The sequence below is a fragment of the Cornus florida genome, unplaced genomic scaffold, assembly GCF_030987335.1.
Source record: "Cornus florida cultivar Cherokee Brave unplaced genomic scaffold, ASM3098733v1 CherokeeBrave_3.0.0_Hap2_Chr04, whole genome shotgun sequence".
Classification (NCBI taxonomy): Eukaryota; Viridiplantae; Streptophyta; class Magnoliopsida; order Cornales; family Cornaceae; genus Cornus; species Cornus florida.
Genome location: NW_026775574.1, coordinates 96,658,187 through 96,728,380, shown reverse-complemented (window position 1 = coordinate 96,728,380; position 70,194 = coordinate 96,658,187). Strand labels below are relative to the sequence as shown.

The window sequence follows — 70,194 nt, the reverse complement described above, 5'->3', positions numbered from 1 at the left end:
ACACCATACACCGAAAAGTCCGAACCATTACTTTTTACACGTACCGTGCACAAATGATTTGAATCTGCCCGATTACATCGGACACCCAATTCCTACTTGCCTTTTTGAATAATGATATATGATCGATGGACCCACACCCCACAGTATCGTGTCTGATGTGCAAAACAACATGAATAATGAGTAGTGAGAAAGTTTAAAATATTTCAGCCTTTTCATACTCCTAAAAAGTACACACAACAAGGACCTGTAGGTCCTCTACCCCACCACATTATAGAGAATTTAAAGGCACATGGGTGTTTTTTTGGGGGTTTGGGACCATTGGATGAGATTGACATCTCTAATTCTAATTCTCACCACAAAAAAATGAAATAATTAAATGACAGATTAAATGTGATTGGGTGATATCAGATTCGTTATTCACGTTTCTTAAATAATCATTGGATAAATGACAAATTGCACCTCTTAATTATTTTGTCTTTTGATTCAATCGTGGAATTGGGTTGGAAATTGTTTGAACTCAACTCATTCTATTGGATTTTTCAGTTCGCGACTGTGTTTGGGCTTATAATAAACTCCCAAAGTTTGGGTTTGTTTGTTTTTTTTTTTAATTATTTATTTATTACAATATATGGACAAAAATGCCTTTCTAAGCATTCTAGGGATAAAATTGAGTTTTTATATCTTTCTTGCATGATACCAACACGGATAAAATTTATCATTTTAAATTTTCAAAAATGATTAAATTTATAAGGTCGAAATCCATTAAAAAATAAATAGTGAAATTTATGATGAGAAAATTCATGGTTGAAAGGATGAAATTTTAAAGTAAGAAAAAAGGAAAAAGTTTGCCTTAGCCTCTCCTTCTTATGCTGATATGGACCAACAATAACATGAAATGTGTTCAAAAAAATTTAAAAAAATTAAACTTGAATCATGCGGATCTTTTCACGAGTCATCCAAAAGGAAAGAGGATTTTTTTTTTCTCCGCATTTGAGAATTTTTTTTTTTTTTTTACCCACAAATGAATTCCCTTCCATGGAAATTTATACACCAAAGCATTAGATCACCCAACTGTTAAAATAGAAAGAAAAACCTTCATATTGCAATCCATTACATAAGAAACTAAACAAATAGTCCAAATAAAAAATAAAAAAAAATTGGTAAATCAACCACCAATTGATTTTACAGAAATTATAAAGAAGTTAATTTTCCTTCAGATAAATAGTTATCGTCTTGTGTCATTCTAGAGATGGAATTCTTTTCACGGGTCATCCGAAAGGAAAGATAATTTTTTTTTTCCTCCTCGTTTGAGATTTTTTTTTTTTTTTTTTACCCACAAATGAATTTCCTTTCAGGGAAATTTATACACCAAAGCATTAGATGATTTAGATCACCCAACTGTTAAAAAAAAAAAAAAAAAAAAAAAACCTTCACATTATAACCCGTTACATAAGAAACTAAACAAATAGTCCAAATAATAATTAAAAAAAAATGGTAAATCAACCCCAATTGACTTTATAGAAATTTTAAAGAAGTTAATTCTCCTTCAAATGAATAGTTGTCGCGTTGTGTCATTCTAGAGACGGAATGGAATTGCAACAAATATGGCAGGCAATGAATGTGGCATCTTGAATAATCTCTAAATTCTAAAGTTTGCAATTAAAGTATTATGGTATGTTTAAGAATGGAGGAGATCAGCAAGTAGTGGAAGTCGGCTGACGGAACAAATGATGAATATTAGGGTTTCAGAATTGGGGAGATGGTAAGCATCAATGGCAACTTGGTGTGAAAAGAGAAAGCATAGAGAGAGCTCTATTAGGTCTCATGCGTGGGAGAAAATCTCTAACACCGGAAAAAAAAAAATCTTCTTTCCTTTTAGATGATCCGTGAAAAAATCACATAATTCAAGTTTAATTTTTGTAATAATCTGTTAAATTGTTGTTGGTTCACATAAGCATAAAAACCAGAGAGGCCTATTGATGCAGACAAGGCAAGTTTTTTCCAAGAAAAAAAATCTATAAAACATAATAAGTAAACCAGTCAACTCTTGTCTACTCAAAAGGAAACAAATGGAATTTATTTTATTTTATTTATTTTATTCAAAAAATCAAGTTAAATTTTGTTGTATATTCCTTTGGACCCCCTCCTTTGGATACGGCGATACGGCGAGCCAACCAGTAGCACTGGCCGGCATAAACCCTCCATTTTAAAGGAGTTCTTGACTTCTTCTACCACGTGTGTTCAATTATAATGAGTGTGTGGGCGTTTACTTAAACTTTAAAAAAATTAAAAATTAAAAAAATTAAAAAAACCAACACCACCACCAGTTAATTGTAGTCTACACCAGTAACACCACCACCACTCATCTCCACCCCCCAATGCTATCCGTGTCCCATCACTATCAAACAAATCACCATTAAGCTTCCATGACCACCACCTGCCACAAACCTAACACAACCACAATAGGCACATCTCTCTCTCTCTCTCTCTCACACACACACACCAACAAGGTGATAATGGCCAATATCAAATGCTGCGCGTAGTTATAACCACTAACTTAATATCTCCTCTCATCATCACATTGAGAGGAAATTGGTGAAGAACTAACTACAATTCAGAGATTGACTAAAACCAACATCAATTGAACCAATATCCCTACTGGAATATAAAATTGTTGAAGATGATTTTTTTAACTTTAAAAGTTTAAAGCCTTATCTAAAGGTCCGAAACATAAAAAAAATCTGTAAAATAAAAAATTTTAACATATTTTACATTGTTTGGAGGTAACTTGAAATTCAGTTTGTTTATTCGTGTGCACATTATTTGGACGGAAGAAAAATAAATGATATACTAATAGAATTTCAATACAAATGATTAGTAAATTTTTTACTTACCGGTGACTTGGCGACAACAAAACTATATTAGATATGTAGCGATAATCACCACTATTAAATACTCATTGAACATTCTCTAATGAAAAAGTAAATGAAGAGAAATTTTTTCCAAATTTATAATCCCAATCCCTACAGTAACATCTTTTTGATTCCATTAAATTTGAATTGAAATTTTATCCGTTTTGTGAAAGACATCTATAATAAGTAGTCTTGGACAGTTTATTTGCAAAAATATATGCATACCCAAAAATGGACCCCACACGCATACATGTCTGTGTGCATCAGCATGACCTTTTGCCAATATAATGCGTAGTAATCTATGCATGCATGAACTGTGGACTCCGGGGGAAGAAGGCCGGGCTGTCGAAGGAAATTTTTTTTTTTTTTTCGGAATTTTATTGAAGGAATTGAAAAATAATAATAAGAATAATTTGGACAAATTACATATAGATTAACCACTCAATTTTATTACTTTGACCTTTTCTCTCAATTATAACATGTGTACTCAACAACACTTATAGTTGCAAACCTATTAACCAAATTTTATAAAATAACAATTTTACTCTTTCCTAATACAAAAAACAATAGGATAAATCAAAATCATCTTTGGGTAGCTAATGAACGGATTTAGGAAAAATTAAAAAGCTAAATGTTGAACGGTATAACCGTGTGTATTTTGTCCAAATCTCACATAAAGTGAATATAATTTATTCTAACAATAAAAACTTACGGTTACACCATAGCTGCATGATCATCCAGTTTCGTATCCTATTTTATTCATTATGGTTACGAGTAATACCATTTATTGTACCTAGCATTATTCCACTCCATTTAATTTTTTTAGTAAATTATTTGACAGTGATTATTCTTCACAAACAGAGTGTAAAGGTACTTCTAATAACAATTATGGAGTGAGAGTGCGTTTTAATAGACAATTTTGTCAAATTTTTAATTAAAAATAAATAAAATTGAATCAGTGGGTGTCATTTCCCTTTATTTTATTGTCAAAACGCTATTTTAATCTTTGCTAGAATCTAGAGACCATAATGATTATCAGAGAGAATTCAAATGAAAGTAATACTTTTAGGTGGAGAAAATCTGATAATTTAGTACGCAACACAAGATCAATTGAGAATGTTGAATATATATTTTTTTTAATGAGTTGTTGAAATCATAAACCAAGACTTGGAGATTTTATTCAAGATAAAATATTTGTTAAAATTAAAATATTATAGATGATTGTATAAGAAATCTGATCACGTGGTTGCTGCAATTGAGAAATCCAATGATCTATTGAATTTTTTTTGTTTTGCATTTTCTCAACTAATCCAAAGTAACAAAAGTCACAAATCTTGTTCTCACATAGGTCTTAGGAAAAGTAATTATGACTTCTATTACTTTGACATGCCATCATGATGGAAATGTGGGGTTAAAATAATAATTTTTTAGTAATTTAAAAAAATATATATATATATCTAGATACATGGGGCAGACTTATAGGCACCAATTAGGTTGGAGAGAATGAGGAAGTTAGTAAAATCAGGTCTTGTTTCTTTCATGTGACAATATCCACCTCAGTATTTTCAAATGACACTAGGAAGCATCAACATCCCTTTTAATTGTCATCAATCATCAAATACCAATTTTGTTGTAATCACCAACCTTTCAACATCCATTAGGTACTTGGTTTTCTCAATTATTCAATAATGCACTTAGGGTTGAATTATTTTCATACCATTATAATCTATGGGTGTTGTTTAATATTATTATTTTACTCTTTAAAATAGAAGGTGGGGAATTCAGATTTTCATAAGAACAATGTGGGTATGTGAATTTTTTGCTTATGATTAGAAAATAATAATAATAATAATAAAATTATGCCGACCCACTCTGAAGAATTCATGCAGATGCCTCGATCGTCTAGTAGGTTAGTACCTCCATTGAATTTTTTGAATGCCAGACTTCGACTATCTGTATCTACTAATCTAACTTCTAATATTTCTTGCCTTTTAAAAAAATAAAAATCTCCGAAGAATTCATAGGCCATGGGTGACACATAATGGTGTCAGGATTTAAGAGTTAAGGAATTATTTAGTTACACATTTTTTATGAAGTGTACTGCCACGGGCTTAGAGTTTCAGCACCACTCTAGTTACCCCCGTGCGGCACCAAGACGTTACTTTTCCTCCCGTAAGTACTTGGTTAGCCTAATTCCCGTGCTCAACTTAGCCAATACACTCCCCTCGTGCGCTTACTAGTGTTGTAGTGCCCTCGCCCTCTCCTCACTTGGCTTGCACACTCACACACACTAAGACACTTAAGTTGGAAAGGAAAGAACACTTCTATTACTTCAAAGAATATTTTGTACAAGGCTTTTAAGACTCACTCCAGGATTTGATGGCTACAAAATAAAGTCATTCTCCTATTTATAAGCACCCATATCCCTAATGGATGGCTAGGATGCATTCTAACCGCTGGTGGAGATCGATTTTCTAGAATCTTCTCCCACCTTCTTCACACTTCTATATATATCTACAAGTATCTACAACATTCTAGAACTCTCCATACTACTACACACAACTTTGGAGAATTCTAGAACCTTCCACATACTTCTACAATATTGTACACATATCTAGAATCTTTCACACAACTCTAAACTATTTCGGAAGACTCTAAAAACTCTCATGCCATGTAGTCGCCATGCAGCGTCCTATTCAGTATCTGCGTAGCGTAACTTTTATAGGCGGGGCGTGACAGTACGCCTTCCAAAAAGTAACAAAGACTTGCAAAGATATTTTCAAATGACACTGGGAAGCATCAACATCCCTTTTAATTGCCATCATTATACAAATTTTGTAGTAATCACCAACCTTTCAACATTCATTAGGTACTTACTTTTCTCAATTCTTCAACAATGCACTTAAGTTTGATTCACTTTATACCATATAATCTATGGGTGTAGTTTAATGCTACTCTTTTAGGAGTTCATGTTTTCATTAAGACAACGTGGATGTGTGAATTTTTTGTCATGATTAAAAAAATAAAATAATAATAATGAAATTATGCCAGCCCACTATGAAGAATTCAGGGGCCGGAGGCGAGTGACGAAGAATACTGTCAAAAGTCAAGATTAAGGGACAGTTTCATGTACACATTTTTTGTGAAGCGTAAGTCTTTCAAAAGGTGACGAAGATGTGTAAAGGTTAAAAAAAAAATTACTTTTACCCTATGTTTTTGTTTTGAGTGAAAGAGAGGTGGATAAGAGATGGTGTATTTGTGTGAAGTTAGAATGGCCAGTGAGGAATAGGTCAACTATGAACATTAAAAAGAAACTTTGCATATGAATGAATGAGCCCCCAAGTAAAAAAGGAAACCTAAGAAAACAACATGACAACATTGGTTAGTCTTCTCACTCATAATTTATTTTTGGTCCCCATTGCTGGCCATTGATAGGAAGATAACTAACTTTCTTCCCCTCACACAAAGGAGTCTTTGTGCCACTGCAAAGAGGAAACAGCCAAAACCATTTTGGAATATCATGAGTGATATTCCATAAGATTATTAGCTCTTGATTCTCCAAATAAAATATAAAAAATTTAAAATTTAAAAAAATGGTGAAAAGTTCTCAAATTGCAGCTTTTAAAAAGGTACAAGGTTGGAAGCATCCTTTCCTCTCCTCAATGATTTGGACCATAAAACCATGCCAACCTCTTTTTCCTACATACTAGTACTATTCATAATACATTCCAGTATTCTACTTCCCATTCTCACATACAACTGATCTATAACTGGTAGTTGGGCTTTTTTTTTTTCTCTTTTTTCCACCCTAAGAAGGGTAGATAGACTCCACTGACCAAGCAGTTCCCTAACCATCATCACCAATGCTCCTCACCCCTCCATATTTAAAAAACTTGCCACCCTCATTTCCACTACATCCTCTCTCTCTCTCTCACCACCTCTCTCTCTCTCTCTCTCTCTCACTCACTCACTGACAAAAACACTAACTATCTCTCACCCCCCCCCCCTCTCTCTCTCTCTCTCTCTCTCTCACACACACACACACACACACACGCAAACATCTGATCTATGGCTCCAAAGAATGAAGGGTCAGCTAAAAAAGTGTTTAACAAAGGAGCATGGACAGCTGAGGAAGATCAAAAACTAGCACAGTACATTGAAATCCATGGGGCAAAGAAGTGGAAAACAGTAGCAATCAAATCAGGTAATTGCATATATATATATATATATATATATATATATATATATATATATATTTGTTTTTCAACAAAATTCTCTAACCCAATTCATCAACAACATGTTGGTTTCTTGATTTTGAACTTTAGGCTTGATGGGTTTTTCATATATTCGTTCTTGCAGACTTAAACCGGTGTGGGAAGAGCTGTAGATTGAGATGGTTGAATTATCTCAGACCTAACATCAAGAGAGGCAACATTTCTGATGAAGAAGAGGACTTAATACTCAGACTTCACAAGCTACTAGGAAACAGGTCAGAACTAAGCCAAACCATAGAAATGGTTTAACCATTTTTTTTTTTTTTTTTTTTTTCTCATTTTGCATAGAATTTTTTTAGCACTATTTAAGTTAACATTCTTGGGGTTTTGATAGGTGGTCTCTGATAGCTGGGAGGCTTCCAGGTCGAACTGACAACGAAATAAAGAATTACTGGAATTCCCATTTGAGCAAGAAAATAAATCGAAAAGAGAAAACACCAGTAACTTCGACGTCACAAGAGACTGCACCTGCGAAAAATGTGGCCACCATTGAGGCGGAGAAAGAAGCTAGCACCACCGGGAGTGGAGACGAGGGGGTTAGCTTTGATGTGAACGAATTCTTCGATTTCTCTAGCGAAGGCACCTATGGGTTGGAGTGGGTGAACAAGTTTCTTGAACTCGATGAGGATCCGTGGATTACTGAGAATAATGTGACGTTTGTGTAAATTGTAGTGAGTGAGTGAGTGCCTAGCTTAGAGAAACTAATGCTGTAAATTTTGAATTCATTGCTTTGATCAATAAACTAAGTGATCTTGACTTGCTCAATATATGCCTTGTGCAATGCACTGACCATGAAGCTTTTGGGTTGCAAAAGTGAAGGCATAAACAGTAACTTTTTTTTATAGTTGGTATGTGTAAGTTTTTTTTTTTTTTTCCGGTTGATACTCACAAACACTGGTCCGTTGGTGGTATGTGTAAGTTTCAGTCCCTCGGCATTACCCAGTGACCTAATTGGTAGAGTATTTGATAGCGCATCTAGCTCCCCGAGTCCCCTCTCTCCCTTGTTTGAAACTTTTTTTTAGTAGTTTTCCAAAAAGTTACGTAAGAATATCTCTTGTCAAAAGAACTGTATTATGTTTTCTGAGTTCTGGACACTGGTTTTATAAAAAGTTGGACCAAATTGACATTTCAAGACTTTTGCGTGGCCTCAGCATTAGAATTTGGTCTTTTGGTGTGGGGTTTTGAGGAGTTTGTAACATCAAAAATTGTGGTTGTGATGAACTCATGAAGTATATCTCCACGAGTTCAATCATTTTCAGACATCAATTATTGAATTATTTTATTTATTGTCAATTTGAGAGTCTGTGAACATCTTTTAATTTCATACATCTAACATAATAAAGGAATAAAATGAGAAGTGAGCATAAGTCAATGTAATATGGCCAAGTCTTCACATTTAAAGCAACCTCATTCAGTCCCTACCAAGACAACATGAACGTCAAACCACATAAACGCGAAAGCAGCCTTGCTTTGTCATTATCAAAAAACTTGAAAATTCCATCGCATTCATACAATAATTGCAAAGATGGACCAAAATAAGGTGAAAGAAACTTGGTTTGTCCGTACCAAAATATTTGAAAATAAAAAATAAACCCCATTGAATTTATATGACAATGGTGCCTGGCCAAGGCAATTGTGCAACGACAAGGCGACACAAGATGACCCCAGAAGCAAGTTATTGCAGTGAGCCCCCCTAAGAAAATCAATCTAATTTCGTGTCGGACATTGACCCGTGCTTTAGATATTAAACTTATAAGATACTTGATCTTGGCCAAGACGTCAAAAAAGGTATATACGAAAAATAACATCCAAGGATACCAGTACAACATTTCCCCCATAAATGAATTAAGGAACAGTTAGAAAGATGAGCATCAATGGAATGAGCCATCACAGGGGCAAAATTGAAATTTCTCAGAGAAAAAGATTCACTATTTTTCAAAGAAGTGCCAAACATCAGCCACAATTGTTGTTTTACAAGTCGTGAAATGACAAGAAAGTATGCATTCAAATTAATCCTCGAATCATATAGTACAAATGGGCCAAAAAGAAAAGTCTATGTGGTCTTGTCACAACACAAACATTTTCTTTCCTTTTTTTTCAATCAGATTTCTGCTCACGTCACCTATTATAGACAACCACAAAAAATGAAAATCTGGTTCATTGAACCTTCCCTCTTTTTTTCGATAAGGGGGCTTTGCCGGACTAATTCATCGAACCCGTGAATGGCACCCTCACACGGATCGAATAAAACTTGGACTATGTCCGCGGGCATTGAACCTTCTCTTGTCTCAGTGTGATAATACAAAAATTAGAGAACTTCTTGTTCTACCTGCAATTAAGGAACATAAAAATTAAAACTTGAGCTACCAGAAAGCTTGAAAAGAAAGGTTATGAGGAGTGGTGAATCATGAATAAACATGATAGTTCATCGTCAAATTTTTACTACATTTCAATTTAAATCCGAATGCAATTGTGAGAGAACATCAGATACGAATTCTAGAAGCATATTTTCTATAATTTTATCCAGTTTTCTATTACCAATGGTATAGATACAATATTCACCCAAAAAACAATAGCATACATACAAATATTACTGTCGTTTTCAAAAAATCTTGTTGAGAATTCTCTACTTTGATGTTTCAGCAAGTGGTAGCACAACTTGTCAAAAACAATCGACCGTGACAATGACTGGTCTGGTCCAATTACTTATGCTTGTCATGATAACAGTGCACATATTTGGAAGGCAAGTGGGATTCAAGCTAACCATGATGAACTATTATGTAGAAAAAGAACATAAACAATCAGCTACGCGAAACAACAATCATGCAGTACCTGCATTAGAGCGGTCCTCATTCTGGTTGTCACCGATTTTCCACCAAGTATTCAAACCTCTTCTCAGTTCAATGCAATGATACGGTTGGATTTCTCCATAACCACCATTCAATTATCGGAATAAGTACTTGATGTGCTATGCATGTTTACTCTACATCCAAAATCAACTGTACTTCATGGACTAAAATCCACACAAAAAAAATCCCAAGAATTTATGACGATTGTGGTACTTCAATCTGGTTAAGCTGACTAAACCAAATCGAATGCAAAATCATGTGGAACAAATCATATCTGATTGGGATTCGGTTCCAATGGAAGTGCCTCTGCAACATCTTCACGTTGGTTTGCATGGTAACATATCGTCTCAGAGGGATGGCCAATAAAATATCCCTCAGCTTGGGAATATCTTTCTCAGCCACAATCACAGAGAAAGCGTTCCAATTTAGCACTTCATTAAATGGAAGCACAAAATTATCAGCAATAATCACTGGAACACACTCATAATATATGGCCTCAACAATCCTGGGACTATTCACCTCATAACCCATTGGGCAAATGCAGTATTTACTTAATTTCATGAATTGAACATAGGACATTATTTTGGAGACTTTGGGAAGAGGCCCATAAATTCTCATGTCTTCGCTTTTGTTACGCCAAAACTTGAGAAGTTTCGGACGGACCCTACCATGCATCTTTCCAGCAAAGAAGGCAAGGATTGGGCGCTGTGACACTCTTCTTCCACCAAGATTCGTAAGAGGTTTACGGGGATTCCTTATGGTAGTTTCTGGCAGGGAGACATCCTTTCCAGCAATAAATACTCCTTCAGACACATCTGCATTGCAGAGAGCTTTTATGGGATTTGTTCTTAGCTCATTGTGCTCAGTCAGTGTGTAAGGGCCCTACAAAAGAATTCAGATCATACAGAGAAAAAGTTAGAGAAGAGAAGAGAAGATGGGATTTATTTGAATGAACATAAAATCAGTAAGAGACGAAGGGGAGTTGAAATCCAGAAAATAAGGAATGGTAAGTCTTTTATGTGAAGCATGTCTTCCTAGAATCTAGATCTGTGTAGCAACTGCACAGAGTCTCACAGACACCAGCTAACTACCCGAGCCAGATGGAAACTCAACAGTACAGTACAGTCCCAACTATTTGGGCTTACAATATATGAATCCTGTTTACCATTCTGCTTTGTCTAATAAGGCCAGCCAACGCAATCAGCATCTTTTAAAGATCACTTATAAGACGTAAAGCTGAGATTTGTAGCACCCCGTTAAACTCAAAACTCAATCTGATATTCAACAATGTGGGCTAATATTCTCCAACTAAAATTGCTTCTATTTGATGCCCCCATAGCTCCAATGAAGTTCTACACACACACACGCACACACAGAGGAATTTAATAATGATATTTGCCAACAGAAAATATAGAAGACCAAAAGAAATGTGCTTCACCATGGGACATAACATGGAAGTGCGTTACTCATAAAAGGCAATGATGCAAAATTTAAAATTAGGATGCACCTGATAATCTCAGGGAAATTATCATGTGAAGTATTGCGAGTGGCTAAATGTGTGATCATCTCATCAAGACAATATACAAACTAAGCTGCTATGTGTTTCATATTTGGGCCCCTACATTCAATGTGCACTGTCATGCCTTCTAAAGCCAGTTGAAAAAAACCATCCAGTTGATCCGAAATTCCTCCCAGAAATATGTTGAACTCCAAACAATCTTTACCTTTGTACCTTTCACTATTTAAATACTTCCCTTTGGTCAAGAGTGAATTTGATGTTTAAAGTGCGTTATGAACATGGCTTTCTGAAACACTTGATCAAAATTATTCGCTAGTAAAACAGAACTAGTCATAAATTAGAGAATATCTATCCTCGACTTGACAGTTTCCTATATTAGTAAAAGCAAACTGATACATCTAAGCATTTATACGGACACAAGATACAACATATAAACATTAGTATTCAAACTACCATACCCAATCATGGCAAGCAACCAGAAAATGATTCGATCCATGAGTTCGGTTCCAGAAAGGATACTTCGCAGCGATCATGTTCACATAGTCCCTGAGGAAGTATGATAGTGGTTTCATATTATGTGAGTTAGGCACATAAAGAGCCTTCTCCAGCTGACGTGCACTATATGACAGATAGAATAAGTGAGCCTTCTCTGGGTCCCTTGTAACAAATTGCCTGTTTTCAGCCATTAACTTCATGAACCATCCTTCAGACGAATAAATTCCTTTTAGATAGGGTTGATGAAAAATAGGCCTTGCTCCTTCTTTGTAAATGTAAACTTTGAGTATGAGTTCCATCAACTCGTAGCTCCTGAAATTAGATTTATTTACTTTTAAACATAAACTGAATGTATGGTTTACAACTTTACTAAATCTAGAAATACAAATACGGGAAGGTAGTGAAGTTTCAAGATCAAAAGATACCAAAAAGTTAACATCTCTGCTATTTAAGCTCAATTATTCATAATGAAAGAGAAATTGGAGATGCCGTTAAACACATAATCAAGACGGAATGGATTTAATTGGATAAATGGGTCTTATATATTGTGCAATCGACAGATTCCTAAAAAGATTGAAAGGGAAGTTCTATAAAACAGTTATTAAACCAGCCAATATTTGTGGGCTAGAATGTTAGCAGTTATGAAACAACCTAAGCATAAAGTAATGTGGTGGAAGTGCAAATGTTGAATGGATGTGCAACAAGAGAAGAAAGGACAGAACTAGAAATAAGCACGTTTTCAAGATGGTTGAAGTAACACCAATTGGAGATAAAATGGGAGAAAATGGAATAAAATGTTTGGACATATGCAAAGAAGACCACTAAGTGCACCATTTAGGAAGGGTCACATGGTCCTTATTGAGGGCAATGTTAGGGGAAATAGAAGACCAAAATCAACATGGGTGGAATTAGCAAGGATTGACGTTATTATGGCCCTAAAAAAGGAAGAATAGAAAAATAGGATTCGAACAATGAGATAGTTCTGAAACCACACACTAATTTATTCCTAGGGAAAAGAATATTTTCCACACACTAATTTATTCCTAGGGAAAAGAATATTTTCTACCGGGTAAAAGAAATAATGAGTTTCCAAACTCCACCATTTACTAGAGTCAAATTAGATAGAAATGGGCATGATATGCTCGATGAAGTTACTTAAGAGATCAAGTGCAACAGACGTTTAAAAGTAATAAAAAAAATTTTAAAAATCTCCTACATAATTCTTAAGTTCACTATTTTAACTTGAATTAATTACCAAAAAATACTAACAAAGATTTCAGAAGGGGCACAAATTATATCAGATTAAAATATTTCTTCTGAAAATAAGCAAATAATATATTCATTCACCCATTTGCATATGGAACCTTCACTCGTGCACAAAAACCTTTTAATTTATGTCTTAAAAAGTACTTCCTCCAAAAATTGTTCAAATTATTCTTTAGCAACAAGATTGTGCAATCACCATTTTAATCAATTATTATCACAATGCATTCCAATAAAAAGTAGGCCATTATCCAGTCCCACCTTTGCAGATTGCTTGGAGGTGAAGACATAAGCATGAACAACTATAGTATAGTAAATGCCATGACAATTGGAAAAACATGTTAAATAGAAACCATGAAATGTACCTTCTAAAAACAGAAACATTCCGGAATAAAGGAGCATATAGATCTGTTTCATCAGTGACAATTGAGGCATTCTGGATCTCTTTCTTAGCATACAGAAGTGCCTCATCAGGCGTCAATGACCATATGTATCTCTAAACAGTTTAAAAGGAGGAGAGATATAAAGAAAAAAATCAGAAAAGGAAAGAAAGATTATAGCTTTGAGTAATCTCAACAAATATTACCAGCGAACGGGAAGGCACAATTCCACGAGGAGAAGGAGAAGTAGAAGGAGGGAAAGAAGTTAACAAAACATCCTGCTTCATAGTCTTCCTTCGTCTTCTAGATTCACCTCGTTTTTGAGAAACTTCATTACCTTCCTCTTGATTCAGTTCAGTGGAAGCATTCAGCACAATGTCGGGGGTGATTGGAACGGGTTCCAACTGTTCAATTCTTGCCAGGGAAAGGGTTTCACTCAAAATCATAGTACTGTTCAAGGGATTGTACGATGAAAAAGTTACCGGATGTTCTGGAATCCATCCGGTCAGTGGATAAGGAGTTGTATATATTTGAATTGCAACACCTACTATTGTAATTATGGCACCAGCAAAAAACAACTTTCTCCAATTGACTCTGAACATCAGGAAATTAAGTATAACCCGTAATAACTTTTTCAATTGTTGTCTTGTCAGATCAGATGACCTGCTTGTACTAGAATCTTCTGAATTTGCCAATCAAAAGACTGATAGAATCACCTCATGTTCAGTGCTTGATAAGGCCAAAATCTGATTTTCATCTAACACAAAGCTCCCTGTTGTTCTGCAGCTTTCGACATTCTTGGCAAGAAACTGAAGCATGTTCCCAAAAAAGGAAATGAGTTACTAATTCTTAGCATGGATGCTTAATTGTGAAAACATCAATGCATATTGTTAATGTATATACATGGTTTGGGTGCAATAATTCCAATTTCAAGGCTCCAATTCCATGCAGCCGAACGTAGCCTAAGTTTCTCCCAGCATCAAATATATGTGGAATTCTTAAAGAAAAGTTTAATTCAAAGTTACAAAAATAGAACTATAATTTTCTCCAATTCCACATATTCCAATTCCATAATGTATTTTCTTAAGACTCTATGGAATTTGAATTAGTGGAATTGAAGAAAAGTTTAATTCAAAGTTAAAGAAAATAGAACTATAATTTTTATCCTGGGAATTACTAGTTTTAGCATAAATAAGAACAGAACAGTTAACAAACAAAAAGTATTGATAAATCATGAAGGATATACATATACGGGAAGCACCAATAGTTTGGAAGATGAGAAAACTAAGGAGAAGAAAATATATAAAATTTGAGTTGTATGTTTAATGTGTTTTTTATATATAAAAAAATTAAAAATCCAAGCTAGATGAAAGTATAAAGCAAGCAGACCTTTTTCTTTTTTTTTTTTTGGAATATGAATATTCAAAATTTCCAATTTATTTCATTCTCAAACTTTTTCCTGGACACCAAACGGAGCATTAAGTTGAATAACTATAAATTTCAATTAAATTTGACGGTACTATCCCAATCTCCGATCTTCCATAATCATCTCAAGCGCAAATGAGCAAGTACTGAAATTAAACCACACAATTACCAATTTACCACGAATATATATTGATCCAATTAGAAATTTATTACCAGAAATCAAATGACAATTTGAAAAAGAAAAACGAATGTTTGAGCGTTTGTGTATGTGTGTATTATCAGAATAAATCAAATAATTGAAACATCATAAACGTATAACTAAATTCGCAATAGTAAATACTATACCTTCGATCGAGGAAGCTGGAAGAGAGACCAGAAAATACGACGTCGCTGGACTGCCGGAGCTTAACTGTACAGACTGAAGAGAGAGATTAATTTTCCAGGAAAATTTTGACGGGAAAATTTTGAAACTTGAGAGAGAAAAGTAGAATAGCATGTGGGAAAAGGTAAGAAAACGCGGCTGACGAGAAAAAATGATGAATGAAAGGAGTGGCGTGCATATATATATATATATATATAATATAGTTCGTTATATAACTTTGACTTTTCACAAACTGCTCTTAATTTTTTTATTCTGATTTTGAATAGACATTTACGGAGTGGACAGATTCTTTCATACAACCAAACTATGTCATGACACATGTCAAATTAGGGTTAAGCAGCAGCAGAACCATCCTTGTATCAATCCCGCGTGAATGGATTCTCATTTTACCTACCATATTTAATTTTTTTAAAATATACTTTAATAAAATCATTCTATATTACTTTTTATTGCCATTTCCTAATCTTACCTTCTAATACAACTGTTCTTCAATTTAAAATCCTTATTTCGTCTATATAAAGACATTGTTCTTGTTTTCTTTTTATGGCCAAATATTTGATTCCATATAACATAATTGATCTAATTTCTTTAGTGGTTTTTCAATTCATGTGATCATTTAAGGCTTTAGAGTTCAAAGAATATTTCATGCAATGTAAGGTGATTTATGATTTAACTTTTAATGAATGTCACTCCTTACTATTTTTGTATTAATAAGTTTAAATGTTTAGTTAAAAATGAATAATGTCTATTTCAAGTCTCAGCAACTTCAATCAATGGACGTGGCATAAAACAACTTGACATTCAATAATTGATGGGATAAATAGACAAGACGTAAATGTGGCATAAAACAACTTGACACCCACTAATTGATGGGATAAAAAGACAAGAGACATTGACATTACTTAATCAGACTTGAACAATGGAAATTAAATCGATAAAAGATAAAGATATGATGTGTTATTTTAAAATTTTAATTTAAATAAGTGTCATTAATATTTTTATAAAATAGTTTTCATAACCATTTTCTTCAACCTTTCAGACTTTCATCCTGGTAACATCTTCTTTTTCGCTTTCACTGTAACTTTCATAATACTCAAATATAAAAATTCTATTTATACAAAATCTAAAACAAAAACTGCAATATTTTATAATGTTTTAATACTTTCCAATTTTTCTTTAAGGTTTTTATTATTATTATTATTATTATTATTATTATTATTATTTTAGGAGTCACATATATCATTAGTTTTGATCTTATAGCAATAAACAAATACCTATCAAATCAATAGATGAATATTAATAATTAAAGACACAATCTTCGGGATACACAGTCTAATTATAAATAGGAGATGCGATAGTAAGTATCTTAACAACCCTTATAAAAATGCAATGCGATGTATATATAAAATATATATACAATTTGATATACATGATGATTAAAACTTTATTCGCCAACAAATATATTATATTTAGACGAAACCTAAAAAAGGATTACAACTTTCTAAATAATTAATTACCTTATATTAAAAAATAGGTCCCATTATATTTGACACTTAAATAATCACATAAACTCGATGAAGTAGTAAGGTTTTATTTATCGGTGTAAAATAGCAAGACTCCTTGAATAGTGTTCCAATAGCTGAATGGACTTGCAAAATTTTTTTAGAATGAATTATTTGTTCCCTCTTTCTTCTTATTGTCCCTTATGAATAATGTCAAATTATAAATGTATTTCAATTCTCTACAACTTCAATTATTGAATGTTAATGTAGCAAAAAAATATACCTTGACAAGTACAATTGATTTATCTTTGTTTTTTCCTCCTCAATATTCTCCTTTGTGTCACTTGTTTATCATGCATCCGCCATTTTAATTGAACAAATAATTGAGAACTTAGATATTTTTTCGACATTGATGGGACATGAAACTTGTAAACTTCATCTTAGGGTCTAAGAATTTGTTGGAATTGCTCTGCACAATCAACCAGATTTTATTCCAATTGTTGTGGCGGAAATGCAAAATACCAACGCGCACTGTTCGAGGAATAATTAAGCAATCACAAAGAAAAAATTACACACAAGAATACAAGATATACATGGTTCACCCAAATCTCAGGGTTACGTACATAAAGCATATCGAACAAATTCACTATGAAAAAGATGAAGAATTACAAGGAGAATTTTCTCTCAATTGCTCTCTCTTGTATTGGCACAAATTAATCATACAACACGTATGATTTCTCTCTAATTTTCACCATTCCTAAAAAACTTTAATACAAGGAAAATAAAAACTTATTGAAGATAAACATAGTAGAAAGAATATGAAATGAAAAGAAGATTAATTGGTATGGACATTTCCATCACCAATCAGGTGAAACATCTTTCCATCACGGTCCTAAAAATAAATCTGATACATCCAAATTTGTGATGTCAACTGGCTGATCATGATCAATGAAATTCATTTCTTTTCGTTTCCCCTTTTCTTTCATCGAGGCTTAGTAAAGTTCAGCTATATGCTTAGATGTAGGACAACTGTTCTACCAATGCCCTATCATTCCACACCGATAACAAGTATTATCATGTACCATGGGAGGTTGAGCCACATCCTTCCCTTTTACTTGTTTCATTTCATTATAATATCTCTTTTGGGGATATGGTGTGGATCTCTGATTGTGAAAGTTTGAGGATTGATATATTTCACGGTAATAGGAGTGATTTCTACGACGACCATATTCATTATTATAGTAGTTATTTTTACCACGGTCGTATTTATTATTAGAACCATTTCTACCACCACGATCATGTCTATTACCATGTCCACGTCCACGGAATGAGGCAACATACGTTTCAGGAATTGGTGTCGATCCAGTTGGACGGGACTGGTGGTTTCTTAACAAAAACTCGTTATTTTGCTTTGCCACAAGTAAGCATGATATCAGCTCTGAATATTTTTCAAATCTACGCTATCAATATTATTGTTGTAAGAATACATTCGAGGCGTGAAATATGGTGAATGTTTTGTCCGACAAAAGTTCATTAGTGATGGTATCACCGCATAATTTCAGTGTAGAGCTGATTTTAAATAGGGCAGAGTTAGAGTTGTATTCAACTACAGTTTTAAAATCTAGCAACCGCAGTTGCTGCCAATCAACCCGAGCTTTTGGGAAGATAACAGTTTTTTGATGATTATATCTTTCTTTTAAAATTTTTCACAAACTCAGTGGATCTCTTTCAGTGAGGAATTCATTTTTAATTCCTCACTAATATGGCGACGAAGGAAAATCATAGCCTTTACTTTATCTTGTAATGATACACAATTCTCTTCTTTAATTGTGTTTCCAAGACCTATGGCATGTAAATGGATCTGAGCGTCCAGAATCCAAGATAAATAATTTTTACCAGAAATGTCCAAGTTTACGAATTCTAACTTTGTTAAGTTTGACATTTTCAGAATAACTAGATGTGACAACAATATAAGAATACAATTTAGCATAGTATAAAAATAAACATATATCTTAATAATGAAATGACATTAAGTGAAACAACAACATAATATAAACTAGGGATAATTTCACTGACACCCCCAATAGTTTGGCCAAATATCAGTCTAAAACATCTTTCGAAAATAACTATCACTCACATTACAAACGTTTGCTTCGTTTTTCACTCACACCCCAAAAGTTAGTTGACAGGTGTGTTAGACCACTTTTTACATGTAAAAAGACATTCTTACCTTTTGACTTTGGTTTGACCTAACAAATTGTTTCTTTAATGATTAAAATTACATGTTTACCCTCATTTGACTTTAGGTTGACTATTCAAATGACATGTTTACCCTTCCTTTTCCATATACATGAATACATAAAGTAGGTGATCAACATCATACAGTTTGCTATTGAGGGCTATTATACGCCATACATGTGTTCGGTTCTATATTTTTTTTTAAGGAAATTAATGAAATTTTAAGTAAGAAAATTTTATTTTTTTAAGGAAATTAATGAAATTTAAAAAAAGAAAGAGAAAAATAAGAAAAATTTTAAAAACTAAAATAAGAAAAATCACCCATTCATATATTTTTTTAAGGAAATTAATGAAATTTTAAGTAATAAAATTTTATTTTTGTAAGGAAATTAATGAAATTTAAAAAGAGAAAGAGAAAAATAAGAAAAATTTTAAAAACTAAAATAAGAAAAATGATGTGACCCGAGCGTGTGCACAAAATAATGCACAACACTTTGGTTTTGGAAATGGTGTCAAGTGGGCATCATATTTTAAAATTTATAAAACCACTAAACACTTATACTATGTAGTATGAAGCGAGTAGGGATCGAACCCAAGGGATTGAACACGTGTTGGGATTAAACTTGATTTTAGTGCTAATGAGATTGCACAAGAGAGAGAGAGAAAGAGAGAGAGAAAAAAAAAAGATTTTTGGTGAAGTGATTAAACTAGAGTTAAATCGAAAGCATGAAAATATAAATGACAATGCAAGTAAATTAAATTAAATTAAACTAAGAATTAAAGAGATATGAAGAGAGTCTTAGGGTTAGGATTCACCACTAAGCTCATACAATTAACCATATGCTTTCAATTAATGGGGAAATCATTAGTGTAATTATAGATGTAGCCACATTATCATCACAAATCACAATTGTAAGCATAGATTATCAACATCAAGAATGAGTTGTCTACTTAATGACAATTAAACTAAAGTGTAGAACCCATTCAAGACTACGTCATAACCCACCATATATATTCACAAATGTATCAAATAAGAGCACACATCAATCAAGAGAATAATACTAATTGTAATTAGAAGTATGGATTAACATAATCAAGCACAAATTGCCTACTTAACTACAATTAACTAATAACAAGAAAGCTAATTTGTAGAACAACCCATCAAGATTAAGTCTTTATCCATCAAATTAATTCACAATTGTATCAAATAAGTATCATGTTATGGCCATCACTAAACACAACTACAAGAAGTATTTAATGTAGAATATAATCCTAAAGTAATCACACATAGACATGCAAATTACATATAGAATTAATGAAAGAATTAAGTTCTAATCATCTAATGAAGAATAAAATCCCTAATTAATCATACATAGACATACAATCAATTGGAGATTTCAATGGAAGAATTCATCAATTCAAACCCTAATTTATCAAATCAAGCATGTATATATAAAGAAATCACAAGGCCATATAATTTAATTACAACATAATAATTCCCCAAGAAAAGAAATATAGAGGTTAGGGTTACATGAACTTAGGGCTATCTAAGCCCTAAGTGAAGAACTAGCTCATGGAGAAGATGATCATTGTGTCAACAAGCTCCATCTCCATCTTTTGGCTCCTTCTTCTTCTTCCTTCAATTGTAGACAAAGCCTCTGTAAAAATGTTCTTCAAACCCTAGTTTTTCCTTTTTCCCAGAGAGAATGTAATATCACAGTACAAAAAAACTAAAAAAAACTTAATAATAATAAAAATAAAACTCTCTCATAAATAAAATAAAAACTAACCCTAAACTAATGGCTCACTGGGCCTTAAATAATAACCCTATTAAAGCCCAATAGTTTACAAAATAAGCCCAAACAATAAGAAAATCCTATAATGTTGCCAAGTCCTGGGGGATCGATCCCCCCAGAGTTGGAAATTTCTTTTAAGCCCTATTTAGCTCCATTTTGGCCCCAAGCTCATTAATTTGCTTCTTCATCTTTGGGAACATCATCAAAGGCCTGAGATTGACCGCTTTTGAAGAATAAACACACTATACGAGCAATGGGCTGCGACCTCCTTTTTGTCATTTTCTGAGCTTTTTCTGAATATCTTTGCTTGACTCCAAAAAGGCTTTAATGGACCGTTCTTAGCTCATTTTAACTTTATCGCCTGAAATATACATAAACATAAATTAGGACTAAAACATGAAATTAAGATAGATGCAAAGACTGAAATACCCTAGTTTAGGTGCTGAAATGTGCAACATTTAAGCACTTATCAAAAAATCATCCATTCATATATTTTTTTAATAAGAAAATTTTATTTTTTTAAAGAAATTAATGAAATTTAAAAAGAGAAAAAAAAAAATAAGAAATTTTTTACAAGTGTCCAGTTCTATGATCAATCACCCATTCATATATTCCATCATTTCATATATATATAGGCTCGTCCTCATATTTTTTGGACAACAAAAACCCTGCTTTTTATTGTAAAGCATGTGAATTGAAGTCTATTTCTATCACTTTATATTTATATTTAATTTATATTATTTTTTTTCATCTGTCTAATTCATCTTCCCCCCTCTCTCTCTCTCTCATACACAACAACATATACACTTTCTATATATAACTTATTGGTGCCATAAACTCCAATACTAAATTCCCAAATCAATCTGTAAATACCTGATTAATAAATTGAAAGAAACAATTAATGGGTTTGGTTTCCCCAAAATTGATTAATTACCAAAAAAAAAAAAAATTATAATAATAATACAAAAATTTATATACAATAAACTATATGTAATCAGCTCTCGCCGGAAATGAAGCACTATGCGTCCGCAAGCCAGGTTCGGGGAAAAAGTGAGCGACGATTGCCAGAATTTCAACAAGGATTGTGTGGATTAAGAATTACTGGAACTCTACAAATTAAATCACTCCTTATATAGCTTTATTGCTTCTTATATATATATATATATATATATATATATATATATATATATATATATATATACATCGTGTCCTCTCCTCCCTCATACCACCATGCCGCTAAGCTCCATAAACACCGACGATATGTTCTGCATCAATGCTTACAAAAGAAAGAAAACCAAAGCAGAGTCTTTAGACTTTAGCCAGAAACTCTTTCTCTCTCTCTAATGATGGTGTTAGCGAGTCAGAGCTAATCAATCAACCGTTTGATTTATAATCCTGTTCGATTCATGTCTTTTTCAACTGATAATGGAGATCAATCGAAAAAACCCATTTCCAAATCAAGGTTTGAAAATCTCATCCGTCAATACACACTACTTTAATTGATACCATGCGCGGTCTCAATCTCAGAAACCGTTGTAAGACCACCCAAGTCCACGCTTTAAGCCCCTCAGATACCTCCACCGCTGGTAGTACCACCGCCAGTGGCTGCGCCGGCAAGCTCAACCACCACCACCACCGGCAAGGCAACCTGATTATCAATTCCATTTTATCGAATTCTAATGACACCAATTCAGTGTCAATGGCCGAACCTCTTCTTCTTTATGGACTCCCCACAACTGACCTTCTTGAGCTACCCATAGATCCTTACCTCAAATCCGTTGATTTTGTGGAAAATCTAGCTGACCTCTATCGCCGTCTTGTGGGTTGTCCTGTATCCAGTAAATCATTGATGTGCCTTGAGCAGTACTTGCTCTTGTGCAGCCTTGGTGATCCAAAGCTGCTACGGTTAATCTTTGTGCTTCAGGGTTTCATGGTTTTGTTAATTTGTGGGTCGCATCTGTAGAGAAGAGAGAGAGTGGTTTTGATCTTTAGAGAAGAGAGAGAGACAGACAAGCGTCCTTGAGGAGAGAGGACGTCTAATACAGATAGAGATATAAGGGGTATAAAAGTCATTTACCTTATTTGATATTTTGTATTAAATGTGATTAAAAAATTAGGGACAAATATGTCTTTTTTCATGTTTTTAACGGAGGCAGTAACGAAAAAGTGAAAATGGACCTAAGTGATAGCTATTTTCGAAAGATATTTTAGACTGATATTTGGCCAAACTACTGAGGATGTCAGTGAAATTATCCCTATAAACTATTATAATTCAAGTATAATTAAACAACAAAGGTGATAAAACCAGCCATAGCGAATAAATTATTAAACAATAAAGGCTGTAAAACCAATCATATCATTAAGTAATAAAGGCGGTAAAATCGACCATAGTTAGTAGATCATTAAATAATAAAGGCAGTAGAACCAACCATAATTAGTAGATCATTAAGTAATAAAGGCGGTAGAACCGACCATAATTAGTAGATCATTAAATAATAAAGGTGGTAGAACCGACCATAATTAGTAGATTATTAAATAATAAAGGCGATAGAACTGACCATAGTGTGAGCACATATATCATTTAAGTAAACAAATTAATTTCATGATAAATGAAAACTTGATCACCACTCAAATGATGATGTAGGCAATGATGCAAGGTTCAAAGATTGCATAATGTGGATCCCACATCCATAACACCGTTTTTAATATTATGTATATATTCAATATATTCGCATTCTACTTCTCTGTACTTACACTAGACTGTTAAAAGAAATGACACTTCTATCCCTAATTTTATAAATAAATAATATTTTTTTTTCAAATACCACAATTACCATTCTCCCTCTCCCTCCACAATTCGCGTATGTGATATCTTCAAGATTTCCAATTGGCATTCCTACATATATAAGCAAACGAGATTGTAAAGCTTAATATAATATGTTATTTGTTAGTATATTAAAATAATATTAGAAGCGTAAAAAAAAAACTAGAAGCAGTATTCTATTATATATCAAAGCTAAAGATTTTTTTTATTTTCTTCATTCAATTTAGACATTCTAAAATTATGTAGCTACATAGCTATGGACTAAATATTACTTTTAGAAAGGAAAAAAGAAAAGAAAAGAAAAAAGACTTATAATAGGAATCTAAATGACATAGAAAAAAATAAATTGCAGTTAATAAAGTATATATGAAGTGGAAAAAATAAATGTTGGAGTCATTACCATTGAATTGAAGTGTTGTGTCAACATCTCTTCTTTTTCCTTTTTCCTCTCTTATTAGTCTCTACACACACACGGTACTATCTTTTTTTGTTCAATAATTATTCACCATTTTGTCATTGGGTTTACAATTTTTTTTTTTAACCTATAATTCATCTGTTCCTCTTATTTATTTATTTATTTTTCATATTAGTTTTAATAATTACTTATATAGGTTAATTTTTCTCATATTTAGAACTGTATTTTTTTTTCCTCAATATATAATAATAAGAATAATATAATATAAACAATTGTATTAAAATTGATTTATAAAATTTTAAATTTTAAATTATATAGTATTAGTTTGGCAAGAACTCTATAATAAGAGGAGTCTCATGCTGGATTGAACTACATTTTTTTTATTTATTTTTTGTTCAGCCCCTAAATTATGATTCCTGGCTCCGCTAAAATAAAATAAAAGCACTAAATTGTGATTCCTGGCTCCGCTACTGATTATACATAAATAAAATAGAAAGAAGAATATAGAAAGAGCACATGTACATCCCAGTGAAATAATGCATTGCTTAGTCGTGTTTGGATGCCAACCCATCATGAAGATGAGCAATCACATTAAACGCATTAAAAGCTAGCATTGGAGATGTAGGTCTTTGATTGAACGGAAACCTATTGAAGAAAGAGTAGAAGTTGAAACTCTATCAACAATCAAACCCCAATATAAAAGGGCGATTTTGTTGTTTGTAAATTTGGTAGAGAGTGGAGAGGGAGGCTTGTAATGAATTATAATTAATTTTAGGCTCCCTAAAAAAAATAAAAAAAATTAGTCAAATTAAGTATAGAAGATAGAAAAAGAAAATTTATGGTACGAAGGGTAGTTAGGGCATAATCTAATAAGAGATGATGTCTTAATTACCGCCTTTAAAATTATGTATATACTAGTATTCAATATATTCTTAAAATCGATAGCCGAAGCTCTCACTACCCTCTCTCTATCGCTTTCCTGTTACGCAACCCAATACCTAGTTCCGCCCCTCTTTGGGTTCTAGGATTTCAGCATCAAAATCGTTCGAAAATTTGTCCAATCTCTTGTATCAATTGTCGATTTTCAATGAATTTTTGATGCTCAAATCGTATGGACTCTCTCGAGTTCGTGTATTTTATTGGAAGGCAACCAGCGATTGATTCAAGACTTAGCTGACCTGCAATCGATCCGAAGAATAGGCGTTTATATCTGATCGGTTTTTGAAGCTTCAAATCTTTTGGGTATTTGGATTTCGTCGTCGATCTGAGGAGTTGTATCTCGCCGCGATTCGGCTTCGGGACGTTAGGGCTTCTTCGACTCTCGCTGCAATCGGTTCGATCTGATTCAAATCTTTGCAATCGGTGTATATTTCTTTGGAGGCCTTCTTTTACCTGTACGAGTTGAAGATTGGATCGGTGATTGAAGTATTCGGCTTTGAAGATATCTTTTGGGATTGAAGGACCGATTGATTTTCGGTTTGAGGAGTTCATTCGTTGGTTCGATCTCTCTCGTGTTATTGAATAGAATTAGAAAACAAAAAAAGAGCTAAATTTTTGTACTCTTTGTATATTGTTGTTTCATTCAATATCAGGCCGATTTTTATTTGACGGCCTTAGGGCCTTGTGTTCGTTCGTGCTTTCTCTATATTTTTTAGCAGAGGGAAATTTTTTTTAAAAGAAATATGTCTGTGTATTATAAATTCAAAAGTGCAAAAGATTATGAATCAATTTCAATCGACGGTCATTTCATATCAGTTGCCAATTTGAAAGAAAATATATTTGAATCCAAGCATTTGGGCAGGGGAACTGATTTTGACCTGGTTGTCACCAACGCTCAGACTAATGAAGGTTGGTTTAATACTCTAGTATGAGTAAAATTTTGACTGTATATTGTTTCATATGATTTTATTATATAAAAGTATATTCTTTCATTCAATCTCCATAGTCAATAGTTTTTTAGTAATAGATTAGGTTCATGAACACTCTTCTGTACCAGAAGTTTATGGGTGTTGAATGTGGCCCACACTTTTGGAAAGAAACACAAGAGAAGAATGTGACATGAGTGGAGGGATTGCTATTATTGAATAGTTAAAACATTGTGGATGGTTTTTATTGTCAAACTTGCTTAATTCAGGGAGAATGGTCAAACTGGCCTATTTGGACAAATATTTAATCTTGCCAATCTTGAGTGTAAGTAAGGTCAAGGTGGTCTCTTTTGGAAAGAAACACAAGAGAAGAATGTGACATGAGTGGAGGGATTGCTATTATTGAATAGTTAAAACTTTGTGGATGGTTTTTATTGTCAAACTTGCTTAATTCAGGGAGAAAGGTCAAACTGGCCTATTTGGGCAAATATTTAATCTTGCCTATCTTGAGTGTAAGTAAGGTCAGGGTGGTCTGTTTTGAGAGTGAGGTCAATTTGGCTAGCTTTTTAGTGCTATTGACTGGTGTGATAATGGTAATCAGGTTGATGGAGGGTTTATGTTAGATAGTTTAACTGATTTGTTGTTTTAGGACGATGGTAACATGCCTTCTGGGGGATTCAATTTTTTTGTCAATTGTATGTGTGGTTATATGGATATATTTGCAGTGGTTTATAGATTTTTCTGTCTGTTGCAATTTCAGAGTATCTCGATGACGCAATGTTGATTCCGAAAAATACTTCTGTTTTAATTCGCCGAGTTCCTGGATTGCCTCGCATGAACATTGTTACTGAACCAGTTGCTGAACAAGACGAGTACTCTCTCAATCCTTTAGATTTTTGACCACTCTGTTGCATTCCATTTGTTTTGGTTTAATTGGTTGTGTTAGATAAAATACATTGTGTTGGTAGTTTAAGGTTGCCCTTGTTTCTGGTAGCCTGCTGGCTGATTCTTGTGGTGCTTATCATTTTGTCATTTGTAAACCATTTGATGATTCTATGATCATCTTCGTATAAGCGACAAATTCTGAGTGTTTGGTTGAGTTCGATATATGTTCTTTGTGTACAGGCCAAAGGTGGAAAATATGTCTGAGGATGCTCAATCAGCAAAGAGTAGTAGCTTCTTTGGAGCTGATCCATCTGGAATGAAATATGTAAGCTCTGAGCTTCTATATTGGTTCGTTAGAATTTGGATTTGTTTTATGGATCCAGGTGTCAGTCCTCATACCTGGGCATAATAACTAATTCATTTGTTGGGTATGTAGCTTGAAGATTCAGAATGGGATGAATTTGGGAATGATTTATATGCTATTCCTGAAGCCGTACCAGTTCAATCTAGCAATCCAATTCAGGATGCCCCCCCTCCTAGTAAAGTTGACGAGGACAGCAAGATCAAGGCTTTAATTGATACTCCGGCTTTGGATTGGCAGCAGTGAGATTTTTTACTGCTTTTGTTGTTGTAACTAATATTGTAATGATTTGCTTTTGGTTAGTTGATGTGGAAATGATCTCTCTTTAGAATCTTATTTTTTGTAATTTTTGGTTCAGTCAAGCTTCCAATGGCTTTGGACCGGGTAGAGGTTTTGGACAAGGCATGGGCGGAAGAATGATGAACGGACGTGGTTTTGGTGATTATCTTATACCTTGTATATTTGTACAATATCTTCTATTTATTTATGTATTATATATAGCATCATGTTGCTTTGTGGAGTTCTGCGCTGATGAGTGCCTTTTTTTTTTTTTTTCTTGGAGGTATTTTATTTTTAATGGTGTGGTTGCTAATGAAATTCTTATTTATTTTCATGAAATTTAACTGATTTATGTTCATGTAAAATTAATAAGTTACACTTAACTTTACCGTAAAATCTTACACTTAACTTTACCAAAAAAATGTAAAATTAATAAGTTATATATATGCTTTTGAGGCTGAAAGTTATGTTTTAATTCTTGAGGTCAAGGATTGGAGCGGAAAACACCTCCCCAGGGCTACACATGTCACAGGTGCAAAGTTCCTGGTATGTTCATGCATTTGATGATTTATTTAAATTATTTGATAGAAAAAGAGGCAGGAGAAGTTATTTTGTTGGTTGAAATGCAACTCTGTGGTGAAAATATATTCAATTGTGGAATGTTATTATTCAGGGCATTTTATTCAGCACTGCCCCACAAATGGTGATCCTAATTTTGACATTAAAAGAGTGAAACCTCCCACTGGTATTCCGAAATCTATGTTGATGGCTACTCCAGATGGCTCATATGCATTACCGAGTGGCGCTGTAGCTGTTTTGAGGCCAAATGAGTAAGCTGATCTCTCTCTCTCTCTCTCTCTCTCTGTCGTTTCTTTGTATCGTCGGGAAGACTTTCTTGTGGTTAGAAGGTTCATTTTAATCATTGTAATTTATATAGGGCTGCTTTTGAGAAGGAAATTGAGGGGTTACCTTCCACTCGTCCTATTGGCGATCTTCCACCAGAACTTCACTGCCCATTGTGTAAAGAAGTAATGAAAGATGCTGTGCTGTCGAGCAAGTGTTGCTTCAATAGTTTTTGTGATAAATGTAAGATTTCTTACTGTTGTATGTGCCAGAAGGCCCATATGCACTAATTGTGCATTCTGATCATGCAAATCGTCGGGTTTTAACTTTCTGGATGTTCTGTTAACCTAGAGTTTATTTTATTTTATTTTTGTCATTGATTCTCGTTTTTTTCTTCCTCTTTCTTTTATTTTATTTTATTTTATTCAAAACAACTGTTTGATATTGGTCTTTTTAAAATTATATGGCATCAACCCAAAATGGGTAAAGCAGGTGACCAAGAACCATGCCTCATGAAGTGGGGGACCTTGGTTCAACTCACCTCCCTTGGGTTTAGATTCCATGGGTTTTACCAGGGTTGCCCAGTACAGGACTTGGGGGTGTAGACTGTGTATGGGGTAACGATCTTACACCAAGGTGGGCACCGTTGGTGTATGCCATAAAACAAGTATAAATTTTTTTTTTGGCAATTGAGGAAAAGCCCCAGGGAACTGTAATTAGACTGAATGTGTGCCTTCTTTTTGGTTTGTTAAGTTATGGTAGTTAGGATTTTTGTTCGTGCTTGTTTATGCATTGCATATCTCTGTTGTTAATTGACACTTCTAGTCTTTGATTTTCAAATTCTGATTACTAAATTCAACTCCCAGGCATAAGAGATCACATCATCTCTAAGTCGATGTGTGTATGTGGGGCCACAAATATACTCGCAGATGATCTTTTGCCCAATAAAACACTCAGGGATACTATCAATAGGATTTTGGAGTCCAATAAATGCAGTGCAGAAAATGCTGGCAGTGCTTTCCAAGCTCAAGGTGTGTTTTTTATTGACATTTTTGTTGTATTAAGATCTTATCCTAGTGAGTCTGTTATGTTTCGAGTTACAAGTTGCAACCATCTTGTTGCGATATAATACTCCTTTTCCCCTTCAGATATGGAGTCTGCCCGCTGTCCACTGCCTAAGATTCCATCCCCTACGCTGTCAGCGGCCTCAAAGGCAGAGCAAGTGACATTGCCTCAAATTGAAGAGACTCAAAAAGTAAAGGAGACTACAGAACATGGGATGACTGTTAATGCTGCCCAGCAAACCTTGGAGAAAGGGAGGAATTCAAAAGTTGCAGATGTTACTGAAGCTATACTTGGATCAATGAGTGTGAAGGAACCAGCATCGCAGGGTAGTGCTCCACTGCCTGATGAAGAAGTGCAGCAAAAGCCAGTCTCTGATGAGGCAGGCAAGTAACGCAAAGTTTTATTAATACTCTGTTAATTTATAGCCAATATATGGATTGTTCTGCCTCTCTCAACATTTTACTAGTATCTGCTGCGTAGATACTGTGGAATTCCACTGCATCTTGTCCCGGACTCCCGGGTCCTATGTCATATTGTGTTGGGAGCTGGATGGGTACATGCATGTAAAATTGAACCTTGCATAAGAATTATCTAAAAATAATGCAACTATGGATTGAGAGATAACTCAATTCTCATATGTTGGAGTTGGACATGAATATTTTTTGACATTTTTTTTCAGGGAAGAAAAAGAAGAAGAAGAAAGCTCACTTGCCTTTAAATGGTATGTTATGATTTGGTTTCTGGAATTTAATTTTACTTGGTTGTTGAATTTCATCAAGTCAAATGAGTTTTAGTTTTGATGACGCTGACACCATTCTGTTCAAATGATTGATGCTTTCAAGCTACAGAGATGCAGTGGAAAGCTTCTCAAGACTTTGCAGCTGAGAATTATATGATGCCTATGGGGCCTTCTGCCTATAACCCTTACAGGACTGGCATGCAACCTGGAATGGAAGAATATGCTGCGCCCTATGGTGCTGGTGCCATGCCTTATATGGGTTATGGATTTGGTCCTTTAGATGTCCCATTTGGGGGGTTCTTACCACCAGACCCCTTTGGAGCACAAGGTTATATGTGGCCTATGGCCCCACCGCCACAAAGGTATGCTTCTATGTTTCTTAATTCACTCCTCTCTCTCTCTCTCTCACACGCGCGCGCGCGCGCACCAGCACCCACACACCCCAGAAAAAAAAAGGAGGGGGGAGGGGAGGGGAGGGATGGGTGTATCTGTATGTGTTTTTTATTTTGGATAAGTGGTGCGGATGGATTGTGTTACCGGATTGTTGATTGGGTTGATTAATAATGCTGCATGTATTTAGTATATATTAAGCCTGTGTGCGTCTTCAATTGGTTAGAAAATTTCTGTTGAACATATGGCACATAATATGTTGCTGATCGTTTGATAATTTTCTTTATCAATTATAGGGATCTTGCAGAATTCGGGATGGGCATGCAGGCTGGACCCATCTTGAGCAGAGAGGAATTTGAGGCTCGGAAAGCGGATCTAAGGAGGAAACATGAATTTGAGAGACGGGGTGAAAGGTTAGTCTTGAAAATTCTGCTTTCCTTTGTGGTGGTGGTACTTTGTTGGATGTAATGTGCTAATGTGTTGTAAGGTCATGTTTTCTTTAGTTTTTTTAAGTAGATTTCGATTTCAGATCTACTCGGGAATCTTTTTTCCCTAAAGATAAGTTGATTAGAACCAGATGAATATCATTGCCAAGTAGCCTTTAGGAGTAGTTTTTATTTTGTTTTGTGAATTTGCTAACAGTATGATAGCCGGTGGCCAAGTGTAAGTGTCTTTAAGGTGAAATAGCAGGTTTTGGTTCGCGAATATGTTCACAGAGTCGAAGTTTTGAACTTCAAGTGATCTCTTCTCACATTTAAATCTAGTTAATGTGACAAAGTTAGCAATTTGGATGAGCTTGCCTAGATAGTAAGTAGATTGTACCATGCTTTAGGCCACTGAGTTAGCGAAGTAGCAGTTTGTGGTTTACAAACATGTTCTTTTAGTCTATGAATTGCACACAAGGGGTCTCTTCTCAATTCAAATCTAGCTATTGTGTCAAGTCAACAATTTAGATCAGCTTAGCTAGATTGTACCATGCTTAAAGCCACAGAGTTGGTGCAAGATACACTAGATCCAGCTTTGTATCTGTTCCTTCTTGCCAGCATATCTTGGTTAATGTTTTGTCAGACTATAGTTTAAAACTTAGTTGGATCACCAGTCCTCTTTCCTTTTTTTTTTTTTTCTTTTTTTTTAATTAAAATATCTTTGGAAGAATTGTACATTTAGTTCCTTTTGTGAAAGTGGATTTGTATGTCTACTCCAGTGTTCTAGCTTGTAGCGGAGAACTCTTTCCATGTAACGTATTGAATCAATTGAGCAAGGATAGATTGCTCTTTTGTACTCCGTAATTCATTATTGTCTGTCTTGTCATAAATGATCATTTGCTTTTGCATTGTGCAAGTAAATTAGTTATTTAGAATTTTATATCATTATGTGATTATAAAATTTTATTTCTTTTACAGCAGGGAGATGTTATTATCTAGAGACCGGGAATTCAGTAAGGAAGTGAGCAGCAGTGGCGATGTATCTTCATTGAAATCAAAATCTGTATGTCTTTTTGTTGTATTTCTCCTTTTATTATTAGTGTATTGCAGCTGGTAACCAATCCGTGAAAGACAGTTTGGCAAGAGTATTATTTCTACTTCTCCACTGTCAAGAAAGAAGAAAATCCCATTTATTCCTGAAGTCAGGATTCAAATAATTCAAAATCTTTTAAAAAACACTAAATATTTTTTGGAAATAATATTTTTTCTGTGTTTTTTTTTTTTTTTTTTGACTTAATGCTCCATTTGATTGCTGAGAATTTGTAGGAAAAGAAACAAGAACCTGGGTTTTTGTGAAAAACCATTCCATGTAAATATTAGTTTCTGTTTCTTTTCCGAACTACTCCCCAGTAAGATGGAGCTTCACATACATGAATTGTATTACCCAAGGTTCATCAGCTTCTGATGGGGCCTTTATGCGTAGACTTAAAATTCAATTTTCTGACTTGATGACCAAACCAGCCGCATAGAAAAATTTTAGATTCAAAAAGCAATTTTTTTGAGCCTTGGCTGGAGAAGTGCCTATAACTACGGTGGTTGATTGGCATTGAACCTAGGGGCTGTGCTGTCTTACAAACTATGAAAGTGTTTGAAGTAGCAATTGATGTCGAGCTCGGTTTAAATGAATGCGCACCTACTGCATTGTGGTGCAACTAAAATATCTGCTTAATTTGTGGTGCAAATCTACTGACTGACTTGGATTTTTCTGTATAGTAAATTGCTGCTGCTTGTTTTGATTTATGCATATTTTTTCACCTTCTATTTCATAAGCTCAAAAAAAAGTTAAACACAGAAGTAATTGGATGCAAAACCTTGATTAACTAGTTCTAATGTTCCATGAGATAGGGTTAGGTTCATGATTTACGCACGTTTTTTAGTTTTAAAGCATTTAGATAAATATTTATTTATATATAAAAATCTAAATACGGTTTGATTCCTTCTTGTTGCAGCAAAAGCCCATCCACAAAACATCGGGGACAGACTCCTACCACTATCGCCACCGATCTGAGAAGCCATCACCGGAATGCCCCATCCGGGACTTGGAGCCACCGCGCCCTTCCGCCAAAAGAAAATCCGACTACGACTATCACCACGACTATCACCGTGACCACCACCACCACACCCATCACCGTTTAGACTCTTTACCATCTAAACCTCCCCCCATCCGGGACTTGGAGCCACCGCGCCCCTCCGCCAAAAGGAAATCCGACTACGACTATAACCGTGACCATCACCACACCCACCGCCGTTTCGACTCTTTACCATCTAAACCTCCCTCGGCACCCATAGATCCACCGCCCAGAACCACCAGCACGACAACAGCAGCAGACCGAAAGCAGAAGGCCGGTGTCTTTTCTCGGATTAGCTTCTCCGAAGAAGCAGCAGCAGCAGCTGCCTCCAAGAAGCGAAACCTCTCGTCGGAAGCTCTGGTCAGTGCCTCTGCTTCATCTGGTCACCACAAGGCGACTTCAAATGGCTATCACGAAGACTACAAGACTTCTTTGTCTTTGTTTCTGAGAGAGATAGATTGTTAGTTTTGATCATTATAGCAATGTACAAATGCCTATCAAAGCGATAGATGGATATTAATAATTAAAGACACAATTTTCAATATACAACATCAAATTATATATAAAAGATGCGATCTTAAGTATCTCAACAGTCTTTGTAGAAATGCAATGTGATGTATGTATAATATATATATATATATATATATATATATATATATTTGTGATTAAAATTTTATTCGCCAACAAATATGCTATATTAAGATGAAACTTAACAAATGGATTATAACTTTCTAAATAATTAATTACTTTATATTTAAAAATAGGTCCATTATATTTGACACATAGATAATACATAAACTTGGTGAAGTAATAGATATTTATTAATCGATATAAAAGACTCCTTGAATAATGTTTCAATACATTGCTGGTAGATTTTTTTTTTTTTAAATGAATTATTTGTTCCCTCAATATTCTCCTCCTTTTCCCTTTTGAATAATGTCAAATTATAAATTTATCTTAATTCTCAACAAGGAACAATTGATTTATCTTCTATTTTCCTCCTGAATATTTTCCTTTGTGTCACTGGTTTATCTTGCATCCATCATTTTAATTGAACAAATAGTTGAGAACTTAGATACTTTTTGGACATTGATGGGACATGAAACTTGTAAACTCCATCTCAGGGCCTAAAAATTAATACTTGAATAACAAAAAAAATTGTTGGAAATGTAATTATATTATTGGAAGGTTGATATAATTTGATTATTAGCATATATATATATATATAATCATTGTGACTACGAAAGTCATCCACAAGGCCCTATGAGAAATTCAGAATTATAATAATGGTAAAATACCTGATATGGCCTCGGTTGCATGCAAAAGCCATTAACCACTGGTCACACTGTATGTATTCCTTGTCACATGGAAAATACTATGCTGCGTTGTCACCACATGATTTGGAATATGTTACATCAATCCATAATAATTATGTCATTGTGGGGATAATGATAGGTTAACTCCGATTTGGGCTTAATGTCTATTTAGCTTTGGACTTGTTTGGATCAACTTCAAACCAAAATGGGCTGACAAACACCTTCCATAGTGTGGGTAGATAGAAATTTATATTAAAAATAAAAAAAGTAAAGTGAATGAAGAAAAACAAAATTTCTAGTACTCACTTGGCTAGCATGAAAATTTTCAAATATTTTATAATTTTTATTTTATTAAAAAAACATAGATTATTATCAAACGTTGTGCATAAATATATGTTATTTTAGAAAGTTAAAAAAATGGGGTATAATTGAAATTTCATACACTTTTCTCAAAAAAACAAAATTTTCAAAGTGTTTTTTGTACGAAAATTTTATGAAAAAGTTAAATGGTTACGAAAAATTACTTTCATACAAAAAATTTCAATTCCTGCTATGTAACTTTTTAAAAAATTAATTTTTTTTTTTTTTTTTATTTCTTTTCCTTTTTAACTATTTCTATCTAACCAAACTAAGTCCTACGATTTTAGTCGGGTTATAACTTTGAACAAGAGGCTCGTGGTATTATATTTTTTAAATTTTAGCATGTTACTTGCATACTTATTTTGTTTCCAATGAGATTTGAATTTTTAGTCTTTTCCTTTGAAAGGCATAAGGAATATCTAAGTCAATGTCCTTGGAGGTGGTCTTAGCGTGACATAAAATCAACATGAATGATATGCAATTGAAATAAATCTTTGAATTGTCACCATCACTTATACACACACATGAATGTCATATTTCAAAGAATATATTTTTGCTTGAATTGTGATTCTATAAACCTCCCTCCTATTATATGTTTATAAATCAAATAGAAGTGTTATTTTTATAAGATCAAATAGTGTTTTGGAAACAATTAAGGGTCTCCTCAAGTTTAGGGTCTACATACGATTCCATAAAGACAAATTGTATATGTGAATCATTTTCCAAGAAAAAAAAAAATGTTTGGCTCCACTATATCGAAACCAATTTTCTCATAATTATTCTTTTTGCATGTATAGAATAATCCCATAATTTTATCTCTATTTGCAAAAGATCCAAAATTACATCTACTTGTAAAATTTATAGTTTAGTCTATGTAAAAAGTGAAAGTAAATGAACTAAATTTTTTGTCGTGTTTTTTATTAGCATATATATATATATAAATAAAATTATGAAAAATTACCATTTTTATGGTAAAATTTACAGTACAAGAAAGGATATTACAGTAATTTTATAAAATTTTCTTGTGTATATTGTAGAATTTTTTTTATGAGAAATTTAAGTTGTTTTGAAAAAGAGAAAAAAATAAAAATAAATTAAATGAGGTAAATTCATCCGCAAGCCAAAGATGTACCAAGTCATAGGTTTTTAACAAAACTGTCATCTTTTAATTAATTTCCTTTATTGACCATATTCACATATTCAATTGGTCCATCCAATTCAATTGGTCCATTATGATCAGGCTAAATCTTGAAAGTTGATCTTTTTAATACCAAGTGATTTGTGCGAAATTTATAATAGGTTTAGGTGCCCTTCACCCCCTTCTTATATATATATACACACATACCTTGAGAACAACTTTAACCCCTATCTTATAGTTTAGTAATTGGGCAAAAACATTCACTTAAACATAAAGTAATTGTAATATTTTTGTTTTACCCTTTTATTCTTGGCAAAAGTGTAAAAAACTCTACGAAATTTATAATAGGTTTAGGTGCCCTTCACCCCCTTCTTATATATATATATATATATATATATATATATATATATATATATATACATACACATACCTTGAGAACAACTTTTACCCCTACCTTATAGTTTAGTAATTGGGCAAAAACATTCACTTAAACATAAAGTAATTGTAATATTTTTGTTTTGCTCTTTTATTCTAGGCAAAAGTGTAAAAAACTCTATGAATTATTCACTTTGTTGCAAATACTCCCCTGACTACAAAAGGTTGCAAATACCCCACTGAGACTCACCGGATCAGCTTTCCGGCGTTTGTTAACTTGAAATGACCGAAATAACCTTACTTATTACTTAAACATAAAACTTCACCCATTATGGTGGGACCCACTTAAAATGTATGCTAGTAAAATAAATAAAATAAACTTGGATTGATGAATTGAATTGGGTTAACCTTACAGAGAACTCGAATTACTTATTCACTTGCCTCTGTTACTCTCCATCAGTATTCCTAAATACGTTGTTGTGTAATATCGTGACATTGATGGTTAGCTTCTTCAATACACAGCAGGAACGTACATGGATTGGCTCTCTCTTTCTCTCTCTAACTACTGGTAACTTCGTTGGAGCTGACTCTTCCGTGTTCGTTGAATCACACAATTTTAGGGTTTTGTTTCGTCTCTCTCATCCGATGCATTCTATGAGCTAGGGTTTTCTCTTTGATGCAACATCAATTTGGGGTTTTCAATCTCCGGGCTTTAACTAATCCGGTGTTGCCTCCATGGCAGCTCCTAGCTGTTACACGCTCTCTAATCGTTCGTCACTTTTCTCTCCTCACTAATCTGCGCCTATATGTCCAGATGATTTGAAAACTGCTATATTCGGAAGATCTGATGGGTTTGATTGCGTTTAGGGTTGGGGTTTCCATTAAAAATTAGGGAAATTTCATCTCTGGAGTTTTTGTAACAATTCCACAAATTGATCATCTTTCTATATTAGAACCAGCAATATTTTCTCTCAATGGATCCTTTGTTTTAGGTCCCAGGGAAGGAGAATCTTAAAAAAACCATGTGTAAGGCTTTAGTGAAGGGTGATGCTTAATCACAGCTTGACGGTTCCTACAGATCTGTTCCCACTAACTTCGATCGCTGCTTTCTTTGGGTATTTAGTCAAAGGGCATTAGAAGCCCATTTTGATCATCAGATCTTTCTTCAGTTCCGATTGTATATTTGGTTCGGGTGATTCAACTTGCCACCTATGCGCTCTTATACAGCAATTGCCTTTACCAAACATAACCAAGAACATGGAATTTCTGACACAAACAAGTATTCTAGCGGGTTTGATGAAAAAGGACAGTAGAATTATTTTGAGAAATAATTCTAACACAGACAAGTATTCTAGCGGGTTTGATGAAAAAGGGCAGTAGAATTATTTTGAGAAATAATAAGAAGACCGACCCTATTTTGTATCATCAAAGATTCAGTGTCTATGCACTATTAAATCTATATATATATATATATAGGAAAATACACTGTGTACGGAGTGGGGCCATCAGACATATAATTATCACAATATATATATATTAAAAGGGCAGTTTGGGCATTATTATAATTTTAACAGGCACGTGACTTTACACATGCCAGAAAAATTGATTCGGTGAGTCTCAGGGGGAGTATTTGCAACCTTTTGTAGTTCAGGGGGGTATTTGCAACAAAATGAGTAGTTCAGTGGTTTTTTTTGCACTTTTGCCTTTATTCTTTCAAAAATGTCCTCTACTTATGTTCTAGCCCTAAATCTGCAGAGCCACCATCTTAACCACCATTACAACGGCCATAGCCGCCACTACCGCCACCACCGCCATTCCCAATTTCACCACTACGCAGAGAAAGAAAGAGTTTGTATTATGCTCCTTCGGAGTCCATGGGTACCAATTCAATCAAAGACCTTCAATCTTTCTGCAATACTTACCGAAACAACTCGGTAAATGTCTTCACCGGCGGCTGAGGCGTGGTCACAGACGACGGTGAGATGAGGTCATGAGTTAGATCTGCTGTGTGGCGGTGGCAGTGGTGGTGGCGGTGGTGGGAACAACATAGTCCTGGCTCAGCGTGAGGATATTGTCTACAGCTGAGGCGTGGCCACAGACGATAGTGATCGTTGGTCTTTGACTTCGATAACGAGACCGTTTTCCCTCCAATCGGCGAACTTGGAGCTGCAGATGGACTTGCCATCGGTGCAGAGGGCTTGGAAGTTCTCGGCGGTGCGGGGAGTGGTGTCTGCGTACAACTCCATCAATATCCGGTCGACCGATGCACCGCCAATCACCATGTTGAAGAAGACTTTAGGGTTTTGGGAGAATACGAAGAGGAGGAAGACGACTACACTGCCTCTCGATTGTTCATGGGCATCGACGCCTCGTTAGTCGCCACCATCAAGCCCGCCTCCTACTGTGCGGATCCAAAGGTGGGGCTAAAGGGGCTTGAGCCTCCCAAATTTTATTTTTTATTTTTATTTATTTATTTTTACTAGGTATTTTTAGCCCAATCCAAAAATAAAATAAAAAATTAGTAAATACATTATGGGGGGCTATTGCTCTGACGAATCTTCTCCACGTTCACTGTTGGCGACGATAGGTTGTCTCACCAATCGTCTTCCTCTTCTTTTTCACGAGCAAAACACACTCTCCTATCTCTACTGGTCTGTCCAATCACATAAAAAATCCATGTCAATTTCACGAGAGTATGGAGCTCACTGGCAAGGCGACACCGATGACGGCGAAGGCCAGTCAGCCACGGTATAAATGTGTCCGGAATGTAGCTTATGTCCTATTTGGTCATTTCATAAATGCAGCTTTTTAAAAATAATATGAAAATTATGTATAAAGGTACAAGAGAAATGTTGTTCTTTTATTCATTTTTATCTTATTATTCATTTTTATATTTTTTTTTCAAAAAAATTGCATTCACTTTTTTTAATCAAACTCTAAATTCTTTCCCTTCAAACTTCTCAGTAAAATTTTTATTTTTATACTAAAAATTTTATTTTTATCATATATCAATATGCCCCCAAATCAAAATTCTGACTCGGACTCGCTTGGAGAGACTTATCTATGTACCATCGTAATGAAAAAAATGTATGCGTTTGATGTTATATTATAATATTAGGCATGCTTATTACTAAAGTACAACTCTATATTGTTCATCCAATATTATATATTATTATTAAAGTACAATCCAAAAATTTCATTCAATGTTATATATTTTACTAATAATATTTTTACTCTCATTTTTACATTCAATGTTATATTCTAATATTAAAATTCAGGTACCACCATATCAGCATGGCTTTTTAAAAATTTAATAATGTGTTATTACATTAGTTTCTTACGAGGTTCTTGAAGTTCCAAAATGAACAAAATTGCTCTTTTATGATTTGGTTTGATTTCAATGTACTATCAGATTAAGTGTAAAATCGATTCGTTCTGATTTATCTTGAAACATTGTCGAACTGAGCTATATGTAACTTACTATCTCTTATAATTTTTTTGAACACACTGAATCAAACATACTTTTTTTACTTAATTTTTTTAAAAAAAAGTTTTAAAAAACAAATTAATCAAATAAATTTAAGTAAAATTTTGAAAAAACTAAATCAAACAAAATTTTTTACTTCTTATCTATGTATTTTTAACAGGTAAAATAATTTTTATAATAAATAGATAAAATAATTTAATAGATAAATTAATAGATCCTAAATTTTTACTTGTTATTTATTGTTTTATCTATTTATTTTTTTCTTGTTGGAGAAACAAAAATTTAACCGGTAACGGCTCACGTGACACAAGCGTGTAATAAATTACCGCCTTTAATATTGTGTATATATTCAATATATTCCTAAAATCGATAACCGAAGCTCTCACCGCCCTCAGCTTCTCACCCTCTCTCTATAGCTTTCCTGTTACGCAACCCAATCCCTAGTTCCGGACCTCTTTGGGTTCTAGGGTTTCAACATCAAAATCGTTCAAAAATTTGTCCAATCTCTGGTATCAATTGTCGATTTTCAATGAATTTTTGATGCTCAAATCGTCTGGACTCTCTCGAGTTCGTGTTTTTTCTTGGAAGGCAACCGGCGATTGATTCGAGACTTAGGTGAACGGCAATCGATCTGAAGAATAGTCGATTATCGTTGATCTGATCGGTTTTTGAAGCTTCAAATCATTTGGGTATTTGGATTTCGTCGTCGATCTGAGGAGTTGTATCTCGCCGCGATTCGGCTTCGGGACGTTAGGGCTTCTTCGACTCTCGCTGCGATCGGTTCGATCTGATTCAAATCGCTGCGATCGGTTCGATCTGATTCAAATCGCTGCAATCTGTTCGATCTGATTCAATTCTTTGCAATCGGTGTATATTTCTTTGGAGGCCTTCTTTTACCTGTACGAGTTGAAGATTGGATCGGTGATTGAAGTATTCGGCTTTGAAGAGATCTTTTGGGATTGAAGGACCGGTTGATTTGCGGTTTGAGAAGTTCATTCGTTGGTTTGATCTCTCTCGTGTTATTGAAGAGAATTAGAAAACAAAAAAAGAGCTAAATTTTTGTACTTTTTATATATTGTTGTTTCATTCAATATCAGGCCTTGATTTTTATTTGACGGCCTTTGGTTATTTAGGGCCTTGTGTTCGTTCTTTCTTTCTCTATATTTTTTTAGCAGAGGGAAAAAAAATTTAAAAGAAATATGTCTGTGTATTATAAGTTCAAAAGTGCAAAAGATTATGACTTTATTCCAATCGACGGTCATTTCATATCAGTTGCCAATTTGAAAGAAAAAATATTTGAATCCAAGCATTTGGGCAGGGGTACTGATTTTGACCTTGTTGTCACCAACGCTCAGACTAATGAAGGTTGGTTTAATATTCTAGTTTGAGTCTATTCCTTCCTCTGTATTTTTGGTTGTTTTATACGATTTTTAACAATAAAAGTATTCTTTCATTCAATCTCCAAAATCAATAGTTTTTCTAGTAATAGATTTGGTTCATGAACAGTACAAGTTTTTCTAGTAATAGATTGGTTTCATGAACACTCTTGTGTACAAGAAGTTTATGGGTGTTGAATCTGGCCCACACTTTTGGAAAGAAACACAAGAGAAGAGTGTGGCATGAGTGGAGGGATTAGCTATTATTGAATAGTTAGAACTTTGTGGATGGTTTTTATTGTCAAACTTGCTTAATTCAGGGAGAAAGGTCAAACTGGCCTGTTTGGGCAAATATTTAATCTTGCCTATCTTGAGTGTAAGTAAGGTCAAGGTGGTTTGTTTCGATAGTGAGGTCAATTTGGCCCATTTTAGGGCTATGGTCAAATTGACTGGTGTGATACTGGTAACCAGGTTGATGGACGGTTTATGTTGGATAGTTTAGCTGATTTGTTGTTTTAGGACCGTAACATGCCTTTTGGGGGATTAAATTTTTTGTCAATTGTATGTGTGGTTATATGGATATATTTGCAGTGGTTTATAGATTTTTCTGTCTGTTGCAATTTCAGAGTATCTCGATGACGCAATGTTGATTCCGAAAAATACTTCTGTTTTAATTCGCCGAGTTCCTGGACGGCCTCGAATGAACATTGTTACTGAACCAGTTGCCGAACAAGACGAGTACTACCTCAATCCTTTAGATTTTTTGACCACTCAGTTGCATTCCATTTGTTTTGGTTAAATTGGTTGTGTTAGATAAAATACATTGTGTTGGTAGTTTAAGGTTGCACTTGTTTCTGGTAGCCTGCTGGCTGATTCTTGTGGTGCTTATCATTTTGTCATTTGTAAACCATTTGATGATTCTATGATCATCTTCGTATAAGCGACAAATTCTGAGTGTTTGGTTGAGTTCGATATATGTGCTTTGTGTACAGGCCAAAGGTGGACAATATGTCTGAGGATGCTCAACCAGCAAAGAGTAGTAGCTTCTTGGGAGCTGATCCATCTGGAATGAAATATGTAAGCTCTGAGCTTCTATATTGGTTCTTTAGATAGAATTTGGATTTGTTTTATGGATCCAGGAGTCAGTCCTCATGCCTGGGCGTAATAACTAATTCATTTGTTGGGTATGTAGCTTGAAGATTCAGAATGGGATGAATTTGGGAATGATTTATATGCTATTCCTGAAGCCGTACCAGTTCAAGCAAGCAATCCAATTCAGGACGCCCCCCCTCCTAGTAAAGCTGACGAGGACAGCAAGATCAAGGCTTTAATTGATACTCCGGCTTTGGATTGGCAGCAGTGAGATTTTTTACTGCTTTTGTTGTTGTACCTAATATTGTAATGATTTGCTTTTGGTTAATTGATGTGGAAATGATCGCTCTTTAGAATCTTATTTTTTGTAATTTTTGGTTCAGTCAAGCTTCCAATGGCTTTGGACCGGGTAGAGGTTTTGGACGGGGCATGGGCGGAAGAATGATGAACGGACGTGGTTTTGGTGATTATCTTATACCTTGTATATTTGTGCAATATCTTCTATTTATTTATGTAATATATATAGCATCATGTTACTTGGTGGAGTTCTGCGCTGACGAGTACCGTTTTTTTCTTTTTCTGGAGGTGTTTTATTTTTAATGGTGTGGTTGCTAATGAAATTCTTATATATTTTCATGAAATTTAACTGATTTATGTTCATGTAAAATTAATAAGTTACACTTTACTGTAAAATCTTACACTACCCAAAAAATGTAAAATTAATAAGTTATATATATATGCTTTTGAGGCTGAAAGTTATGTTTTAATTCTTAAGGTCGAGGATTGGAGCGGAAAACACCTCCCCAGGGCTACACATGTCACAGGTGCAAAGTTCCTGGTATGTTCATGCCTTTGATGATTTATTTAAATTATTTGATAGAAAAAGAGGAAGAAGAAGTTATTTTGTTGGTTGAAATGCAACTCTGTGGTGAAAATATATTCAATTGTGGAATGTTATTATTCAGGGCATTTTATTCAGCACTGCCCCACAAATGGTGATCCTAATTTTGACATTAAAAGAGTGAAACCTCCCACTGGTATTCCGAAATCTATGTTGATGGCTACTCCAGATGGCTCATATGCATTACCGAGTGGTGCTGTTGCTGTTTTGAGGCCAAATGAGTAAGCTGATCTCTCTCTCTCTCTCATTTCTTTGTATCGTAAGGAAGACTTTCTTGTGGTTTAGAAGATTCATTTTAATCATTGTAATTTATATAGGGCTGCTTTTGAAAAGGAAATTGAGGGGTTACCTTCCACTCGTCCTGTTGGCGATCTTCCACCAGAACTTCACTGCCCATTGTGTAAAGAAGTAATGAAAGATGCTGTGCTGACAAGCAAGTGTTGTTTCAATAGTTTTTGTGATAAATGTAAGATTTCTTACTGTTGTATATGCCATATGCACTAATTGTGCATTCTGATCATGCAAATCGGCGGGTTTTAACTTTCTGGATGTCTGTTAGCCTAGAGTTTATTTTATTTTATTTTATTTTTTGTCCTTGATTCTTGTTTTATTCTTCTTCTTTCTTTTTATTTTATGTTATTTTATTCAAAGCAACTGTTTGATATTGGTCTTTTAAAAATTATTTGGCATCAACCCAAAATGGGTAAAGCAGGTGACCAAGAACCACGCCTCATGAAGTGGGGGACCTTGGTTCAACTCACCTCCCTTGGGTCTAGATTCCATGGGTTTGTTTTACCAGTGTTGCCCAGTACAGGACTTGGGGGTGTAGATTGTGTATGGGGTAACGATCTTGCACCAAGGTGGGCACCATTGGTGTACGCCATAAAACAAGTAGGAAAAAAATCTTTGGCAATTGAGGAAAAGCTCCCGGGAACTCTGTAATTAGAGTGAATGTGTGCCTTCTTTTTGGTTTGTTAAGTTATGGTAGTTAGGATTTTTGTTCGTGCATGTTTATGCAATGCATATCTCTGTTGTTAATTGACACTTCTAGTCTTTGATCTTCAAATTCTGATTACTAAATTCAACTCCCAGGCATAAGAGACCACATCATCTCTAAGTCGATGTGTGTATGTGGTGCCACAAATATACTCGCAGATGATCTTTTACCCAATAGAACACTCAGGGATACTATCAATAGGATTTTGGAGTCCAATAACAGCAGTGCAGAAAACGCTGGCAGTGCTTTCCAAGCTCAAGGTGTGTTTTTTTATTGATATTTCTGTTGTCTTAAGATCTTATCCTAGTGAGTCTGTTATGTTTTGAGTTACAAGTTGCAACCATCTTGTTGCGTTATAATACTCCTTTTCCCCTTCAGATATGGAGTCGGCCCGCTGTCCACTGCCTAAGATTCCATCCCCTACGCTGTCAGCGGCCTCAAAGGCAGAGCAAGTGACATTGCCTCAAATTGAAGAGACTCCAAAAGTAAAGGAGACTACAGAACATGGTATGACTGTTAATGCTCCCCAGCAAACCTTGGAGAAAGGGAGGAATTCCAAAGTTGCAGATGTTACTGAAGCTATACATGGATCAATGAGTGTGAAGGAACCAGCATCGCAGGGTAGTGCTCCACTGCCTGATGAAGAAGTGCAGCAAAAGCCAGTCTCTGATGAGGCAGGCAAGTAATTCAAAGTTTTATTGATACTCTATTAATTTATAGCCAATATATGGATTGTTTTGCCTTTCTCAACATTTTACTAGTATCTGCTGCGTTGATACTGTGAAATTCCAGTGCATCTTGTCCCGGACTCCCGGGTCCTATGTCATATTGTGTTGGGAGCTGGATGGGTACATGCATGTAAAATTGAACCTTGCATAAGAATTATCTAAAAATAATGCAACTATGGATTGAGAGAGAAATCAATTCTCATATGTTGGAGTCGGACATTAATATTTTTTGACATTTTCTTTCAGGAAAGAAAAAGAAGAAGAAGAAAGCTCGCTTGCCTTTAAATGGTATGTTATGATTTGGTTTCAGGAATGTAATTTTACGTGGTTGTTGAATTTCATCAAGTCAAATGAGGGTTTTTAGTTTTGATGATGCTGACACCATTCCGTTCAATTGATTGATGCCGTCCAGCTACAGAGATGCAGTGGAAAGCTTCTCAAGACTTTGCAGCTGAGAATTATATGATGCCTATGGGGCCTTCTGCCTATAACCCTTACTGGACTGGCATGCAACCTGGAATGGAAGGATATGCTGCGCCCTATGGTGCTGGTGCCATGCCTTATATGGGTTATGGATTTGGTCCTTTAGATGTCCCATTTGGGGGGGTCTTACCACCAGACCCCTTTGGAGCACAAGGTTATATGTGGCCTATGGCCCCACCACCACAAAGGTATGCTTCTATGTTTCTTAATTGACTCTCCTCTCTCTCTCTCTCTCTCTCTCTCTCTCACACACACACACACACACACACACACACACCCACACATCCAAAAGGGAAGGGGGGGGATTGGGTGTATCTGTATGTGTTTTTGGATAAGTGGTGCGGATGGAATGTGTTTTACCGGATTGTTGATTGGGTTGATTAATAATGCTGCATGTATTTAGTTTTTATTAAGCCTTTGTACGTCTTCAATTGGATAGAAATTTTTTGTTGAACATATGTCACATAATATTTTGCTGATTGTGTGATAATTTTCTTTATCAATTATAGGGATCTCGCAGAATTCGGGATGGGCATGCAGGCTGGACCCATCTTGAGCAGAGAGGAATTTGAGGCTCGGAAAGCGGATCTAAGGAGGAAACGTGAATTTGAGAGACGGGGTGAAAGGTTAGTCTTGACTGTTCTGCTTTCCTTTGTGGTGGTGGTACTTTGTTGGATGCAATGTGCTAATGTGTTGTAAGGTGATGTTTCCTTTAGGTTTTTTAAGTAGATTTCGATCTTCAGTTTATTTATTTCAGATCTACATGCGAATCTTTTTTCCCTAAAGATAAATTGATTAGAACCAGATGAATATCATTGTCTTGAGTAGCCTTTAGGAGTTGTTTTTATTTTGTTTTGTTGAATCTGCTAACAGTATGATAGCCAGAGGCCAAGTGTAAGTGTCTTCAAGGTGAAATAGCAATTTTTGGTTCGCGAATATGTTCGGAGAGTCGAAGTTTTGAACTTCAAGTGATCTCTTCTCACATTTAAATCTAGTTAATGTGACAAAGTCAGCAATTTGGATGAGCTTGCCTAGATAGTAAGTAGATTGTGCCATGCTTTAGGCCACTGAGTTAGCGAAGTGGCAGTTTGTGGTTTACAAACATGTTCTTTTAGTCTATGAATTGCACACAAGGGGTCTCTTCTCAATTCAAATCTAGCTATTGTGTCAAGTTGGCAATTTCGATGAGCTTACCTAGATTGTACCATGCTTAAAGCCACTGAGTTGGTGCATGATACACTAGATCCAGCTTCGTATCTGTTCCTTCTCGCTGGCATATCTTGGTTAATGTTATGTCAAACTATAGTTGAAAACTTAGTTGATCACTAGTCCTCTCTCATTTTTTTTTTTTTTAAAATATCTTTGGAAGAATTGTACGTTTAGTTTCTTTTGTGAAAGTGGATTTGTATGTCTACTCCAGTGTTCTAGCTTGTGGCGGAGAACTCTTCCCATATAACGTGTTGGAATCGATTGAGCAAGGATAGATTGTTTTTTTGTACTTTGTAATTCATTATTGTCTGTCTTGTCATATATGATCATTTGCTTTGCATTGTCCATGTAAATTAGTTATTTAGAAATTTATATCATTATGTGATTATAAAATTTTATTCCTTTTACAGCAGGGAGTTGTTCAGTAAGGAAGTGAGCAGCAGTGGCGATGTATCTTCATTGAAACCAAAATCTGTATGTCTTTTTGTTGTCCAAATTTCTCCTTTTTTTATTAGTGTACTGCAGCTGGTAGACTCCTTGTTTGCAAGCAACAAATTGGCAGGACCAATCCGTGAAAGACAGTTTGGCAAGAGAATTATTTCCACTTCTCCACTGTCAAGAAAGAAGAAAATCCCATTTATTCCTGAAGTCAGGATTGAAATAATTCAAAATCTTTTTAAAAACACTAAATATTTTTTTGAAATAATATTTTTTCTGTGTTTTTTGTTGTGTTTTTTTTTTTTTTTGACTTAATGCTCCATTTGATTGCTGAGAATTTGTAGGAAAAGAAACGAGAACCTGGGTTTTTTGTGAAAAACCATTTCATGTAAATATTAGTTTCTGTTTCTTTTCCGAACTACTCCCCGGTAAGATGGAGCTTTAAGTTGGAAATGGAGAAGGGGTTGCACATAGATGTATTTTAAGTTATATAAGAGTTTACCCAAGGTTCATCAGCTTCTGATGGGGCCTTATGACTTAAAATTCAATTTTCTGACTTGATGACCAATAGAAAAATTTTAGATTCAAAATTTGAGCCTTGGCTGGAGAAGTGCATTTGACTACGGTGGTTGATGGGCGTTGAACCTAGGGGCTTCGCTGTCTTACTAAACTATGAAGTGTTTGAAGTACCAATTGATGTCATGCACTGTTGAAATGAATGCGCACATACTGCACTGTGGTGCAACTAAAATATTTGCTTAATTTGTGGTGCAAATCTACGGACTGACGAGCTACTTGGATTTTTCTGTATAGTAAATTGCTACTGCTTGTTTTGATTTATGTATATTTTTTCACCTTCTATTTCATAAGCTCAAAATAAAGTTACAAAGAGAAGTAATTGGATGCAAAAGCTTGATTAACTAATTCTAATGTTCCATGAGATTGGGTTAGGTTCATGATTTACGCACAGTTTTAGTTTTAATGCATTTAGTCTTGCATGTAAACTAGCTTAGTTATTTGTTTGTTGGAATGGTGCTCTGAAGGTCATAAATATTGGTTTTTTTTTTTTTTTTTTATAAATAAAAATTAAAAAAAATAAAGAAAGTTGATAAATGATTCACCTGAATTCACTAATTTACTTCTGAAAAATGATGTGCTGGGGTCTGAAGATGCGTCCCCCGCCCCGCCCCGCCCCGCCCCGCGGAGGACTTGAATATTTTTCACCAGAATTGGAGAATAAACCACTAAATTACCACGATTTTATTTTAATCTATAAATTTAATTTTTATTATAAAACATTGTGGACTTTTGTAGTTTTGATACGGTACATTAAGAATTTTTTTTTTTTTTTTTTTTTCGTGAAAAAAAAATGTCCCATTTGGTGTGTCGAGAGATTTAAAAAGAACGAAAAAAGAGAGACTGAAATACTGAAATGTAGAGAAATAAAAAAAGAAAATAAATAAAGATAGAAACACGTGGTAGGTCAACGCCTTGCGTTTTGGACTTTTTCTTCTCTTTTATGTATTTTTTTTTTTTGCCAATTTTTTGTACTTATATATGTTGATGATTCCCTGATAAATATTTATGTATATATAAAAATCTAAATACGGTTTGTTTCCTTCCTGTTGCAGCAAAAGCCCATCCACCAAACATCGGGGACAGACCACCACCACTATCGCCAACGATCTGAGAAGCCATCGCCGGAACGCCCCATCCGGGACTTGGAGCCACCGCGCCCTTCCTCCAAAAGGAAATCCGACTACGACTATCACCGTGACCACCACCACACCCACCACCGTCCAGACTCTTTATCATCTAAACCTCCCTCAGCACCCATAGATCCACCGCCCAGAACCACCACCACGACAACAACAGCAGCAGACCGAAAGCAGAAGGCCAGTGTCTTCTCTCGGATCAGCTTCCCCGAAGAAGAAGCAGCAGCAGCAGCAGCGGCTGCCTCCAAGAAGCGAAAGCTCTCGTCGGAAGCTCTGGTCAGTGCCTCTGCCTCATCTGGTCACCACAAGGCGACTTCAAATGGCTATCACGAAGACTACAAGACTTCTTCTTCCTCTCTGAAGAAGCCGGCACCGGCAGCGACATCAAGGAAGAGTGCGAGTGTTGCTGTGGATTATGATTCGAGCGACGACGAGCGGCATTTCAAGAGGAGGCCCTCGAGGTACGAGGCATCACCGCCGGCGGCAAACGTAATGGAGTGGGAAGAAGAGGCCAGGCATTCGAGAGGATCGAGGGAGCGAGAACGAGATCGAGGAAGAGATGGTTACAGTAAGCACAGATAGGTTTAGAATGAGTCCGGGCTTCTTCTCCAATCTGAGACACAGCCATTAGAGACTCTCTCCCCCCCTCTCTCTCTCTCTCTCTCTTCCCTCGTTGAAGTTTTGTATACGAATGATGATGACCCCATTGAAGGAGGGGGAGAGAAACCTGTTGCAGGGGGATCTTTGAAATTTGAGCTTTGTATTTAATAAACCATACATTGATCGTTATTTTAATGTGATTGGTTGTTTTACCTAACAATGGTCTTAATCACATTTTTGTTCTTGCTTTATTTTTTAAATGCTTATATTTTCTGTGATTGCACGTGGAATCTCATTGGTTCGGTTGTATTAAATGATAAAATCAAAGTGAAAGTCTTCAGTTGAAATTTTACAAAAAAGGAAGTATTATTTACTTAATAACTTTATTCCAAATAAATTGAGTGTTTATAAACTAAATACATTGCAATATTATTATTAAATGAGTACTAAAGATAAATAATTATAGCAATGATTTTGTAAAATTGATATGGGTTTTGAATAAAACTTTGTGGAGACTTAAAAATGAGTATGTAACATTAGGGTAAAGTACAATGGTGCCTCCTTGAGGTTTGTTATAAGGACATTCATATACAAGTTAGTTTGTATTTGGACAATGACACCCCCTATCAAAAATTTCAGCCAAACAACCCCTAAAAAGTTGGTAAAAGACGATATTACCCTTCAACATTTAATTGATATAAAATCTGAAGACTTAAATGACATAATTGCCCTTGATGCATTGCTAAGCAATACCTCCCTCCCACATCTGCGCCATCGGTGCCACCATCACTATAATCGGTGATAGCCACCGGCGCCACCATCACCATAATCGGTGACAGCCACCGCTGTGATACCCCTCGGATCCGAGACACGGGTTGATCAGGCCCAAGCCCAAATCCGAGAGATACCAAACAATTAATATTTTAAAACGAACACTGAATACAAAAGTGATTAAAGAGATAAAATTTAAGCTGAAAGAAACTAAAATAAATCCTCAAATATAAATATTTAAACCTTGACAATCCAAACTCCATAAGTTTAACAATTCGGGAATCCATCTCTAGTGGACTCCTAATAAAATCCCAAACTGCATGGAAGAAAACTGAAGATAAAATCCAAATCTAATATCTGGAAAGAAGTCCTACGTTGTCGGTAGAATAGAAGTCTGTATCTGCTCTGTACGATCAAACTCTAACCCTGGAACTGACGAGTACCTGAAAAATATAAGGGTGGGTCAGGCCCACATGCAAGTCCTGATCTACTACAATCCAAACAGGAATCCGATACGCAGATACATACTAGAAAGACTCAACAATATCTAGAGTAGTCCATATATGTATAAGTACACACTATAGGACGCTCACTAGTCCAAAAAGGTCTATCTCAGCCTGAATAGAGATACCATGCAAATCGCACATACTGTGGTCATGTGTATCTAGACCTACCAGGGAACAACACCTCTGTCCAGCTATCCATCCTAGGCAATATACGCACCCTAACCATGGTCCTGAGACTCAAGCTCATACCATGACACATATAATAAATATATAAAGTCCGTGTCCTCCTATTACAAAATATCAACCATCTGAAAAGTGGTTTGATAAATGTAAAACAAATCCATCCTGAAACCATATTAAGTCATTTAATTATTTGATTGATATGACACAAGTAGGTGATGGACTTAACTCATAGGGTTAATCCATACCTTAATCCAAATTAGGTAGGATTTAATGTTTGACTAATCCATACCTAGTATGTCACCGTCCCATACCGGTACATACAAATTCTCCATATAGCATAGTTATTAAAACAACACTATATAATCAACAACCATCCTCCAGTATATGCATTGGTATAAATTCATACATATATCAATATTAGGTATTCACTACAGAACCTAAATATCATGCTCCAATCATTTAAACAGCTAGAATAAGACATAGCATTTGAATCCTCCAAAACAACCAATAAATTGATACATATTAAACACGTTAAATGTCAATTTAAATCCAACTAAGTATAGATAAATATAATTAATTTACCATACTTATAACACAGTAACAATATAGGGTTATATATAATTGAATTATATATAAAAACTTTGCCAAGTTCCAATTATATAAACCTAGCAAAAACAGTGCAACGTATAGCCATTATTTGATCTGTTCATTGCTCCTACCCTTAAACCATTATGGCATTAAATGTTTTAAACATTTATTTAAGTCCCTAACATTTAATTACATCTCACAGTAGCTTTTAAACGGCTTCAGAAAACACTGCACAGCCAAACAACCCCTTAAAACCAAATATGTGCGCAATAAAAGAGAGCAGGCTCAAATTAAACATTGAGCCTGCTCAATTTTCCACTTGGAGCCGGCTCCATTAGCATTGAGCCGGCTCCAAACAAAGATAGAGCCGGCTCCTTTGCCTTTGAGCCGACTCTAAGGCTTTTTAGAGCCTGCTCAATCCCCTTCAGTAGCCTTTTGCCCGTTCTAGCTTCATCTTCTCCAGCTCCGGTGATTACAGAGCCTCTGAGGTGTTTCTAAAACTTTGTTCTAAGTTCAAGCTCAGTCCTAGGCACATATTAAACCACTGATATTCAACTAAAACATGCATGGAACACAAGCTTTAAAGCTACGATTACAAAACCTCTGTTGTCCAATTTTAAGCAAGTTCCAACAGAAATTTATTTCAGTTTAATTTAGTGCAACTAAATCATGTTCTAAGAATTTGTTCTAGAGTTCAAACTCAGTCCCAGATTAGTTACAAGGCATCAAGTCGCATCCCTAATCTCAACCATCAAAGCTTAATCGTAACCCATAGAAGAAAACAAAAACAGAATAGTAAGATCATGCAAAACAATTAATTCACGAGATTAAACATAAATTCCTATTTGCACAAAACATGTTATTATGTTTATTTACAACCGTTTTAGCATTTATTAAATCCCTGGAGTCCAACTAGTCATGCACAGAACACGAATTAATGGGAGAGAGAAAAACAGAACTTGCCTTTGAATTTCAGATTTGAAATTCTAATTCACCGTCTCTGTAAGCTATGTTCGTGTCCTATACTGCAAGTCTGCTCCTCCAATGCCTTGGTTCAACCCCAAAAACACCTTTCCTTCCTCCTTCTTGGTCCAACCTTGGTCTCAACCTCCTCTCTTTTCTCTCTCTATATCTCACTATTCTTTGTAGAACTCTGTTACGTAAATAGGTTTTATTGAATTTTCTAAAACCCTAAACCCACATGCGATTATATTTATAGACTTAAACATTAACCCTAATCCATAAATAACTTGGCCCATTGAATATTCTAGGTTTTAAAACAGTGTCGGCTAAACTAGAAACATAAAACCCTAAATTCAGATAAATAAAATAAAATAATTAAATGAAAGCAAATAAATAATTAAATGCCCTAAAACAATTTAAAACAATTAAACCACACCAAAGAAATAAACAAATGCAATTTAACCAATTGATTACATAAAATACAATTTAAACAATTAATTAAATAAAAATACTATTTAAACAATTTATTAAATTCCAGGACTGTCCCTTTTAAAATTAGGGGTATTACAACCGCCATACTCATACCACAACCGGTGATAGCCACAGCCACAACCACCTCCATCACCATTCTCATCCCACAACTGGTAACAGCTACCGCCACCATCATACTCATCCCACAACCACCAACACACCCTTGCCATCACCACCATAGCAAGAGACACCACCGCTGACCCCCAAATCAAAACCCCACATCAGCATATTAAACCCAACACGCATATGCATGCTTGCAGATTCCTAATCGATCCCCATCACCATCATCACCGATTGTAATTGAAACCCAACACCACCACCATGCGATACCGATTGCAGAGCCCTAATCAAACCCACCACACCTCCATTGCCAATAGCGATTATAAAGCCCTTATCGGACCCAAAACCACCACTATCACCGATTCATTCAGCTTGTTTGTTGAATCGGGTCAGTACGTTTCATCGGATTGAAGCGAAAGTGGAACCAAAACTTTTGGGTTTTACCGGAGCAGTTCACAAACCACATTATGCTACAGACGGTGGCTCGAAGCAGTAGTGATTATGGCGGCAGGCTTCCGATAATGGTGGCGGCGCCACCGCCGACCTGATCTAGGCCCGTTCGCCTTCGCAAACCTAATTAAAGCCCCTTCCGCCTCCGCGAACCTGATCAAGGCCCTTTCCGCCTTCGCTTCCGCAGACCTGAACCTTCCGCTTCAGCATAGTTGATCTGGCCAGTCACTCCACCTCAGAGTTTGACCACGTCGTTGCGGTGAACTACAGTTGGGGGAAACGTGGATAGAGGCATGCCTTCCTCTTTTATTTCCTTATCCCACTCTTACCTCTCTATCCACCTTCCCAGCCTACTCCATTCCATTTATGAAGTACTATGAGCTTTCATGGCTAGTCCGAATATACCAACCAAGTTCAGACCACAGCAATGATTTGGGTTGGAGAGATAACCAATATGGGGTTTCTACCTTATTTCACACACTGACCTAAGCCTAAACTAATCTTCCTTTGAATGAAGCCCATTAAAGTCCCTGCTACCTGATTATTGAGCATTGAAACTGGTTTGTGGAGAATTTTTGTGATTAATTTAGGGAAGGTTTGGGGCAGTGTAGGAGTAGATTAAATTGTAATTGTATGTGTATATGTGTGTAATATATTTATATACATAAAAGAGAGAATGAAGAGATAAAAGAAGAGGTGGTGGTGGTGGTGGCGGCGGCTGCAGCTTTGTGGGTATGTGGTTGAGATGAAGAGGTTATTTTGGACAATTTAGAATGGGTAAATTAATGATTTTATAATTTAAAGTGTCATTTGATAAGTCAAATGGTATTTAGGTCATTTTATCACATGTTAGAGCAATAAGGGGTGTTTTCGTCAAAGGAAGTAACCTTGAGGAGGTGTCATTGTCCAAAAAAAGGCTAACTTGTATCTGGGTGTCCTTATGGCAAACCTCAGGAAGTGTCATTGTACTTTACCCTAAAAATTAAATTGAATAGAAAGTCAAAGATTTTAGAAAGTTCTTTATAAAAACATGAAAGCCAAGAAAAACTCAATGATGTGTGGATGATGCAGTATGTGTGTGTTTGATTGAGCCCATTTCAATTAATTTATGGAAAGTAAAAACAGACGTGGTTCATAATGGCGGTGTGTGTGGTGGTGGTGGTGGTGGAGGAGTTTGCAGTGACAATGGTGGGGGCAAGAAAATTATGAATTTTTGTTCTTCTGCGAGGGTAATTTTGTCATGTACAGATTCTGATATTGTAGTTTAAAGATTTATATTTTATTAAAGGATAATATCATCTTTTCTCACGCTTTAAGAGATTGTTTGAATCAAAATTCTGACAGAGGGTTTGAGTGTTTAAAAATGGGCTAACATCCATCTACTTGTCAATAAAACAAACATAAGGAGTGTGAGTGTAATTAACCTTTAAATAAATGTACTAGATATAAATAAATATATAGATATAGTTGATAAAAGAAATATTTTCAAATTGGAATTTTGAAAATAAAGGGTAATGGTAAAGGACATTATTCGGAGATAAAAGAACTTGATATAATTGATAATAAGAAGTAGGGTAAAATGCAAAAAAACCCCTGAATTATTGGGGTTTTGCAAGAAATCCCTTTGAACTACAAAAAATTTCCTGAACTATTGTTTTGTTGTAGTTTACTCCAATTCGGCAGGTTGGTTGATTGAAAAATTCAAAAGACAATTTTACCCTTACTAAAAGGACGTTGTTTTGACACTCATACATTTAAAGGTGTGATGTGGATACACTTAATTGTATGACGTGGCAGTTGTAATCTGAAGGACGAATTACAACATGACACCTTACCCAATACCAATATTCCTCTCCCACCCTCTCTCTCTATCACCATCAGCATCAATTCGGTTAAAATCCAGTCTTTCATTTTCTCTCTCTACAAACAACGATCTCTCTTCTATTTTTTCTCTCTACAAACATCAATCCGGCCAAACCCTATCTCTCCCATATATATATATATATTAATTATATATAGACACACAGAGGGATGTTTATATATATATATATATAGACACACAAAGAGGGATGCTGGGATAGCTATATATATATAAATAGAGAGAGAGACACATACAGAGAGAGGAAAGAGGAAGCCGTTTGCGACTCTAGGATGCATGATTCATGCCGACCATGCTCCAGAGCACATTGACGATATTATGTAAGTCGCTGACGCGAGCTCTAGCGAGATTTTGCATCAACAATCATCAGACCAAACCATGCTCTCGATTCGGGTTCGCCAAAACAAGCAATTGGGTCTCAATCTGAACAATTAAATTTAGCGGCGAGTGTGAAGACAAAAAGGGGGTGTATTGCCAGTAGAGCTGCAAATGAGTCGAGCTTTAACTTGTTCGGGCTCGGCTTGCTAGACTTAGGGGAGTGCTCGGGCTCGGCTCAGGCCAGCCTAGTGAAATAAGGTTCGAGCTCGGCTCGTCAGCTTTTTTGGAGTGTTCGGGCTTGGCTCGGCTCAAGCTCGCCTTCAGAAAAAAAAAATACATTAAATCAATTAGCGTATCAACAACATATCATCTAATGAAGAACATAAACCTCTGTTCTTTGATCATCTCTCACATATCCCACCAACAGTAAAATGGGATTGAGATTTCATCAGAGAAAAAGGACCAAAGAGAGATTTCGGAGAGAAATGTGCTAGAGACTGCCACAGACAAACGAGAGAGGAAACAAAGATGTGTTAAAACTTAAAAGGGATTAGATGAGTGATGTTGTAAGGTTTGCTGTTGTCGTATATAATTAGGGAGCTTCATCACATATATTTCAGAGATCTAGGAGAAATCCTCGGCGAGCAAGAAAAGAAAAAGTGTTGTTGAACTTGCTGTATTGAAACTTAAAAGGCATGAGAGGAGTGATGCAATCTATTGCGACTACAAATGATTAAGGCTTTTTCACAAATGTAAATTATGTAATGAACATGGTTAGGCAATCCAACGGCTAATACAACGACATGTCACATGTATGTGATGATGTGTAGTAGGTTAATTTGAGTTGGGCTTAAGGTTAATTAAATGAAGTTGGGTTTAATGTAAAATGAAGTTGGGCTAAGGTGCATAAGTTTGGACTAGATTTTATGTTAAATGGGCTAAACAAATGTATAAATTCTTTTTTTAAAAATTGGACCTTTTTCTAAACGAGCCTGTTAACGAGCCTAACAAGCCGAGCTCAGTATTGCTTAAGCTTAATTCGTTTATTAAACGAGCCTAAAAAATGTGTTCAACCTCGACTCGTTTACTTTACGAACAAGCCCAAGCTAAACTTTTAACGAGCGAACACGGTTCATTTGCAGCCCTAATCGCCAGCAGAGTTAGGGTTTCGACGAGAAGTTAAGGGCGTCAACGGATTAGAGTAGTGAGGATTCTATTTGGGTTTTCACTCTCTTGAATTTGGGTTTCAATCCTCTATTTAATTCAAACCCGCTTCTGAATTCCTATAATAGTAGTGCCTTTGAGTTCTCTCTGATACAATCTGCAATGGCATTATTTGTTCTCTACGAAGTAGCATCTGGTTATACTCTTTTTGAGGTCTATGGTCTCGATGTAATTGGACTTTGGGTGGTAGTTCGCAACTCCATAGTCGATCTCAGCCGATTTGGCTAAGTGGTGAAGCTCGTAACTTGGCAAATATATATATATTTTTTTTCTTGTCAAAAATATGCGAAGAAGATGAACAGTGTTTCCAAGGATATACTCCCTCCGTCCCAGAAAAAGTGTCACTTTTAGAGAATCGTGACTTATACAAATTGAACTGACATGATTCCCGAAACATGACACTATTTTTGGGACGGAGGTAGTATATTTTTGTGTGTGTGTGTGTGTATAGAGGGATAAGGGCGTGTTTGGGTGTAGCTGGAAAATGAGGGCGTGTTTGTGTTTGGGTTTCATAATCAGGGGTAATAGAGTCTTTTCATATTTATAAGGGTATTATGGTCTTTAAATTATAATATTACGTGTCATGTGACCGGGATGTTTTAACGGTGAGACCCAACCGGCCGTTCGCCGGATGGGGTTTATTGCCGATTGGCAAATAGTTTAGAGTGGGGTTTTTGCATTATACCCAAAGAAGTATTACCACGTTTTGGGTCGTAAGGTGCTGTCCAGGGCGATACCCATCCCCGTCGTCTCTGTAGAGTTAGAACCCTAACTTTTTAGAGATCTGTCAGGGATATAATTCCGAAGAGTTCCGCAGATCTTGTCTTCACACTGTAAGTTTCAAATACTTTGGTACGAGAAGTAATCAAATTGCGTAGTATATTTTTATGAGTTCAAATATATATATATATATATATATATATATATATATATATTAGTGGGTTTTCCTGTATTTTGGTCCTGGACTTTGATTAATAATTTTTCTTTCATGTTTTTTAGAGAAAATTTGAATTGGGGTTGAATATTGATTTTCACCGATTTAGAGAAAATATTTTGGGCTCTAAAGGCAGATTAGTGGGTTTTGCTGTTCTCTTTTTCTCTGTCCTGTATTTATTCTTTGTTTGCTCTTGCTGAGATATTTTTCTCAATTTTCTATTTTCATTTTTTTTTTTAACATGAGAAGAGAAATTATCTTATTTTAAAGACTAGTTTTCCTACCATGCTTTCTTTGGTGATTGAGAAAATATGAGACATTATGATCTTTATTTAGATTATTATGGAGGTGAGAAAACTATGAGAGCAATTAAATATGTGTGTTCAATATTTTTGTGTAGGAGATGAATTGTATTAAATGTACTAAATGGAATTATCAATGAATGTTAATTATTATTATTATTATTATGGTAGTTTGATTATTTTATTTTTTTTGTTTTTTAAGGCTTCCCCTCACATTAATTTCTGGACAAACTCGTGGATAAGATATTGCGCAAGAGAATTCATCATTTGGACCGATATTATTTTCTTCCTTTGGATTTAGATGTAATCTCTTTCGAATTACTTAATATAAACAAATGGCTTTTTATGACTAAGCTGGTTAATATTGCTTGTGAGTTGAACTGGATTATAATATAATTTTGTTTATTTTGTTAATCGTCTTAAAAGTAAATTCACTCTTTCCAGAACGCGCCAAAATGGTTCTGGATCACCTTGCATTAGCTTTCCAAGCTACTTGTAGACTTTGGCAAACAACTTTTGGATATTTACAAGGAGATACAAGCAACATTCCTAAGGTATGATTTGAACCCTTTTTGGGTTACTTTTGCTTCATTCATAGAGGAATTGTACACACTATTTGAGTGTGCAAGTCTGTCAATAATTGAATTAAACTTCTGTAGAAAAGCAATACACAATACTTCGTTAAGTGGCATAGCTTGTCCAAGTATGTGATTTGTTGTTGAATGGTCCCAATTCTTGTATACACTATTTGCCCTGTTTTGGAAATTAGAGCAATTTAGCAAAGGCGCTAAAAATATTCTTATGACTTGAATGTTTACTTAAATTTTCTAACAAGACGGTGAATAATTTATTATTATTATTAATATTAATTTTTTTTTTTTTTGTATTTTAGTGTTTGATTTCCGAGGATGATCACATTAGTGCCCTTCCGGATGACGTAATCTATGCCATTATTTCGTTAATGACAGTGAGAGACGCTGTTAAAACAAGTATGCTATCAAAAAGATGGAGATATCTTTGTTTATCCATGCCCAACCTCAATCTTGATTTGCATACTGTGTTTGGCTTACCATCCGTCAGGCAAGTACAGAATAGTGAAACACTCAGGCACCGTTGCCCAAACTATGACCGTGCATTCGTGGGAATATTGGATCAATTTCTGAAGCTTTATCTGGGTTCGAAGATAAGCTACTTCAGGATTTCTTTTTGCCTTGAAAGGGAGTGGTTTGATTCTATTAATCAATGGATCATTTTTGCAGTTGGAAGGGGTGTTGAGAAGCTCGACCTCAACTTCGTTTGCAACTTGTCTTCTTTGAGGGAAACTAATTATAATAGTTTATATGCACTCTCTTTGCAGTTTCTTTCTGAAGCATCCACGTTAAAGCATTTGCACTTATACGGTTGCACCTTGAAACCAGATTTGATAGCCTAACTAATCTTTATTTACATTGTGTGCCTTTAGACGAAGTAGGATTGCAGATGGTGCTGTGTAATTCTACGAATCTTGAGTGGTTGACAGTGAGGGAATGCACCCTTCCGGTCAAATTGTGCATTTGCGATCACAACTTCAGCTTGAGGTTGAAGTTCTGTGCATTAAGGTGCTGTAAAGGTTTACGAGATCTCGAGCTCTCAATATCACGACCTTTGAAATCTCTGATATCGAGGAAATACAAATTTCATTCCCAGTGTTCCCAAATTGGAAAAAGTGTTTTTCAGTCTACCGTACGACAATTCTATGCCTTACATATTCAGTGAAGTTGCTAAAGTTATTCCTCAGCTTAAAACTCTTTCAATACTCACATGTGTTGATCGGGTACGTGGTAAAAAAAAAAAAGAAAAAAAAAAAAGGCTTTATTGTTGATGGCGTCATTTTTTTGAATTTCCCCTTTTTGTTGATAAGTTATGGGATTTCTTCTTTCTTTCAGGTGGCAAATATACCTGCAAGTCCAACTGCATTTAGCAATGTCAAGCGATTGGAACTTTTTTTTGTTCAAGATTGGCAATATGATCTTGTGAAGATTATTGCTCCACTTCTGCGTGCCCTTCCCGTCCTGCAGAAACTATATGTAGTGGTAAGTGATCCCAACATACCTTTGCTGATATTGATCATTACTTCTTTTATGTGTTTGGCTACATTGTAGTTCCGCTCACTCTAAACCACCCCCTAAAAAATGTAAAAAAGAATAAGAAAAAAAGAAGAAAAGGATAGGCGCTTGTTAAATTGATTGGGCCAACAAGTAATTAGTAAATGATCAGTATTCTCTAAGTTAATTTTCTCTCCTACGTTACCATAACTTGAATTATTTCTCTATGTGGTCTAGCAAAAGGGCACGTGTTACTTTCCGAAAAAAAAAAAATAAATAAATAAAAAAGGGGCACGTGAGTTTGAATATTTTAGGTTCTAAGTTGCAGATAATACATATATTTAAATTGTATAGCAATCATATACTTCATTTATATGTAATAAATAAGAAACTTAGAAGCTAATTGTTTAAGGAAACTAAAGTATAAGAAAACCTAGTAGTATAAGGAAGCTACCTAAAATTAAACAATCTTTTGTTAATTCCAGTTCCAGTCTAATCTAGCTTGTGCCTTCCTAAAATTGAAACTCTTTGTGATTTTTATTGTTTTTTATAAGTAAATATGTATTAGATATATATGATAAATAGGTGGTACAAGCCTAAAAACTTGATATTCTCATTCCTATAAGCTATTTTGGTTTATATTGTATAGCAGTTGTAGATGGAATACTCATTTGAAATTGCATTCTTAAACTAGTGGAGATTTTTGTCAAATTTGCAGATGCCGTATCCTGAATTTTCTGAAAGAAGAGTGGATGAGCTCCCTGGTTACCTGCACAGTGAACTAAAAGAAGTTGAAATCTGTGGCTTTTGCGGAACCTGGAATCAAATTGAGTTTGCTACATATTTGCTCGAGAATGCTGTTGCGCTCGAGCGGATGGTATTGATGCGCATCTCAACTTATACTTTAAGAACTGAATTTTGGACCGATGTACATACGCATCAAGGTTTGTGGTCTAAAGAGAAGCGCGAGTTTATTTGTGATCAGTTGCTCGGTAAGAATTTCTCCGGCAAAACTCAGGTGATTATTCGTTGAACAAAAGAATGTGAATGGGTCCAAGTAGTAAAGTGACCTGACTCAGTTCATTGCCTGTTAACTAGATTATGGTGAACTAGATTGTGTGGAAACAGTGGAATGTTATTTATTCTGAAGCTTAATGTTGAGTTTATTAAGGTTGGTATTGATTATTATCTAGAAGTAGCTAGTACTTTTATTTATCTTTTTTCTTTAAATTATCAATGACATAATAATTCATGCATAGTGTATTCTTCAAGCGTACTGTTTTGAAAAACACACAAACACACACACACACACACACACATGCAGATAGAGGGAAGTGGGGGTGATTCTTTGAATTGAACAATGGTTGTAACCCTGTTTGTATACTCTGTACCATTGGCTTTGTCATGGCACGGTACTTGTGGAACAGTGGATGGGGCAAAATGTGGTTCTACAAGTATGAATTATTTTTTGCCAGGGAAAGGAAAAATGGTTCAACAATTGAATAACAACGTTTTCATGGTTAAATTTAGAAGGTTAATGTATTTCTAAACCAATTTCTAATAAATGTTACATTATTTTTTTTTCAATATTTGCCTATCTTTCTTTGTTTAATGGGAATGGTACTTTGCTATTTTTCATTACATTAGTTCAATTTTTTAAATAAAAAATTCTAACAATTCAAAAGGATAGCCTAATGACAAAGAGTCCCATTTCACATTTTGGGAAGTCAAGAGTTCGAATTCCTTTGGGGCTACCTTTAAAGAATTTTTTCGGTACTACAACCTTAATTTAGGCCTGATTTGAATTCAATTTCACAATCCAAAGGTGTGAATAATTTAAAATATTGAAAAATGGTGAAATTTCACCTTTGGAGTAGATGTGGAGCCTTTGCAGCCCCATGGTATTACGAATTGATGGAACATTGAAGTCTGGATGGAAAATAGGTGGTGGGATAAAATGTCTAAGGTTTTGTTTTGTTTTTTTAACGCAAAGGTGAGGAAAAAAAAAAAAAAAAAAATTCCAACAATTGAATAACAATGTTTTCATGGTTAAATTTAGAAGGATAAAATAATTTCTAAACCAATTTCTGATAAATGTTACATTAATTTTTTTCAATATTTCCCATCTTTTGTTGTTTAAAGAGAAATAGTACTTTTCTATTTTTCATTGCATTAGTTCCATTTTTCAATAAAAATATTTTTACAATCCCAAAAAAATAACCTAACGGAATGACTCTTATCCGAAATTTTTTCAGTTATTGCATGGTGCATTTGATGTGTGCGAAAAAATTAAATATATAAATTATTTAAGAATTCAATCATGATATAAGAAATAATTTTCATTGACCCTCCAACTCAATTGGCATCTTATATTTACTTCGATATAAAAAAGTTTAAAGTTTTAAACTTTAAAGTCAAGTATACAATAGTGACAATAATGAGTTCATTAAAAATAGAAAAATGCTTTATTATTTAAAAATAGAACCAAAAAAAATTATACGAGTGTTTTTACGTATATACTTTTGCTAAAACGACACCGTTAGATTATGCTCTTACTAAAATGACACCGTTAGATTATGCTTGAGAATGGACGCCCGAGATTAAAAAATCAAAGGATGCCCTTCTCTTATATTTAGGGTTTCGCTGCCACTCTCCACACAGCAAACCCTAGTTAGTACTCACAAGAAATCGCATCTTTGAGCCATGGGTTCTCTTTCTCTCAATCTATTCTTTATTCTAACAAATTTGATTTCGAGCTTAATCATTGTATTGTGTGTGTGTGTGTGTGTGTATATATATATATATGTTTGTATGTGTGTATTTATGTATACATTTTTGTGAAAATCACAGGGGCTTACACATACGTGTCGGAGCTATGGAGGAAGAAGCAGTCAGATGTGATGAGGTTCTTGCTAAGGGTGAGGTGTTGGGAGTACCGTCAGCTTCCTTCTATTGTTCGTGTCACTCACCCCACTCGCCCTGACAAGGCTCGCCGATTGGGCTACAAGGCCAAGCAGGTAACGCTCTTGCTTTTGTGGGTGTATATATATATATATATATATATATATATATATATAGTTACATGCATTTTGTACAAGTTAAAATTATTGAATCATGTTCATATGCCGATCTCTGAGCACTTAATTACCCATTTTGCAATTTTGTTGATTAGTTCTTCTCTAACAAAATCCGGTTTTGTTGATTAATATGTGTTTAAGCCTTACATTAACCTGTTTTGGGTCATTTGAATGTTTAGTACTCATTTTATTGATTATGTGACCTAAAAATCAGATTTTTAGATAAATTTTGCATTTTGTATTTTATTTTTTGTTTTCGTTCAGAATAAGCATTTTTAAAGATGTAGGAGTTCAAAGACAAAGGTGCTGTATGATAAAACTGAAAATTTTAAGTACGGAAGTTCTTGAGTGGTAATTAAAAAATAAATATTTTTTGGTATCTCTGTGATTTCTTAGCGTTCAGCATCTTTGTCCCTTAAAAATTTACTCCATTTTAAGTGGCTTTTACTATTTTCAGTGACTGAATTGAGTTATCAATCAGTATCAAAGAGTTGAGTTATCAAATAGTATCAAAGAGTTGTACACCGAAATTAAAAATCAATTCTTTTGTTTATGTTGTTGGATTTGCATATTGTCAAGTGACACCAATGAAGTATATTTCTCTTCCCTTATAATTCTTACCTTTTTTTATCTTGCACTAAAGAGCTTTTAATATATTAGATCTTATGTATAGATTGATGACTAAATATATTTGCTTTGCCATTATATGTGAAGCAAATGTCTGTCCAAACTACCTTCTATATAATGGTTTTTACCCTTTTTATTAGTCATCAAAAGGTTGTTTTACATGTTTTGATTTTTCTTGTCCAATCCGTGGGTTATATCAATTGAAAAGTTCTATTTGTGGGATGTGTAGTCTTTGAAATGATATCTTTTGGAGTTGTGTTGACTCAAATTTTTAAATGTGGTTTAAGCAATCAACTAAGCAGCTTTTGGTATTGAGATAGAGGATATGTAGAGTGAGATGTTGTTATTGCCTCTAACTCTATAAGAAATGTAGCAGTAGGTACTGGTTTGCGTGATTTGTGCTTTACTATGATGAACCAATGAGATAACGGAACCGTTTTACATTTTGTCATGTAAAATTGCATTTTACCCTTTTATGAGAATTTCCCTAGCATATCTGTATAATCAATTTCAGCTGTTTATTGATTTTTGTTTTTGTACATTAATTACTTTCTGCATGCATGCATGTTAGTGCACATGAATTGCGTGTAGGCCTGTGCATTTTGAAAATGGTACAGGGCACTGCTGCTCACAATTTCTGTTGTCACAGTGCTTGAACCATTGCTGATGGATTTAGGTTGTGCATTACCGTTTGTCCTTTGGAAATTTGTCCTGAGATAATAAAATTATTGAAATTGTCATTAGGGCTATGTGGTCTACCGTGTCCGTATTAGGCGAGGTGGCCGCAAGAGGCCAGTTCCCAAGGGTATTGTGTATGGTAAGCCCACAAACCAGGGTGTTACCCAACTGAAGTTCCAGCGCAGCAAGAGGTCAGTTGCAGAGGAACGTGCTGGTCGAAAGTTGGGTGGTCTTAAGGTTGTCAATTCGTACTGGATTAATGAGGTTTGTATCTTAACTTCAATTATTTGTTGCTGTGTTCCCTTTTTATTTATCTTGTTTTCATTATGGTTCTTCATACTTGGATGTCTTGATGTAGGATTCAACTTACAAGTACTTCGAGGTAATCCTGGTTGATCCTGCTCATAATGCCATCCGAAATGACCCAAGAATCAACTGGATCTGCAACCCTGTACACAAGCACAGGGAACTCCGCGGTCTCACTTCTGCAGGAAAGAAATACAGGGGTCTACGTGGAAAGGGACACAGGCACCACAAGGCGCGTCCTTCTCGCAGGGCAACCTGGAAGAGAAACAACACCCTCTCCCTCCGCCGTTACCGTTGATTTTGCTGATATATCTTGGTTTTTTTTGCACTGCTATCTGGATTTTGTTTGAAAGACAGCAATATCTCCTATCTGAGTTTGAAATTTTGTTGCTTGTAAGACATCTTAAACATGTTCCAGCTAAATGGTTTAGACTCATACGTATGGAAATGTTGGTTTATGCATTGCTTTTTATAAATTGCTTAAACATGAATTTTTTTCTATGTTTGGCATGGTGTTCGAATGTGAATTGTTTTGGGCAGCTGAAACTGTAACTGACCACGCTGCCATCCGACCGCCAAGCTAAACCCACTGTGATGTGTTCTTACTCTTTGGCATAAAATGTGCTTGATTTTTGAGAAAGCATTTGAATTGTATGTGTGTGCAGGTGATGTGAGCACTGATGATTCTGTCCCAACATCTAGAGGATGGTTGTGTATTTTTGGTTGTAACCATTCTTATTCCGAGTTTTGATGGTAGAAGTCTTACCAACTCTTAAGGTACACCTTTGAGAGGTTTCCATGTAAGCACTTATCCATTGTGCTACAATGATATGAAATCTCGTTGTGTTTCTTTAGCCCACACACACGCACGCACACGAAGTTCCTTTCTAGAACTCGGGTCCTGCCTTGGACGTGAGGATTGAATTTGAGTGGGAGAAGGGGAGAAGGCTAGAAGCACCAGGGTGGTGGCATGATTCATCACATCCAGCATGTGTATGGTGCATCGATGCATCATGTATTTGTGCCATTTGTAGGGGACACAATTATATCAAACCTCCATAAAAATTAGCCAAAGCTTACCTGGTATGCTGCACAAAAGCATCAGATTCTTACTGTAATAATTAAAGACTTGAATAAACTGAGCTGAAGTGTCTCGGAGGGGCCCTATTCAGCATCAGTCATCCGGTGGATTTGCTGTGTTCTCATACTCTGCTGTATTCTCATGGTGGATTTGCTCTGTTCTCATGCTCTGCTATATTCTCATGGTGGCCCGTGCTTGGCGTTGCGAGGAAATAATTCTCAGGTTGCATCCAATGAAGAATCTATCAACCATTGAAAATGGTTTTTTGTGTTCATAAAGGGTAGATGTTGGCAAAAGGGCAATTGGACAAGGGTGTTAGGATCATTCACTTTACAGAAGAAGTCGGCAACTGGTGTTTGGACTAAAACTTCACAAGTAAAGTTAGGATGAGCACAAATCTGTCCACCTTGGCAAACAATTGCTTGTAAAGGCAAGACTTATATGTTTGGAGTTAATTGAAGAGGAAAACAGTTATTTCTCTCTATTTATTTAAAAAGAAAAAAGAAAAAAAAAGAAGGCGGCTGCTGAAAAGGGTTATCAATTGAAAATTTCAATATAAATGTTTAATGTCAACCAGCTACAGAATTTAAAATGCATATATGTTCTTATTCCTTCTGCACCAAATATAAGTTGAGAGCATAATTTGTGGAAAATTATTGTCAAGATCATTAACATATTGCTGGGAGGATGGTGCATCCTTTCCTTTATTTTTTTGGCTTTGATCTTTATTTGTTTGATTGACAGGACTCGGATATAAAATGAGGGCGGTGCCGTCGTGGTGGAGGTGGTGCCTGTTACGGCTACTCACTACTGTTTGTTCATCTGTTTAGGGGTGTAGAATTGGACCACTTTCCAGGTAGTTGGATGGAGATTTAAGAGATTCACTTGCTAAGAGAGATGGGATTGATTTCATTTGCCTCTCAACTTGGCCAAACATTAGTGATGAGTTATATTCTGGGAGAGAATTTGAGCATGGACTTGAACTGATAAATTCATGTTTTGAACGAAATATGAACCAGAGAAAAGAGTGCTGCTAACCTAGTCTGTCATATTTCAAGTTAGTGTTCTAGTTCCCGGAGAAAAGGAGAAACAGCTAGCATGCCATATATCTGGACGAGACATAAGAAGAACAATATATATAACTGCATTTACAATGAGGACCTCTCACATAAAAAGATAACAGCCCTCCCAAATAACCAAATGCAAAAAAGTCCGAGAAGAAAGACATAACTGGCTCACAAACAGCAAAGCACGCTTAGAGACACTACCAACTGGCTGGCTAAATCACATTATCAAAAACTAGGGGGAAAAAAAAATTCGCATTATCAAAAATTTGTTACATACAATGTGCATACTTTGCTAGAGGGTTCTTTAGCTACATAGATCATATATTCACTCTTGCCACGTTCAAAATTTACCTAGGAAAAAAAAAAATCTATATTTCTCTCTTTCCAAACCATGAAGATTGTAGCATCTGAACAAAGCTTTTGAATAATTATCATAGGTGAATATCTTTCCATTGATCTGCAGCCCAGGTACTCAATTCAGCCGATGCACGATTCTGCCCTAGTCCGCCACATTTTTGCATCAGGAATAGCTATATACTCAATGTGCTGCTTATAGAACACACATTTGAGATTTTGGGAGTTGATAAAAGCTTTGGATTTAATCCAAGTATTCAACCTCTAATTAGTAAACTATCACATGCACCAATAAGTCATATGCTCTTATGAATGTTTAAAAATTTCAGAGAGTGCTCGGTGTCTTCACTGCAACTGATTTGGCGAAGAAGATTTTGAATCCCATCAACCCATTTCTGTTTATGCATCTTGTTATTGCACCAAAACTCCAGAAGACCCTGAGCGGTTTTAAGGCCAAAACAGGCTTCCATGTTTTCTCTTTCTAATCTGAATGGCCAATTAGCAGTCTCATCACAGACTCCATAAACTACACCTGTAACCAGCATGGATGTCAAATGAGAAGTAAGAACACATTTCTTTGAACTTTATATCTAATTTGTTGACAACGAGATAACAATGAAAGAACAAAAATTTAGGAATTTTAAATCATCAAGGAAGCATATGAAAAAGCAAAAAGCTAGAAACTAATATGATTAAATTTATTGAACTAAATGCGCAGAAATGTAATTGCTTAAAGCTTACATTTGTTCTTCTTGGAGAAGGCCCCTCCACCATGTTTGCTTTTGAGCTTAACAATGACCTGCCAAAAACTTGTATCAGATATCAATGCAACATTTTGTTATAGAGTGACTGGAAGTGTACACTCTTGCCACCAGAGAACAATAATGTTCCGTACCTGAGATTTTTTGTTGATGTAGATAGAGACATGCTTCCATTGTAATGCTCCTGAGAGTAATCAATAGCAAATGCATTTGATTTAGCAAGTGAAATGATGATAAGACATATTATCATAAACATCTTTTTGTCTAGCAATCATAGAGGTTCCTACAGCTGGTGAAAATATTGCCACAATAGAAAAATAATTTAGTAAAGGCCCGGGGGATCCCTTTCTCAAAGGGAGTGGGGCAAGGACGCTCTCCCTTACAAAAAAAAAAGAAAAGAAAAGAGAGAAACAAAAAGAAAAAAGAAAAAAGAAAAAAAGGGAAAACGATAGAGGGTCTGAGTTTTACTTTAAATTAACCGGCTTTTGGAACAATTAGTGTTCACGGAAAAAAGAAAAAAAGATAATAAAGAAGCAAGAAAGTGAGAGAATGAAGAAAATATGGTTTGAAACTAGGCGATCCCATAAACCAGTGTGCATGAAATATCACATCATGAGAAGAAGAATTTAAAAAATTCCTGAAATAGCAGATTCTTGTTACAGTATTTCATTTCAAACTTCAAATTTATTCATTCTTTTAAATTCTTTTACCACCTATATGCATAGTTCCCGACATTTCAGGGGATGAAAAAATAATGTGAAAATCTGTATATTCCTTTCTGAATTCAACACCTCACAGCAAGGCAATGCAATCCTTGATAAAAGAATTCCTCAATCAAATAAACTTGATCTTAAAGACAAACTTTTAAACAGTGATTACCTTTTCGTGTATGTTGCAGTAATTCACCTATACAGGGTGTATCATGACCTTCCATTTCTTTGTGGAATTCAGAAGCCCAGGGGGCTTCAGCCGTACCCTTATCATAGGGACTTATAGCCGCATTTTTCTTTACATCTTTTGGTAATCTTGCTTTTAGAGCTGCCTCTCCTCGCAAAGCTGATTCAGAAGAGGAAAAATATAATGTTAGAAGAATGTAAAATGTAGTCAAATTACTAGAAAGAAATTCACAATGTTTTGCAATAATTTGGAGTTCTGAACTATTTGGGATAACAAATCAAGCCGAGGTAATGTAAGATGCATGATGCATGATGCATGTGTTGTTATTTTGAAATTATTCAGAATGATGAAAGAACATTGCGAATATCCTAAATGAGTCCTGATATAAGCAGTTAAAAATAGTTGATTTTTTGGACATGCAAAATGTGAAAAAAAAAAAAAAGAAAGTCTTTTATGGTATGTTACTTTCTCAATAGGTCATACAATGTTTCGTCCCAATATGCAGAGCTAACATATTTTTTTCAAAATATGGAAAGCAAAAAATTTGGAGCAAGTACCAGTTGCAGCTGCAGCTGTGAGAGTGACGAGATCACTGGGATTTCTAATGTCAACAGCCGATCTGACAACAGAAGCCATACGATCATGATCAGCTCCGCTTGATTCAGCTATCTCTATGCAATGCGAGGCAAGAAGTTGTGTAGCCGATGCCAATGCAACACTTGTTTTTGAGCCGGAGCTTTTGGAGTTCTCTTCTGCAACCACGGCAGCCAATGCTGCAGCTAGGCTGGCAATGGCGAGGGCAGCATGCGTCCTTGCATTATCTACACGTGCCTTGTCTTTTCTCTTAACCGCGCTATTGCTGAGCTCCTTGTGATGGAACCACCTTCCAAATGACCCTGTTCTCCTAGTGTTTGCCATATTTTTGACCTTGCCTGGCTGCAAAAAATATAATAGAACAAAATAAAACACAAACAGAACCACAAAGAGTGAATTCGTTAATTTTACAATCTCAAATTGGAATCACACTCATTCTAGGTGCTCTATCCATCTGCAGTCCCTAGATTCTTTTTTCACAACTTTGTG

General features: G+C 35.2%; 7 protein-coding genes across 14 annotated transcripts in view; 5 read left to right on the top strand and 2 right to left on the bottom strand.

Moving 5' to 3' along the window:
- The first annotated feature begins 6,910 nt into the window (after window positions 1-6,910).
- LOC132304086 (transcription factor MYB114-like) lies at window positions 6,911-7,953 on the top strand. Its single transcript, XM_059801614.1, has 3 exons — window positions 6,911-7,116; window positions 7,272-7,401; window positions 7,521-7,953. The coding sequence occupies exons 1-3, from the start codon at window positions 6,981-6,983 to the stop codon at window positions 7,849-7,851; spliced, it is 597 nt and encodes a 198-aa protein (XP_059657597.1). The 5' UTR covers window positions 6,911-6,980; the 3' UTR covers window positions 7,852-7,953.
- A 1,125-nt stretch (window positions 7,954-9,078) lies between these two features.
- LOC132304085 (probable glycosyltransferase At5g03795) lies at window positions 9,079-15,663 on the bottom strand. 2 transcript variants are annotated; one of them, XR_009481502.1, is made up of 6 exons: window positions 15,463-15,663; window positions 13,899-14,501; window positions 13,678-13,808; window positions 12,013-12,361; window positions 10,019-10,917; window positions 9,079-9,515 (listed from the first exon to the last, which is right to left on the bottom strand). XR_009481502.1 is itself a non-coding variant. In XM_059801613.1 (5 exons), exons 2-5 carry the CDS (start codon window positions 14,292-14,294, stop codon window positions 10,231-10,233), a joined length of 1,563 nt encoding a protein of 520 aa, XP_059657596.1. In that variant the 5' UTR covers window positions 14,295-14,501; window positions 15,463-15,663; the 3' UTR covers window positions 9,940-10,230. The 2 variants fall into 2 exon arrangements, 1 of the variants encoding a protein (XP_059657596.1); XM_059801613.1 differs by lacking the exon at window positions 9,079-9,515 and having other exon boundaries at window positions 9,940-10,917.
- Window positions 15,664-25,005: 9,342 nt separating this feature from the next.
- LOC132304084 (E3 ubiquitin ligase PQT3-like) lies at window positions 25,006-33,823 on the top strand. Of its 5 annotated transcripts, none has more exons than XM_059801612.1 (15): window positions 25,006-26,122; window positions 26,900-27,011; window positions 27,265-27,349; window positions 27,461-27,627; window positions 27,744-27,823; window positions 28,154-28,210; window positions 28,338-28,494; window positions 28,602-28,750; window positions 29,374-29,538; window positions 29,656-29,955; window positions 30,252-30,293; window positions 30,421-30,673; window positions 30,998-31,114; window positions 32,108-32,189; window positions 33,136-33,823. In XM_059801612.1, the coding sequence occupies exons 1-15, from the start codon at window positions 25,957-25,959 to the stop codon at window positions 33,718-33,720; spliced, it is 2,517 nt and encodes an 838-aa protein (XP_059657595.1). In that variant the 5' UTR covers window positions 25,006-25,956; the 3' UTR covers window positions 33,721-33,823. The 5 variants fall into 5 exon arrangements, with proteins under 5 accessions (XP_059657595.1, XP_059657594.1, XP_059657592.1 ...); XM_059801611.1 differs by having other exon boundaries at window positions 32,105-32,189; XM_059801609.1 differs by having other exon boundaries at window positions 28,148-28,210; window positions 32,105-32,189.
- Window positions 33,824-40,299: 6,476 nt separating this feature from the next.
- On the top strand, window positions 40,300-49,721 carry LOC132304082 (E3 ubiquitin ligase PARAQUAT TOLERANCE 3-like). Of its 2 annotated transcripts, none has more exons than XM_059801606.1 (15): window positions 40,300-41,296; window positions 41,934-42,045; window positions 42,300-42,384; window positions 42,500-42,666; window positions 42,783-42,862; window positions 43,175-43,237; window positions 43,365-43,521; window positions 43,618-43,766; window positions 44,393-44,557; window positions 44,676-44,975; window positions 45,272-45,313; window positions 45,438-45,696; window positions 46,018-46,134; window positions 47,131-47,191; window positions 48,787-49,721. In XM_059801606.1, the coding sequence occupies exons 1-15, from the start codon at window positions 41,131-41,133 to the stop codon at window positions 49,450-49,452; spliced, it is 2,589 nt and encodes an 862-aa protein (XP_059657589.1). In that variant the 5' UTR covers window positions 40,300-41,130; the 3' UTR covers window positions 49,453-49,721. The 2 variants fall into 2 exon arrangements, with proteins under 2 accessions (XP_059657589.1, XP_059657588.1); XM_059801605.1 differs by having other exon boundaries at window positions 47,128-47,191.
- Window positions 49,722-57,598: 7,877 nt separating this feature from the next.
- LOC132304081 (uncharacterized) lies at window positions 57,599-61,451 on the top strand. 2 transcript variants are annotated; one of them, XM_059801603.1, is made up of 4 exons: window positions 57,599-57,776; window positions 58,624-58,733; window positions 60,105-60,251; window positions 60,982-61,451. In XM_059801603.1, the coding sequence occupies exons 2-4, from the start codon at window positions 58,635-58,637 to the stop codon at window positions 61,294-61,296; spliced, it is 561 nt and encodes a 186-aa protein (XP_059657586.1). In that variant the 5' UTR covers window positions 57,599-57,776; window positions 58,624-58,634; the 3' UTR covers window positions 61,297-61,451. The 2 variants fall into 2 exon arrangements, with proteins under 2 accessions (XP_059657586.1, XP_059657587.1); XM_059801604.1 differs by lacking the exons at window positions 57,599-57,776; window positions 58,624-58,733 and adding an exon at window positions 59,608-59,992.
- A 1,406-nt stretch (window positions 61,452-62,857) lies between these two features.
- Window positions 62,858-65,452, top strand: LOC132304080 (large ribosomal subunit protein eL15-like). The gene is made up of 4 exons (XM_059801602.1): window positions 62,858-62,970; window positions 63,114-63,280; window positions 64,712-64,909; window positions 65,004-65,452. Exons 1-4 carry the CDS (start codon window positions 62,967-62,969, stop codon window positions 65,247-65,249), a joined length of 615 nt encoding a protein of 204 aa, XP_059657585.1. The 5' UTR covers window positions 62,858-62,966; the 3' UTR covers window positions 65,250-65,452.
- A 1,880-nt stretch (window positions 65,453-67,332) lies between these two features.
- Window positions 67,333-70,194, bottom strand: part of LOC132304079 (VAN3-binding protein-like) — a 4,490-nt gene continuing 1,628 nt past the window's right edge. The window contains exons 3-7 of the mRNA XM_059801601.1: window positions 69,669-70,047; window positions 69,094-69,270; window positions 68,349-68,398; window positions 68,195-68,252; window positions 67,333-67,985 (exon numbers count right to left, since the gene is read on the bottom strand). Coding sequence (XP_059657584.1) covers window positions 67,750-67,985; window positions 68,195-68,252; window positions 68,349-68,398; window positions 69,094-69,270; window positions 69,669-70,047 — 900 coding nt within the window. The 3' untranslated portion in view covers window positions 67,333-67,749. The remainder of the gene's footprint in view (window positions 67,986-68,194; window positions 68,253-68,348; window positions 68,399-69,093; window positions 69,271-69,668; window positions 70,048-70,194) is intronic.

Bases quoted from the DNA above. Each gene is read 5' to 3' on its own strand.
- LOC132304086 (XM_059801614.1), top strand. From the start codon at position 6,981: ATGGCTCCAAAGAATGAAGGGTCAGCTAAAAAAGTGTTTAACAAAGGA. The intron at 7,117-7,271 runs GTAATTGCATAT...TCGTTCTTGCAG, and splicing joins AACAGTAGCAATCAAATCAG to ACTTAAACCGGTGTGGGAAG. The intron at 7,402-7,520 runs GTCAGAACTAAG...GGGTTTTGATAG, and splicing joins CACAAGCTACTAGGAAACAG to GTGGTCTCTGATAGCTGGGA.
- LOC132304085 (XM_059801613.1), bottom strand. From the start codon at position 14,294: ATGTTCAGAGTCAATTGGAGAAAGTTGTTTTTTGCTGGTGCCATAATT. The intron at 13,809-13,898 runs GTAATATTTGTT...TAAACTGTTTAG, and splicing joins TTGTGCCTTCCCGTTCGCTG to AGATACATATGGTCATTGAC. The intron at 10,918-12,012 runs GTATGGTAGTTT...ATTCTTTTGTAG, and splicing joins TGGTTGCTTGCCATGATTGG to GGCCCTTACACACTGACTGA.
- LOC132304084 (XM_059801607.1), top strand. From the start codon at position 25,957: ATGTCTGTGTATTATAAATTCAAAAGTGCAAAAGATTATGAATCAATT. The intron at 28,495-28,601 runs GTAAGCTGATCT...TAATTTATATAG, and splicing joins GCTGTTTTGAGGCCAAATGA to GGCTGCTTTTGAGAAGGAAA. The intron at 30,294-30,414 runs GTATGTTATGAT...GATGCTTTCAAG, and splicing joins AGCTCACTTGCCTTTAAATG to CTACAGAGATGCAGTGGAAA.
- LOC132304082 (XM_059801605.1), top strand. From the start codon at position 41,131: ATGTCTGTGTATTATAAGTTCAAAAGTGCAAAAGATTATGACTTTATT. The intron at 42,385-42,499 runs GTAAGCTCTGAG...TTGGGTATGTAG, and splicing joins ATCCATCTGGAATGAAATAT to CTTGAAGATTCAGAATGGGA. The intron at 43,238-43,364 runs GTATGTTCATGC...GTTATTATTCAG, and splicing joins TCACAGGTGCAAAGTTCCTG to GGCATTTTATTCAGCACTGC.
- LOC132304081 (XM_059801603.1), top strand. From the start codon at position 58,635: ATGGTTCTGGATCACCTTGCATTAGCTTTCCAAGCTACTTGTAGACTT. The intron at 58,734-60,104 runs GTATGATTTGAA...TCTTTCTTTCAG, and splicing joins ATACAAGCAACATTCCTAAG to GTGGCAAATATACCTGCAAG. The intron at 60,252-60,981 runs GTAAGTGATCCC...TCAAATTTGCAG, and splicing joins TGCAGAAACTATATGTAGTG to ATGCCGTATCCTGAATTTTC.
- LOC132304080 (XM_059801602.1), top strand. The intron at 63,281-64,711 runs GTAACGCTCTTG...AATTGTCATTAG, and splicing joins TGGGCTACAAGGCCAAGCAG to GGCTATGTGGTCTACCGTGT. The intron at 64,910-65,003 runs GTTTGTATCTTA...GTCTTGATGTAG, and splicing joins ATTCGTACTGGATTAATGAG to GATTCAACTTACAAGTACTT.